This window comes from Emys orbicularis, chromosome 10 (genome assembly GCF_028017835.1).
Source record: "Emys orbicularis isolate rEmyOrb1 chromosome 10, rEmyOrb1.hap1, whole genome shotgun sequence".
NCBI lineage: Eukaryota > Metazoa > Chordata > Testudines > Emydidae > Emys > Emys orbicularis.
The window spans coordinates 2224861-2296949 of NC_088692.1; the positions used below are offsets into that span (position 1 = coordinate 2224861).

Sequence of the window (72089 nt, forward strand, 5' to 3'; positions counted from 1 at the left end):
AGGAGACCCAGACTTTATGTGAAATATTTGTTTTCTGGGCACGGAGAATGATCTTGTGGTTGTCTCCAGAATGGGTTTTTCACACAATGTACAGCCAACCTGTGGAACTCCTTGCCAGAGGATGTTGTGAAGGCCAAGACTATAACAGGGTTCAAAAAAGAACTAGATACATTCATGGAGGATCGGTCCATCAATGGCTATTAACCAGGATGGGCAGAGATGGTGTCCCTAGCCTCTGTTTGCCAGAAGCTGGGAATGGGCGACAGGGGATGGATCACTTGATGATTCCCTGTTCTGTTCATTCCCTCTGGGGCACCTGGCATTGGCCACTGTCAGAAGACAGGATACTGGGCTAGATGAACCTTTGGTCTGACCCAGTAGGGCCATTCTTATGTTCTCATGGGCTCACAGCAGTTTACAAAGAGGTTTTACAAGGAGATGAATTCAAGTACAGCTATGCCACCTACCTAAATTACCAGGCTGACACAACCCTGCCTCGCTTTATTGCACAATCAAGGGCTAATTTCTCCCATCGATATTCAGGCTCTGATGGTTGCACCTAGAAGAAGGGGAAAAGGCACCCCCTTGTTTGCATTCAATTCCTCCTGGCTCGCCCAGCACGGCTGTGTGCCTGGCAGACACAAGGTGAGCTGGCAGGGAAGGCTGGGGAGTGGGGCAGGGTAGAGGCCGAGGATTTGGGGCATTGTCAGCATTCTGGGCGTTTTCCGACCCTCGGAAGGCAGGACCTGTTTCCAATCAGGATCCTGGGGGAGCAGTTTGCTCTCACACCAGACTCCTCCCGTGTTCTGGGGCTGCCCAGGCGCAGGGTGCCAGGGCTGCGGACGATGGGGTGGGAGCGTGCAGTGCCAGCCGTGACCCAGCCAGCTTTGTATCAGCTGCGTCCGGCTAGCAGGCAGCCTCGCTTTCTGCATGTGGAGCGTGCCGCGGTGCCTCAGTGGAAGCTGCGGTCTCTGGGCCACGTGGCGAAGCGGTCCCCTCCAGGTGGTGCTAGGCAGAGGGGAGATGGGGCTCACCCTGTGCCGCCTCATAGCGAGGGCTGCCTCAGGATTTGCTTTGGGGCCTTTTCTACACCTGCCCAGGGTCTCCAGCAAACCTCAGGGTCGGGGGGCTGCCTCAGAGCCAGCTGTTCCCTCCCCAAACTCTAGGCCCAGGTGACCCCTTCCCCAGCAGGGCCTCAGAGTCTCCCATCTCTCCCCCACTCGCTCTGCCCTGGGGAAACTCACCTGGGCTCCGACGTCCTCACTGCAAACATCGCTTGTAGGCAGCTGTTGCAGTCACACCCCAGCACCCCCCTAGTGGTGCAGGGCTGTACTGCAGAGCTGGCCCCCTCTGTAGCCTGTTGCACGGAGCAGAGCTGCAAAATAGGAGGATTCCCTAGGGCACCCGCCTCCCCCGGCATCCAGGGCCCTGGCATCTCTCATCAGTTCTGGGGGAGAGATGCCAGCACCCACTTTCCCCACTCAGGCTTCCACTCTCTTCTGCACCAGCTGTGCTTGACACCAAGCCCCAAACGGCCACACAGCGCCTGGCCTTGCAGCTACTTGATTTTCAAGAATCATTAGGAAATTATTGTTGAAAGGCTCCTTAAAAGTTCCCTGTTTCCCCACCTCTGCGATCCCTGAAGGGAGCTGCACAAAGCTCCCTGCGCAGATTGCCCCAGTCCCTGTGAGCTCCTCAGTTGCTTTTTGACTCTAAGATGGAGTGCAAGCTCCTCGGGGCAGGGACCACGTCATCTTTACCCATCAAAAGCCGAGCACGTGCCCCTCAGCTCTGTACAAAGAATAATCACACGCCTTTGGCGTCACGTAGCAACATTGTACACAACCCGGCACAACCACACCCAAGGGGAATGGCTGCAAAGAGACGGGTAAGCCAGCCGAGGGCTGGACAGCTGAGGCTTAGGCCTTGGTGCCAGTCAGATACCATCCATGAGTCTCTAATGGCTGCGGTTCCGGTGCACCAGAGAAATGCACCAAAGGAGCACCAACGGACTGTAGTGCAGCATAGTGCCCTAGGACAATAGCTTTGCCACTTTTTTTTTTTTTTTTTTTTTTTTTTTTTACACACGCACAAAGCATGGGCTGTCCCGTTTGTTTTTAGCTTCTTGTTTTTAATCACAAACATACTCATATAGTTCCATTTGCTGCCACAGCATCACTTGGTCACACTAAGCCCAATCCATGCACTGGGTGACACACGGAGGGCTGGGACCTCACATGGTGAGTAGTAAATAGGAGCTTATCACAGACCTTATTTTTCATGGGGAGGTGGGTTAGTACCGGAGAGAGAAAAGCAGAGAATTTAACAGTAGGTTCAAGTGGAATTATTCCTACTTGGAATGTTTCTCATAAGTCTCCATAAGGAAGCCAGCATCTGGTTAAGTCAGATTCTAACCAATGAGTTTGCAGCTGTAGACTCTGAAGACTGTATGTTCATACGGGGGCCCACACGTTGCAGGGCTGGATAAAGCTCACAAAGGCTACAGTACCTTACACTAGATTTCTTCCTGTTATTCAGTATACAGCGATAAGTCACAGCAAAGCTTCATGCTCCCCCTCCAGTACAGGCCCTAACCTTTGAATGTTTTTTTACCAAGACCATCTCGTCTCTGCTACCCAACTGACTTCCTCAAACATTGTACTTCCTAGCTTGTGTTCAGCTGCAGCGAGAAGCCTAAATAATTCAGTGAGAAACATCGTAGATTTATAGACCTTCAGAGTACAGGTAGAAATTAACAGCACTCTCTCTCCACCCCAACAACCATCACTTGATCGAAGACAATGTGGAGTGGAATCGGTTGCACTGCCTGCACTGTTTAAGGGTGTGGAATATTATAGGAGATGGAAGAAAACAAAAAGGTACCATAAAAATTATACCACAATGCCTGTAATTACAAGAAGGCCATTGTGGTAACTAAGAAAGACCATGTATAGTACATCAAATTCCTATTTAGCCAGATGACTTCCCCAGTGTAAATTTCAGGCTTTATATCGTGGGACTCAAACCTTTGCTTGAAATTCCCCCTCTCCTGATACCAATCTCCATTTTCCTTTAAGGCTGGCATGGAGCTGAGGGTCTGAGAGGAGACAGAAGCAGTTTTGGAGTTTTTGATGCTTGCTCCAGCACATTAAGGTACGTATCTAACACCAAGCAGCCATTAATGGGGAAGGAGGGGTTTAAATGCTTTCCCAGGTCTGAGTTTCATATACCAATTTCAGAACATTCCAGTGCTTTAGAATAAGTGGTACGATCTTGCACTTATACCATCTTTACATCTCTCAACTATTTCATTTGTTAAGCACTCAGGGTGCTCAGTGCTGTCCAAAACAAGATGCAGACAGTTCCTGGGCAGAGCTTACCGAACATTAGAGATGGGAGCAGAGGCATTACATGGAAGCATTATCTAATACAAGGGCTTTCCATTTTCTTTTCATAGCACAGACTATATCTGAAAAGAGAGAGTGCCTTAAGGGCCATCTGTTATTGGCCATTAAACATCCTTGTACCAACTACAACAAGTGTTTACATGGAAACCAGTATTAGGAAAGTATTTAAATTTATTTACAATTATAAAAATGTACAAACACACCTTAGAGTGGAGGCACCTTTGTCATAAGTTACAAAAGCAATCAACTAAAACTAGCAATCCATGTATGTTTAACTTCTTCTAGCACAATTTAGTACCAAGATGAGTCAGCACAATAAACCAGACTTGTTTGGGAGCTCCGCTCTAACAATGTATCTTCTTACAGGATTGGCCGTTCTTGCAGTTCCCAACTCTACCAGGGCCCCAGCCTTAACTGGAGTCTCTGGGTAATACCACAATATACATTTTAATGGCTTATTTTAAAAACACCTGTGCATGAGTATTTGGGGGAGGGGGGTGGAAAGTGTGGGTGAGAAGCAGCCCTCAACCTACTGCACTGATCACTGGTACCATATTCTCAGAAGAGAAACTAAAACAGGTACACATTTCACTGACAAGTGGGACTTGGGAAACCAGTGTAGTTGTTAAAGGCCAGGGCATGTTTCTCTAGATCTACAAAAAGTTTTTTAAAACCTTTATCCAGAGGCATAATAGGCAGTACATTTTGCAATGAATATTTATTTTTGCTGCAGAGGCAGGGTAGTAGTCTTCAAACTTATAAATTCCTAGTTTCAGGATCAATATAAATCTCACTGGGCAGATGATAATGTTTTGTGGTCTCTCTCTACTTGAAATACGATGCAACAATGTGACTGCAGTTTCTAGAGCCAGTGGTTGTCTTGTCACTAGCCCAATGCCAGTTCTTCCAGCAGTTGCATGAAATGCGATCACCTGGTTGGCCTTGGCTAAGGCAGTGGCAACAACATACACTGTGTACAAGGCAGGCCTAGTGGGGCTGACAGGTGTATTCAGATTTTTGTTGTTGTTGTTGCCCCCTCCGTAAGGGGGGGTGTGTCGGAGGGGAAGGAGGGTTGTTTTTACATTAAACATTCAGATTGTCTTGTTTCTCCACAGAACCACCAATAGCTAATGCAGAACTAGCGAAGTCTGATTTTAGAAAGAATTAGTTTTAATCATACTGGTCAAAGCTCTTATTTCGGTTTGTTTTTGTTAACATCTAACATGCTTTTGGGAGAGAGCTGTTCAGTAAAGAGACAAGCCTCACCTCCATGCCTTCAAGTAATGGCTGAGCACTTACAATCTCCGGAACTCCAGTAAACAGGTGTGTGTGGGTGGGTGGAGCCTTAGTTGCCAAACATTTATCAGCCTGTGAAACTGAAGTGATCATTGATTGCAAGGCCACTTTCAATATTTAATTGTGCTGAATAGATCGCAAAGGCAGGTCCTCTGCAGTTCACGAGAGCCATTTCCACATCTCCAATTCCTGCTCTTTACCTTAAAGTACCAGATTTCATTCTGACAGGCCATTCCATGTTCAGCTCAAATCACAGCATCAAATATCTTATTCCTTCTGTATTGCAAATGCATTCTGATGGCTGATTAAAGACTGAATCAAGGGGAGAGACCCTTCATCAATAAACGAAACCCTAGACAAGATGGAACACTAGTGGATTTTCCCAAGGTTGGAAGCCAGAAACTCTCATGGGTCATTCCGTGGAAGCGATTTATATCAAAGGGACTTGGCCATTTTGTCAAAATTTGAAAAGCTGGTTTAGATGTTAGAAAAGCATCTTTTGCTGTGTGCATCCAGTTCTCTTTACATTCTCAGTTAAGGACATCTCAGTTTCACTACATTGAAGTCACTGGAGTTGCAGCAGAGATTAATTTGACCCCACAAGTCTAGAAAACATGTTTGGAGCTACTCCCTTCATAGCACACTATGGACTGCATGAAAACTGAATACATTAATACTAAAGCACATTTCCTTCAGAAATTTGTTGGATATAAGAGGTTGATCAAAAGTGACAATGGTACCACATCCTCTTACATTCAAGGTTGAACACAACAGCTGTATTTCAGTCTTTTCAATCCCAAGAAATTTGGAAAGGAAGATTCTGCACATATTACCTCAAAATTCACTGGAGAGACACAGTGAAAAATCTCCTAAAAAACCCTAACACAGGTTTTACAGCTCTGATGCAAAGGATATATAAACTGAACTTCTAAAAACAGCGGCTTTGACAGTTTTTTTAACAATGGGTTATGAAGAACTACAGCTTCTTGTCTTTTTTTGTGAAGGCACACGGTGCTAATCAACTTCCAAAACCTGATTTCTAAACAGATGTCTTATTTTGAGCCTAGACAATAAAGAGCATGTTAACATTTTCTTCTAACTGGAGTTTTAAGAATTTAACTGAAGCCTGAAGGAGGTTGCTGTACTCATCAGGTCCAAACAGGGGGACCCCTTTCCATTTTCAGAGGCATCATTCTAATGAGTAAGAGATACAGGAATACAGAGAATAGAAGGGGTCACTTTTACAGATGCATTCGAATACCAGCACATTTGCTGCTTACTTAGCTATGAAATGGCTGCACTGGATTGGAATGTGGGAACATTTAGAAAGATGTGCGTGCAACAACTCTACTTCCTATACATTTGCCTAATTGTTTTGGTTCTTCAAAGCAAAAATTTGCTGGCTTATCCCTAAAATCTGCTACTCCTTTGTACAGCAGAAGATGCCCTAAGTCCACCATAAGAAAAATGCCTTACCATAAAAATGGGAAATTTGCTGCTGGGAAATGGAGTCCAAAATTCATCCTGATTTATTATTGTTTTAGCTAGCACAAGCACCTGAATGCTCATTTTTAACCCAATGCTTACTGCATGAAGGCCACCCCCCGTAAACAGGCTGGAATGAGTTTACGTTCTCTCCTGACTGGTCAAACTGCTGCCACCACAAACAACGCCACTTCTGAAGAAAATAGTCTCCACAAGCAGGAAGCCCTGAAATGCCGCTTTTAATTTAAATAGTTTCAAACTGAACTCAGTTTAGGTCAAATCCCAGAGCCACTGACGTCAAGGGGTTTTGCCATCAGCTTCAACTAGTATCAGGATTTGGCTCTTAATTCACAGTGAAAAATACTTCTCACCATGTTAACTTTCCAACTGTTGAACAACACTGCTGTCACTTTAATAAAAAAAGTGACACGGTAGGTCTTCTTTAAATTATCAAAATCATTACTTTTACACTTTTACACTTTTTCTGTATTTCCTCTCATCACTCAAAATGTTTATATAAAAAGGAACTGTGTCATCACAGTATAAAACAGCCCATTATAAAGCAAAAGCTTCCATTTTAAAGACACAAATATCTTGGTGATCAGCAATGATACAAAAGGAAATACAGAATATAGGACGTTTCCTAAAATACATTTGTAAACATCTGCCAGAGTGTGGCAATGGTTCTTTAACATAAATTGGAACAATGTTGACATGTGACAGCTTCATATATATATGACATTTTAAAAAGTCAGTACCGGCTACGTATAGTGGCTATTTATTCAGGTAATATACCTTTTTAAATATAAAAACATCTAGTTGGCATAACCTGGCACATAAAAAAAGGCTCTTTTTTGCAACACCACCCCTTATTAGCACAGCTCAAAACTTTCCTCAAGTTCTACTGTTTTTTTTAAAAGGTTAAAACTGTTATATTACGTTCAGTACATTTCGGCTGCCTAAAAGCTTTCGTCATTTTTGTCTGCTGCTGTTCTTACCCATACCCTGTTTATGTTCAGCTACTATTGCAAATTCCATCACATTGAATAAAGTTTACTGAAAACTTTTTATTGTAATCAAAAAGTGACATAACAGGGCTGTAATGTATTCTGCAAATCATTCTGCTGATATTTCAGAACTGATATCAGCTTTTTCTGCCAGGCAATTAAAAAAAAATTCAAATGTGAAAATTTTCACAGTACAGTAAACTCCACCCAAACTAATTAACGGTGGTTAAAAATAAAATGCCTCAGCAAAACCTTTCATGTTACATGGTCACAACTCACAATTCTGTACAAAATGTTCACTTTATAAAGCTCTGATGTAAAAATCAAATAATCAAGCAGCAATATTTTAAGTGCAGCACAGGGTCTTTCATGTCATTATTTACAAAGCTTGAATTTGTTTACATTATAACAAAATTTAATACAGATGACTTAATAATTAAGTCAATTTTTCTTATCTGTCATTTTATACTGCGACAGATTTCACTTTTTGGTCATCTTTCTCTTTCTCCTTTTCTTTATCTTTGCTCTTCTTGGATTTTTTCTTCTTGTGTTTGTGTTTTTGGCTTTTCTCCAATTCAGATTCATTTCCAGTGTGTTTCTTATGTTTCTTGTGTTTTTTATGCTTCTTATGTTTCTTTTTGTCTTTTTTCTTTTTCTTTTTCTTGCTGTCCTGACTCTCTGCTGAGCTTGCGCTGCTGCTGTGGCTTCGAGTCTGACTTTCAGAAGGGCTTTGACTACGACTGCGGCTAACACTGGGACTACTTTGACTCTGATTTCTACTCACGCCAGGTTGGCCAAGCGTTGCTTTAACTGCAGTCTCTTTAGATTTATCCACTGCCTTTTCTTTCAGTTCTCTAGTATTTCTTCCTATAGAGTCTTCATCTTTTGTCGACACATTACTCTCACTGTCACTTTCATTGTAGTCTGGTACAAATGCAGCCTCATCAGTTTCTCTAGTTAAGTCAGAAGAGAGTCGAGAGGAGTGGCTTAACTGAGGCTTAGATTTGACGGTGCTCTTGTCACTTTGCCCAGTAGCGTGTTCTCTCTCATTTTTTGCATCCGGTGATCCGTGTTTGTAAGAGGATTTATTGCCACTTGTGTCTCTGTCTTTATTGCTCTTTGTTTCTGATATGTGTTTCTCTCTCTCTTTACCCGAACTTCTATCTAGAGATTTGTGTTCATCGGATGAACGTTTGGAATCATACGCTGTTTTGTGATCATACGGTCTTCTGTCCCTCTGAGGGCTATAGCTGCTCCTTTTCGACTCTACAGTTCCCTTTTTGGACAATTCTGTACGTTCCTCTCTTGGTTTACTCTTCTGGCCTGATGCCGACTCTCTATTTCGAGAAGGGGAGTCTTTTCTCCTCGTTAACTCATTCTTTTCATCTCTACGCTTGAAACTAGAATGATCCCTGCTGCTATCATAGTCAGATTTTTTGTCCCTGTTAGGAGTAAAATCTCTAGCAGAAGATCCACGCCCAGTATCATGTTTATCTGAGGATCTGCTGTCTTTGGAAGATTGAGAAAGGTTTTTTAGGTTTCCTTGTTCAGTCCCACGTTCTGAGTGGCCTTTTTCTGGTTGAACACTGCTCTTCCTTCTCTCAGAAGCGTCCTTGTCTGACACAGAATGATCCCGGTCTTTGGTTTTCCCTTTTTCATTTGACACAGAATTTTTTGAACTTTTTGCTTCATGCTGGGAGCTTTCATAATTTGCTTCTTTTGCAGTTTTCTGTGTTTTTTCCAAAGGCTCATTTTCTTTTTCATTGTGTTTCACAGGGTTTGTGGGCTTAGCACTGACATTTTTTACAACACTAGCAGGTTTTCCTACATTTGAAGGTGCTTGCGTAGATTTAACGTCTTCCTCTTCAGACTCAAAGTCATCTTTATCCCACTTTGACTGAGGAACCTGAATCATAATAATGACATCTTCAGCAGGGGCTGTTATATCATTATTGTATTCTTCCATGGTCTTAATGACCGTTCGTTTTGCGTCTGGCTTTTCTTCAGACTTTCTAACAGGGCTGCCTCCAGTAGAGCTAGTGCTAAGGTGGGGGGGGGGGGGGGGGAAGGGGGGGAAAGTAAAATATATACATTAATAAAGACCTAAAATCCAGTTACAGCAGATTATCTGTACATCACTTCAATTAACAAAAATAAAATGTTTTTTGTTTAATTTCACAATTTAAACTCTAAATCTTCAATATTCCTTTCAAAAAAATTCATATTATAAAAGTGGGCAAGAGAGGATGATCCCACAGGGTAAGAATTATGAGCCATAATTTAATATAGCATCTCCCTACTATGCATTTAATTAGTTTATGCACTAGATTATCAGATTGGGGAATCTCTTGTCTGAGAATTCCTGGGTATCCTAGTTCCACCAGTACTAGACAAACAAGGTAGTTCCTTCACCTCTTCAACTGGCAGGTCAGCAACCAATGAGACTAATTTTCATCTGTCCAGCGGACCACCCATGGCCCCTTTGTGTTACAGTTCTTTTCTAGATAGCACATTTATTTTTAAAATGCCTGTTACAGTAATCCAAAAAATCCCACTCTACATGAGTCTATTATCTTGCTTTTAGCAGTCGCCACACCTAATGGAACAAAGGGCAGCAACATGTTCTTCTCAGTCCACACAATAAATGAGGCATAGTACACACAGCCAGTTGGGCAATACTATACAGGAGTGGGTGATGGACAGGAAGCAGCCGCAGCATCAGGTGGTGTACCTCTGCACCCCCAAACTGGGTCCTGCATGGAGTGGAACTTGGCTGAATTCGAGGATTTAGCTCAAAGAATCTGTTTGTTTTACACGAGTTTGATTTTTAATAGATTAGATTGTAGTTTAAGGGCTTGTCTACAGGAACAATTAGTTCACAGCAATCTGGGGTATGAATCTACCCCTCACTAGCCTGCCGCAGACTAAGGCCTGGTCTACACGAGGAAATTAGGTCGGCATAACTACATTGCTCAGGGGTGTGAAAATCCACACCCCTGAGCAATGCAATTAAACTGACCTAACCCCGGGTGTAGAACAGTGCTAGGTGAATGGGAGAATTCTCGCGTCGACCTAGCCACCGCCTCTTGGGGAGGCGGAGTACTTACCACGAAGGGAGAACCCTTCCCATCAGTGAAGGTAACATCTTCACTGAAGCACTGCAGCTGTGCACCACTGTAGCAGTTTATGTGTAGACAAGCCCTAATTGTCCATGTGAACCCTGCTGATGTGCATTAACGGTTCGTTAATGTGCTTTGACCTAGTTCCATTTCAAAGAGGACTAGATCAAAGTGCATTAAACTGTTAATGTGCCTCAGCAGGGTCAGACCCCAGCTTGCTGTGAACTAAATGTTTTTATAGACAAGCCCATACACTACAATTGTTTGTACAGGTTGAACCTCTCTAGTGTGGCACCCTTAGGACTTGACCGGTGCCGAACCAGAGAATTTGCCGAACTACGGGAGGTCAATGGAGAGTGCCAGCGGGTCTCCACAGGCACAGGAAGTAGAGGTGCGGGGGGTGCTGCAGCACCCCCAGGCTTTGCGCCCACTGTGGCCCCCCGCCCAGGGGGGGCCGATGCCGGCCCCAGGTCCCAGCCACCGGCCCCAAGTCCTCCCACTCCCTCCCGGAGCTTGAATGGTGCAAATCAGCTGTTTGTGGCGCTCCAGAAGCGCTCGGAGGGAGGAGGAGTAGTTGATAAGCGTGGGGTCACCAGCGCGCGCGCGAGGTGCGGGCGGCGGGGGAAGCTTGGCACCAGTGGATGCTCCGCACCCACTAATTTTTCCCCGTGGGTACTCCAGCCCAGGAGCACCCACGGAGTTGGTGCCTATGCCGGACCACTGATGTTACCGGACTAGGGAGTGCCGGATTAGAGAGGTTCAACCTGTAGTATAACAATATCATTGCTTGATTGTGGTTCATATGTTCATTTTACTATCGATGTAGTTGTTCCTGTCATTAGACAACTCAAAGATTTTATTTTATGGAGAGTAGAAGAGAAAAAACGAGTAAAGAGGAAATCAGAAGGTACCTGGTGTAATCTACAAGAGTTGAACTGGATCCATCAGCTGCTGTTACTTTTCTTCTCATTTTTCCTTTCACTTTTTCTTGTTTAACTTTGCTGCTGGGTGGCTCGGGTTTCTCGGCAGGTTCTTTTGTAGGAGGTACATTTTCCCCACTTACAATCTTTTTGCCTGTTTCTCGGTTTAGTTTAATCTTTTTTGCTGGGGCAATCAGACAAGCAGCTTTGTCCTTTTCAGGAGATCTCTCTGCTTTTTCACTATCAGGCTCAGTTTTTCCCTTTGGTGATGGTTTCACTTCAGCAACTTCTGCTTTAGAGGTTTTTAATGAAGTGGTTTCATGTTCCTTTTCCTCTGCCTTTCTTTTTCTTTTTTCAGGTTTTGTATCAGTAGGTTTACTTTTTTCCATCGGTTTTTTTGACTTCTCTTCCTTGCTTGATGGCTTTTCTGGCTTGGATTCTTTTGGATGCTCTTTCTTTGCTTTTTCGTCCTTGGCTGGTCTGGTTTCTGGATGCTCTTTTGTCACTTTTGGGTTAACTTTCCGTGGTGTGCCAAGTGCCTTCTCATCCTTTTGAGATGACGTTGATTTAGTACTGTCTGTCTTTGGCAACTCCTCCTTTGCTTTTTTCACAGGAGGCTCAGTTCGAGGAGACTTTTCACGATCAGCCTCTGCTTTTTCTTGGGGTGCTTTAGATGGTTTTACTAAACTGTCTTTCTTGGTAGTGGCAGTTCCTTCTGTTTTCCGTTTTGTCTTGTCAACTTTTACTTTAGGTTTATCTTTCTCTTTTTTCTCCTTTTCAGATACTGGTTTAAAAGCAATGGAATCTGCTTCCATAGGCTCATCTCTGACAGGTGTAGCATCATCCCTACTTGGGAGCATGAACAGTGAGTCAGTTTTAATTTCTTCCCCCCCACCAGGCTCTCTGGGCTTTCGCGAGCCTTCCAACAACTCAGCATTGGGAAAGCCTTCACTCTCTTCCCCTTTCCTTCTCTTTCTATGCTTTTTATGTTTATTTCCTTTGCCATCTCCTGATGGATTTTCAGCTTCCTTTTCCTTTGATTTTGTAGGATCTTTAATGTTGTGGCCTTCTCGGCCTGAAGGCTTTTCTGGATAATTGCTTCCTATATTGCGACTTCTATGGCTTTGTCCACTAGCAAAATCCTCTCTACGACCCCGAGCATATGGGGAATTCTCTCGCCTGGATCCTGGTGGACCAAATCGGTCTGGAGAAAAGTTCTCTCTATTCACTGGAGGTCTAGGCTGAGCTCCAGCAGCGTAGCCCTTGTAAAACTTTTCATACCACTCTCGATAGTTCCTTTCCCATTCTCTGTATCTTTCCTTTTCAAATGGATCTCTAAAATCAACAGATCTGCCATAGTATGCTTTCATGTCATATGGTGGAACTTCTCTATATCGGTTAATATATTCTCTCTCTCCCTCTCCTTGAGGTATAGTCCGCTTAGTGGGGGATTGGCCTCTAAAAGCTGGAGATCTTGATCGTGAATGGTATCTTCTATATGCGGGTGACCTTGATCTCGAACGATGATATCCATGGGACCTTGACCTAGAACGATAGTTACGACTCTTCCCCCTGCCTCTTCTTGGGTATGGAGGTGATCGTGAGTATGAACGAGAGTGTGAGCGACTAAAAGATCGAGAGTAGGAACGAGAGCGGGATGAACCTGATCTTGACTTGGAGTACGTATATGAACTTCTAGAGTAAGATGAAGCACTATATGGTGACTTGGACCTTAAAAACAAAAAACCAACAACAAATCACTTTTAATGTAAAATAATCCCTTCACTCTGCTTTAAAAAAACCAAACAAACCCATCCTCCCAAAAAAATATTTTTTCCTTTTCTATATTTTGTTACCAAAACCACTGTAGGCAGTTAACACAGTCATAATGCCACTGCAAGCTTCTTACGAGTAAATCTGTTGTGTAAGAGTGTCTCTCTGCATGACATGCAAAAGTTGCTCTTTTGATTCAGCTAGCATAACAATTGGTGCAGGAAGACTACAAGCCCAGTGTCTAGCCCCATCACTCATTTCCATCATATTAACTACCATGTTTGTTAATGGATTTAAGGTGGTGTATAGTGGCCTCTACTGGTATGTGTAAGCACAGACAAATATTTCATTACTTGGCAAATCAGTCTGCCGTACAGATCATTTATGTTGCAACAGGATGCTAAAAGGGCAAGTCTTAATGGCTAAAGTGCAGAACCAAGCATTAGGAGACCATGAATTAACTTGAAGACAAAGCTAAATCTTAACAAAATGCCAGCTCAGTCACAATTTAACTTTACTGCTTATTTGGTAATTTGCACAGTGTGCATAATATTCTGTACTGCAACATGACATATGATATTATTTAACTAATGCTTTCAGTTAGGACTCCTCACTGGAGAAAAGTGCAATACATTGGTAAAGCCTAAGAACAGTGACCTTGTTTCAAGTAACATCACATTTAAAAGCTTTTAGCTTTCAACTTGTAACTTTTGGTAATACTACAAATGATTCAGCGTTACTACCAATACTGTGATTTGTATGGTGTTATTACTGAAGAATTTTTCAGACCAACGTTGCAGAACAGATCTGTACTATTAGGGTGGGATGCTTTTAAGGACTTTCAGGACGCTGAAGATATTTTCCTGGTAGAAACTTTTAAAAAAGATGCCTAATGTAACATGCCACTACACTTTCATCAGTTCCCCATGAAGTAGCCCTTCAACCATAATTTAACATAAATGTTTTCAAAAAATTAAATACAACAGCAAATGCACTTTTTTTCATTCCTGAGAAAAGCTGAATGAAGTAAAGTGAACTTAATGCTAGTGAAAGGCACCAGATATGCAGTCCTGGAAGTTAAACTCTTCCAAAGTATCCATAGATTAGATGCCACACAGGCAGAAGTAGTGGAGTCTTTTCACACATTGCTAAGAAACACCTACAGAGTCACGTAGGGAATACAGTAAGCACATCTACTCAGTTTTTAGCCTGTGATGAGATAGGGTATGTCTATACTACCCGCCGCACTGGTGGGCAGCAATCGATCCTGCAGGGGTCGATTTATCACATCTAGTTATACGCGATAAATCGACCCCCGAGCGCTTTCCTGTCCTCCACCGGCGCAAGAGGCGCAGGCGGAGTCGACGGGGGAGCGCCAGCAGTCGACTCACCGCAGTGTGATCTAAGTACGTTGACTTCAGCTACAGCTATGTTATTTATGCAGCTGAAGTTGCGTAACTTAGATTGATCCCCCCCCCAGTGTAAACCAGGCCATAATCTACAAGGATGTCACCGCAGGAATAGGGATCTCCCTCACCCAAACCGGACTAAGTCATAATTCCAGATGGGTCAAACTGCTGCAAGACTATAACAATTTCCAGTCAATTACAATCAGGAACAAATGTTGCCAATGATCTAACCATGAAACCTTGTATCATATTGCTAATCCCTCTGAAGAAAGAGGGGTGGAGTGGAACTCTTTTTAATTCTGCTAGATTAGTTGGCTCTGCATTTCAGACATGTAAAACAATTACCTGGAAAATGAGCGTCTACGTTCCTTTTGAATCTTCTTGTATTCCATCAGTTCTTTAGCAAAATCATTTGTAAACTCATCGAGTTTGGACTTTTTCTTTTCTCTGTTAAAATAAAATTATGATAGTTTGAACATGTACACACACAAAAAAGACATCAAGAAACAAATATTAATATTAAAATATTTACATTACATGCAAATAAAAAAATGAACATCCTATTTTTATGAAAAAAATTTCCTATATGAATTTCATGGCAAACTTTAGAATTACAGTTGTCTTGTTTTAGTTTTATAGGTTTACTACCTTGTAAGGCAAAGCACATTGGAAAATTTGCTTTATATGTCACTTTTGCTTATGGCAGATGCACTTTTGTGTAATTGCTGTCCAATATGCTATTGAAATAGAATAATGAAAAATAATGCAACTTCATTCAGAGCCAAATACTTACTCCTCTTTAAGTCTCCGCTGCTCTCTGTAAAATTCCTCCCTAGATAAAGGAGGTGCTTGTGTCGTTGGGATGGTATTTGAATGAGCCGTTGGTACTGCTGTTGGTACCCAAGGTGTTGATATGTTTGCAGGAGCTGGGGGGTATCCCGGTGGGGGGACATTGTACCCAGCAGGTGGAGGCTGACCAGGTGGAAACTGAGGAGGAAACTGTGGTGGAGGTACCCCCGGTGGAAGAGGAAGTGCATGGGGAGGTGGAGGAAACAGGGGAGGTGGAGGCACAGTCACAAAGACAGGTGTTGATGCTGGTAATGTTGGGGCCTGAGTCCTTTGTGTACGTTCACTATGCGGGCGTCCTCGATTTGAACTTCTAAAGAAACCCAAAAACACGTGTCACTGTTTGTTACACTCTGCCCTTATTTTAAAAGAGGAAAGTGAAGGAAGCTTGTGTCCATCTGAGGGCATTTCCTGTCCTTGTCCTCAATTTAAGTCTCTTAAACTCCACCCTGCTTATATGTCTGCTCATTTCATTCTATACTCCTCTTGCTCCTGACTCTCCCCTCCATATCCTCACCCCCAACTGCTCCCTCAATCTTCTTTCCTCACTCTCAATTTTGCAATTTTGGACAGATGCGCCCTATGCTTACAAGTCTCCCACTTTGCGTGTACCAAATGCCCACCGCTCCTCTGCCAATCTTTGATACATTTAATACTTTGCACTTTGAGCACTTCTCATCTTCAACGCACTGTACAAATGTTAACTAATCTTCTCTTGAACTTCTTTAAACTTCTTTCTTAGAGTCTTCCTATGTTGTTGATCTCACAATGATGCATCTGCACTTTCTTGTGCCTGAACTGCTGTCCTGTTTATTGATTCTGGGAGTTTAATATATTTGTGGTATGGACTTTTTTTTTTTTTTTTTAAAGTGTTTTGTAAAGTGCTATGTATGCTTACAGCACAACAGTAATCAAATAAATGAATATACATCCCAGAAAGAAGGATCAGCTGGATGATGACATAGGATTGAAAGGGATCAGCTTCACCATTTGAAAGCACTAAGTCAGAGAACCCAAAATTGCTGTAAGGTAAATGTTATGTGTTTTTTTATTTGCATAATTTAGTCATCTTAAACAATAGCAACCAAATTCTTTAATAAACAGAACTTATAACTTTGAAACTGATTTCCAATGGCTTCAAATAACAAAGCCAATTCCTTCAGCCCTATTCTGCAAACTATCAAGAGGGAAATTTTCCACCTGATTTTTTAAAATTATATTTGAGATTTTAAAATCTTTTTAATGATTTATTCTTTGAAAGTGGATTTATTTTTTGCAATATCTTGTAGATTACAGTCAAATTTCCCTTTAGGGAATCCTAAGGGAATCTACAGTCCCAATTTGTTAAAACAAATTCAGATGAAAGCATATAAAAATGGTGATTACCATTTGGCTTAGATTCACCACACCTGTCTACATATACTTAGGTAACAGGTGGTTTACAGTTAAATATGTTCAATAACCAAATCACAGTTAAATTTAACAAATTAGCAAGCTGCTTAAAAGCACTATGAAGTGAAATATTTTTTGCAAATATACTTACGGTTCCCAGCCTGGCCTATTGCCTGCAGAGCGAACCGTATTGGTTCTTATTGGCTGACCTATTTGGGGGAAAAAAAATTCTTTCAGATAAACTGAAGAAATATTTCTATAAGAACAGGGCTAAAGTTGTGGTTACTCACCAGTAGTGGGTATTGACTGTCCTTGTGAAGTCAGCTGGCCTTGTAATGCTGGCTGTCTTATTACAGGAACCTGGTAGCCCTTAGGGATCAAGAGGGAAAAATCAGAAGAGACACTTTCTCAAAACATAAAACTCATTATATATGCTCAAGTAAAATTTACCTTCTCTTCCATCACAGTGCTAATCGATAGAGAGGAAGAAGTTTTAGAATGTTCGGAGGCCGTCACAATAGCAGCAGGAGGTATAACACTATCAGCATCACTGGAAAAAAAAACCAAAGGACACGAGATTTGTGACATTCAAATATGGTGTTTTAAGTTATTGAAAGAAAAAGGACTGAGGTATATAAGAAAAAGCTGCACTATTTTTAATTATTGCGAAGAAGAACACGTTGCATAAAAACAGATTTAGGACTGTAAAAAAGGTAAAGTACGAGTTTACTGAAGGAGAGGGTCAGAAGGGAACACAAGTTTTCCAGAGTAGCCTCTATATTTTCACATGCAAGTTTTAGAATGTGTACGTTTAGACTTTTACATACAAATCTCAGTTCCAGGGTGTGTAAAATTTAGTACATACATACTTTCAAATAGAAATTTAGTGGCTGGGATGAGATCATTTTGAAATATGGCTCTCAGGTGTTTAATGATATAGGTATGCTATACTGTATTTGTATTGTATTGTATCCTTGTATTTTGCTATGATACTCAGACCTGAAGAGCAGCTGTGTGTAGGCTTGAAAGCTCGTCTCTCTCACCAACAGAAGTTGGCCTTGTAAAAGATATTACCTCACCCACCCTGTCTCTCTAATAGGTAGGCTCACACTTTGTTTGACAGAGGTACTGTCTTCTAGGTTCAAACCACAGAGCTAGAGATGTGAGCCTTCAACTACAGTTTATTTTTTTAAAGTAGACTTTAATGTAATTTCATGGGAAGTTGTTTTGGACCTTAAATTTACAGTGTGAAGAGTTAAATTTACATAGCTTCTAATTAATGCTCTCTGAGTCACTACGCCTCAAACCTACATATGTCACTGTCGCTTTAATTTATGTATTTCATTGCCGCTAGGTCAAACCCTGTATGATGTAGATGATAGAACTTGAGCAGAAGGAGCGATATGAATGTAAATGGTAAGTTTTACCCATAGATGCATTTTTGTAGTTTAAGAGAATGCACCGTGTCTCCTCAGTAGTAAGAAAAGCAAACCTAATAGCAATCAAGAATGCTTTCCAATTGGAAGAGACTGATGTATCAAGTAGCAAAAGGGTAACTTTAGCAGCCGCTGTTCTCTGCTAAATTTAGAGAGCCTTCCCCCAGAAAAGACACTGGGAGAAGAGTTCCTATAAGAAAGTAATCCTACACTGGGAGAGATTTAGCAGTGACCAAATAGTCACCAAGATAAGTGCTTCTGGGGAACTGGCTGCTCTTGAGTGATGCATGTCACCAACATATCACAAAACCGAGTCTTTATTTAAAAGAATGGTGAGCATCTCCAAAGGAGCAGACTAATATAACTAATTCTTCTACAAAGAAGCAGATACACATGAATGAAATAAGACTTGGTGTGCCTCAAATACCTCAAATAGATAAGAAAAGTCTATAGAAACAAATGCTTGAGTACCATTCTCCCAGTACCTCATGGAGTCACTACTAAAAGCATAAGGTCTCACAAGGTCATGAAGTGTTCATATGCTGGATATACATAATGTGTCAAAGAACACATCACTGATTTCAAGGAGGAGTGGAGGGGGAAAATTAAGTTTGTGAATTCCACCCTGTCAGAATACAAGGTGAATGACCTGTTAAGTTACAGCAGGGAAAGTGAAAGACAATATGATAAATGAGAACCTCCAAGGCTGTACTTGGAGCTGGAAAGGAGAGGTTTGTCTGTCAACTATCACTAAAGCACATATAAACAGCTACCAAACAAGATAAAGCATTAGAAGTAAATGGAAGTGGAAAACCAGCATTAACATTTTTATTTCTTTTTCAATTGCGTTAAACTACAAGTTTACTTACTGAAAAGGTCCTTCTGGTTTTTCAGAGTGAAGAGATATGGACATTGTTGCAGAGATATCAGCAGCAGGTGCGGTGGCAGAAGACTGATTTACTGGCAAAGTAGTCATCACAGATGGTTGACTAGGAGTCAATGACGATGTTAGAGAAGGTGAAGAAGTGATTGGAATCATTAGAGGATCCTGTTGTCTAGAAACTGAAGGCCTTACTGCAGGTTGTAGGTTCCGCTGAACTGGCTGTCTTGATGGTTGTGTCTGCTTACGGAGCCTTTTTGTGTAGCCAGTTTCATTTTTGAAGTTGTTTACAGCCTAGAGGTAGAAAAATCATTGTTACATAAAAATTATGTATGTACATTATGATCCCTATAAAAAACTTCCTTCACTAAGCGTTAAGGTTGAACTATTATCTCTAGTTTTCAGAGCTAACAACCTCATTGAGGTAAAAAAGGAAGTTCACTCCCTACAGAGCTACCGTATGAGGCTGCCTCAGATGCGCGAACAGCACTGCATCCGTTTACACTTTCTTCATATTTGCAAGCTTCTCTTCACAACAGTGAAAACTGGAAACATGATTTCTTTTTGTGTAAACCAACATTAGAGCATCGTTTTGACAACATATATATTCAACTATGAAAATATCTGTCAATGTTTTTTGCTGAAATCTAGAAGTGAGCCAATTTTCTAATCTCATAAATCAGGAATTTGCTAGCTGTATTTTTAAAGTGATAATTTCAAAATAAGCAATTAATAGATTTGAAAATGCAAATCTCAACCAGTCTTAAATATGGTGATGGCTCCATGAAGTAGAATTTTCTTGCCTCTTAGCTACTTACAAATAAGATGAGCTTTTCTTGCATACATTATATGTAAAGTGAAGTTACCTGGCGTAAGAATTTGTTGGCAATTAAAGCATCAGGGGAAACATCTGTTTGATGACAAGTTGGGCAGGTATGTTCCTCTGATTCCAGTAGTGATGTTCTGATACCTGTGAACAAACAGAAGTACCTGAGCTAACAAATATTTGGGTCATACTTTACTCTCATATCCCTGTACACAACTAACATTGGGGTCCAGCGGAAAAATGGACTGGGCGGAAAACATTTAAACAGGGACTTAATTCAGGAGTTCTAGTATGCGGTATTATACTTTTAAAAAAAATTCTGTGACCACACACTCATAATTAACAGTGACTTTTACTAACAGATAAAAAAATGACAGGTTGATTACAAAAAATATTTTTTTGTGCAAAGAAGGATTTACAGATCATAAGAAAATAATAGTTTCCATGGCTTTTTGAAAATTCCACGTTAAAAAAAGCACCACCTTGTTCAGACTTAAACATTGTTTAGTGTTTGCAAATCACAAAGTACAAGATTAAGTTAGTGCATGACAACCAGTCAGTGAAACTGACTTAACTAGTTTATTTTCACTATCTAGTGGAGTGGGATACAATAAGTAATCAACCTCTAGATTAATGGGTAAATTTTATTTCTAAGAAAGCATTAGTAAATTAGGTTAAGATTATATTTTTAACTAACTGTCCTTTTAAAAGAGGAGTTTGAACAACAGTCTATCTTTTCCTCTTGTTTGAGCCTCCAGTTAACTGCCAGTGTTGAATTTGGGATACAATTTATATGGCAAAGTGATGACAACTATTACCAAATCAAACAACAGAAACAAAGGATAAGAAGGGCTTGAGAAAGCATTTATTCAAACTAGATGTGTTCAGCATCAGTGACTATAAAAAATAATTATACAAGCATTCACTTCTTATGTTTCTCCATCCCTATGTAAAAAATTCCCCTAATCTGAGTTCCAGCTAAAGTTATCTCCAGCATTCTTCCTTTACTCCAAGATAAAATGCAAGAATTTTCTGGTTAATAGATACCCATGTTTCAGAATGAAGAGGAGTATAGCAATTTTTGTTAATTCAGATTCCTGTTCATTTTACACGATCATTTGGCATTTGAGTTAACTGTAATGTCAGACTATGGCACTTACATTCATCACAATAACTGTTTCCACAGCAGGGAATGACAACTGCATCATTCATTATATCTTTACAGATTAGACATAACAATTCGTCTGGAATAGGATCGTCCTCTTCTGAGGAGGAGGATGGTTCCTCCTGGAGGAAAGGGGGCTTTTCCTTCTTCCCTATAGCATAAGCCTCCCTGAAAGAAATAATTTAATTTAAGACTATCTGTTTAAAGAAGGAGTATCAAATTTTCAGATTTTATAATAGAATCAATAAGTTAAGAAAAACACTTGCTGAATAGAATTCAACCATATATTTAGTATTATTTATTACACAGCAGAGATTTAATCTCTAAACAGGTAAGTGATTATTTATTGCATAATTGGCACAGCTCAAACATGATACTGTTTCTACATAAGGAGGTACACAATGGAAAAATGAACTGAGATTTAGAAAAGGTGGAGTTTTAGCTGTATAACAGGTACCTTTTTAAAATTACAGTATGAATTAGATATAAAGGTTATGTAGATCCCTCTCCCTCAACCCACTACACCAATATTTTCTTGGTTTCTAACAACCATAAAATATTACATAAAAACATTTGATATATATTGGTATTTAATTGGATTTTATCAGGTCAAGTAGTTACTTCTATTTTTGGACAAATTTTGATGTACACTACATACAGTGCAACCACATTCATACCATCTGCCATCACCACCAAAATGTCCATATAAACCCAAGTATTTGCACTGATGTACTTTTGTAATCCTTATCCTTCCCTCCTTCTCATTGAGGATGCTATCTTTTTGTATCTGAAGTGCCTGCACTATTTAAAAAAGGTGCTACTCAACTGCACAAGTGTTTGTTGGATTAGGTAGGACCTTACAGAGAATAATTATTTTCTACTGAGTTAAAACAAATAGGGTGAACTCAGATTTCTTGAACTTCCAGTGCTTTTACTGAATGAGAGTTGCATTTCCACTAGACCTGAGTTTGCAGTGTGTTTTGCACGAAGGAGTTTTGGATTTAAACATATGAAGAGCTTCAGTATCAGCAAGGTTTTCCAGTGGCATGTAGGTATTTATTAATTCTTGTTAATTACCATTTTTTGGGTACATATTAATCAGATTACATAAAAACACTAAAGACCTTCTGATCTTAAGACCTCTGGTGTCTTGGCTGAAACTGGCAGTTTCATCTAGAGCTGCTCAGTGTTTTGCAAGAAACCTATGAAGTACATGTAGCATAAGCTGAAAACCAGCTTAAAAAAAAAAAAGTGCTTAACTACAGCTGCAAATATTATTTAAAACTACATCATCAGCACTCATATAGCAAAGAAACTGAGGTAGAGAGTTTAGGTGACTACTGCAATTCACATCAAGTCAAGGGCACAGAATCTCAGAATCCCAACTCCCTGATCTAGCCAGCAGCCAATGCTGCCATCTCAGTGTTGGGCATTTTTATAAAATGTTCACTTTTAAGAAGTTTTTCATTCAAAGACCAACTATTCATTTTCAATACCTTGTTACTATTATACTCAAATGAAAGATTTATTTGTAAGCCAAAGCTTTCTAGCCATCAATGGAAATGGACAAGATCAGATGCCGTTGCTGTGCATACCCCAAAATGTTTTAGGCTTTTGCTACGTTTACATAGCCCAATATTCACTGTCTCAGCGCTAATTTCTATGAACTAATATGCATGCTTTATGACATATTAAAATATTACAACAGCATATTTCAGTCAAGGTTTTCTAAACATTTTACTGCCAAAGTGGATTACTTGCAACAGCAAACTGAACACAATCGGAGGGGCAGAGAGGGTGCCTGGACATGGTGACACACACCATTTTTATTGTGTATTGTGTGCATATATCTGCATAGCAAGTTATGAGCATATGTACACATGCAACAAGAAAAAGGTTAAAAATACATTTAGACCAGCTTCAGAGGGTACTAATATTTTCCCAGGTAGAGCCACAATGACAAGTTTGCCAAGGTTGCACCCATTAGCATTATACAAAGCAGACTGTAGCCACTCTGATACTGAACTAGAGCCCCTGGAGATTACAGATGCCAACCTATGTTGCTCCATTTTGATTTAAATACTTGCACATGCAGTCTCTGTTGGTTATACTTTGGCCACCTCTGAAGTACTAAATACTTACGCATCAATAGTTGGTATTGCATATTTTCCTGTGTTTGTAAGCATAGCACCCTTTGTATTGGGATCTTTCACTTCCATCATGAAACTCCTGGGAATTCCTGTGCTCTTTTTAATCCTGGGAACAGACTCAAAATTTTTGTCCTGTTAAGAAAAAGAATCCAGATATATTTCTGCTTTAAATGGAACCCGTTTAAAAGGACATCTGAATGCGTAAGTGTATGTAAGCGATAAAAAAATTGTATTTAATTTTTTTTCTTTGCAAATATGAGGACTGCATGATAAATACATATAAATCCTTAACTGACTAAGATACTGCTAAGAATCAGGCAGGTGTTTTGAACTCAATGGGACAACTCCTGTGCTTGAAGTCAAACACAAGCACAGGTCTTTGCAGGACTAGGGCCTAAAGTGATAATCTCTCCATTCATGCAATAGCGGCTGTAAAATATTTATGCTAGAGAGTAGATGTCACATATATTTGAATCTACATGAGGAGAATGGTTGAAAGATGCATCCTCTTTACACTCATGTGTACAATTAAAATGATAAAGCATTCAAATGTGAATTGGTTTATTCATACAAAATCTATATTGAAAATATGAAGGATGTGACAAAAGTCTCAGGTAAGCATGAAGCATTCCACAACTTGCAATATGAAAGTACAGGACATATCCCCTTCACCACAATCTCTCTCCTTTTCTTTATTGATAATCTTAAAATATTTTAGAAGAAATTTCTTCTAATTTTTCCTTGATTTTTGACACCTTCCTGCAGTTTTTAGAATCCATTCTATAAACTCGTTTTACTCCACACACTGAAATGAGGCTAACTATCATGAATATAAATAACTAAACCCTTGCTCCTTCTTTTAAAAATTACTACTTTTAAAAATAGATCAGATATATAAACATATTATAAAAGTCCCCCCCTCCTTAATTTCTTGTAATTCAGAGGAACACAGCAGAAAAACTCTCAGAATGGAATGTTTATCTCTACAGTGCATTCCTATTCTGGAAAAAGATACTAACTCTGAGAATGAATTTTTTTAAATACATAAACTAAATCCAGCCAGAAATCTGAATTACTAACAAAGCTCTCCGCTCTATCAGAATGGATGTCTGGTCAACAAATAGTATACAGTTAAATACTATCAGCTGCAATGCATAGGCACAAAAGGAGAAATTCAGGGCAGAGTTTCAACCTTTGCTATGAATTATCTTGCCTATGTATTTAAGTTAGATGATAAAATTCAATAAACTCATACTACTAAAAACATAACAGTGCAAATCCCACCATAGACTCTTACCCCATTTGTTGGACAATTCTTTATGTAATGACCAGGTTTTCCACAACGAAAGCACGTATAGGATGGTGGAGGTGGACCCAAAGGTTTCTTCATGTAACTAAAAAGGTTTAAAAAAGGTGTGTCTACGTTTTTTAAAAAGAACATAAGCATATCTCTACAATTTGTCCATAATATTCAAGGAACAGATTTGACATTATAAACACTTACTTGATTGGATCATATTCATGGCCAGACTGAGACATCATAGCTTTTATTTTATCTTCTTCGGAAGCATTGGCTTCAGCCAGATTGGCAGTCTGTTTAATAGGTAATTATTTGACACACACATTAGAAACACAATTAAGTCCACACAGCCAAAGACAACACCACTCATTCAATCCTGTAAAGAGCAGCACAAATCTAACTGAAGTTGCATCAAAATTGCTGCTTATATTTTATATTGTCATGAAGATGTTCTGGGGAGTCCTTAAGCCATTACATGATGTTTGTGTGCCTGCTAGTCTACTTGAGAAAAGCTTTCTTGGACACTCAAAACCTTAGGCTCTGTTTGTACCTTACATAAAGACTTGTGTAACTGCTCCAATTTTCTTTAAAACAGAAGTGGACTTGGACTTAAGCTAAGTGTACAAAAAATCTTATTCAGTACTTTTAAGTTAAAGAAACTGAATATTAAGCTCCAGACTACATCAAAAAGTACGTTCACTGTGTATTTGTATTTATTCAGAAATATGGATACAAGCAGCAGTATTTACATTTCACAGTGTTAAAAGGACACTCAACTTGAATTATTTGAAACTTTATATTTAAAAAAAAAAAAAAAAAAAAAAAAGTAAGTCCAGGTCTCTGATATAGCACCTTTGAAGAGAATGTGCTTTTAAAATTCCTTTAGTTTTTTTAAATAAGGGTATGTGTGTTCCCCTCCTGAGGTTTTCAGAAGGGTCTTTTCAGTAAAGCAGAAACTGACTATACACAGAGTGCTATCACGTGTAAATAGGCTAAAAATGTATTTTTGTTAACTTTACACTATGAAGTGTTGTAACTACAGCAGGTACAAAATTTGTAGATAAATAGCTTTCAAGTTGACTGTCTCTCTTTAATATGAAAATTATAAATGTAATCCTTATATGTGGAGCTAACCTTTCAAAATACTGAAGCCAACTGAGAATTTTTTTTAAAATTTACCAGTATTTGTTAAAATATTTCATTACACACTAGTCCAGATACAAGCAGGGTCTAAGGGAGTGACTGCTAATTACTTGGATCTTCAAGCACCTAGCATTCAGATCAACCACTCAAAGTATTTTATCTTTTTATACATTCATTCACAAAAGCAACCAACTAGTTTCAACATTTTATTAAATGGTTGTTTCATATACATAGCTTTTCTTAACAGTAACATCATCCAGATTGACATCTATGAAACCATTTCCATTAACATTTACAGAAAATGTGATTTACAGATACTTAACTAATTTGTTTGAACCCAAACAGTTTACAAACACATCCAAAAGCACAAAACATTAGTAGGAATAGACCAAAATTCCAATATGGCATTTAATACATAATAGGAATAAAACAGAAAACTGTTAAACACATCGCCTCCATGCTAAGCCAGTCTGCTCTGAAGAGGTTAAAGTAAGTAACAGTTTTGAGCTGCTTTAGGTTAGGTTTCTGCATTTTTCAGAAATACTTAAGTTCTCTCAAAAAACTTAAAAAGGAATACACCATGTGGACAGCTTTTCACATCTTAGAATAAGAAAGTTGACATGAGCTTACAAAACCAAGGACAGATTTAGGGACAGCACTAATGGAAGCCAATCTCTTTAGATGGCTATTTTTCAAGTTAAATTTCTTAGTTGCCAAATGCACGTGAGATTTTCATGTTTATAGTGGAGGGGAAGCTATAGATGGAAAGAATTATATTTTTCCCTGGAAAACAAACGCCAGTCTTTACCCTCAAAAGAAAGGAAGTCTAACTACTCTGTATTATGTCCTAACCTTTCTACATTTTTTTATTTTAAAAGAGCAATAATTTACTTGGCTGATACTATAGTATCTTTTTAGTAAGTGTAGTCACTAGTGCTTTCCCAAACAAAGTCACACATCATTGAGCAGAAAATGCAAGCAGTTTCATAGCAAAACATGGCTTATACAACAGTTTCAAAAGGTCACATTTGCCAATATGCCACAAATACACATTGGTATATTCCTATAAACAATTGATACATTTACACAATTTACAAGTCTGTGTTCAAACAAATTAGATTGTATAAATGTTGTCCACTGTATATATACTACAAGTCTACAACTTATGAAATTATGTGCAACACGCAAAGAATTGGTCTAGCATTGGAAAGTCTAGAAATCCAAAAATAACCGTGCAATTGTCCATGTTAACGAAAAGCTTCTATTTTGGCTGTTGCAAAAAACTCTGGCATGTCCATAACTTACAGCCAAAATATTATTAAATTCTTCTTTAAAAATTGTGCTAGTTTCCAATGGAAAATTAACGAAACGTATGAAAGAAACGGTAAACAGCTTCTGAAGTGCTTCTTCCTTGTGTCTTGAGGATGAGTAATACTGCAACATTATGCTGAGGCTGATAAGGTACTCCCCTTCTATCTTCCCAAACTGGGAACTACTCTTTACAGGATAGTATCAATCAATATATACACAAATTTTCAAGTTAAAGTCAGCACTTTTCACTAAAATAAATTTTTGCTCATATTACAAAATTAGCCAGATATAGATCACAATATAAGACATTTAAATATCAAGCAAACAATTCATTCAGTTTTATTTGACAAGAATATATATGTATATATACCTTTGTAAGCTGGGCCAGAGAAATAGATGCAGAAGAGTCATCAATCTGTTCACAAAAAATTAAACACACATTCAAGTTCCACAGTCAAAACATAGCGATATTTAGCCTCTATTGTAGTTTGAGCGTCTACTCCGGGTATTTTTTGTGTGTGTCATTGACAGAGGCATTTTCCAAAGTAGTGCAATTTTTATTTGCACAAAAGAAATGGGGCCCAAAACCATGGCAGCTTTAAAAATGTGTGAGAGATCAGGAGAGGTCAGCTTCTAATGGGAAGACACTAAAATAGTGAAGCAACTTGCTTAAATCAATGTATTGACTCAGAGCCTCTTCTCCCCTTGATGAGACCCCATAACGCCCTAAATCAATAGGACTCAATATATTACAGACAGAACAACTACTTCTCACTTTGTAGCTAACTGGGTTAAATTTTTTAAAATAATTTTTAAAGTTAGTCTGAGAAAGAATTGTGTTAATATATAAATGTATGTTTACTATATTTTGTAATTTAACACTTAATCATGAATGAGTGTGGTTATGCTTTTGTGAAGTACACAATAGCCTGTTGCCAAAAGAAAGAACAGGCATATCAGCCCAGAGATAAAATCTTGTCAAAAAAAAAAAAAAATCCATTTAATAAAAGCAATCCTTCCACTGATCTATGAGTCACAAAATAAACTGTCTGGATCAAATTAGGACAAGTAAAAAAGCTGTATGATTCTATATGCCATAAGAGTTTACTAGAACAGGGAAGAAATGAAACAAGTCCATTTTATTAAAACAGAAGGGAATATTATAAAATTGAACTGAAAACGTGCAATTGACTTTACAGAGATTTCAATATTTAACATCCTTCACCCCCCACACCCAAAAAGTACAGTTTTTAATATCAATCATGAGGAGCGGTTATGGACTCCATTATGGACAAAAGCAAGAAAGCATACTTTCAGTGATGAAGGTAAGAACTCAGGTCCCGACCCTGCAAGCTGCTCATCCATGCAGGCAGACCCCCTATACTTGCCCAGACAAAGTCCCTTGCAGGAAAGTGGCTGATTTTAAAGGCTTAAAATGGATCATTGACTGCAGCATAAATTAGATTACCTATTCAAAACTATTGGTAATATGTAATTTTTCCACACATGAAAAGGAAAATTCCTGTGCCCTTTGTAGAGGCATCAAATTGTAACACACCATCAACAACAAGAATGAAATGATTAAATAATCAAAATGATACTTAATTATCAAAATAAAATGTGTATAGCGAGACTATTTAGAGATTTTGGGCTCAGTGATTATTTTGTCTTAAAATTAAGCTGTTTGGAGAAATGGAAAGCCAATACTATCACTAACAAGAGCTGGAGAAAGATTAAAAAAAAAGTAACGGAACAGGTTTTTAAAGAATCTTATAGAAATTTGACACTACTTAATTTAGTAGAAATATGCCAAAGAATAATTTTATTATTCCAACTTTGGGGAAACGTATCTGTAATGAACCTATTCTTCATTCAATCAAAAAGGTCCCAGAGTTTATGATTCCTCCACCACATGGGACTCTTCTGCACATGAGCAGTACTTGCAACACAACTTTTACATTGATTTTTACTGAATTTTTACAAAGGCTTCAAGAAATGACACTCCTGAAAATATTCTATGGAAGGGAAGAATTAGAAGACTCAGACTTTGAAGCCCCTTTTTAATGGTAATGCTTTGCAATTTTTTTTTTTATTATAAATTTCATTTTTTTTAGAAAATTTCAGTCTGCTATAAAATCTTGATATACTATTATGTTATGACGCTCTACATTCAATTAGGTTAAAAAAGGAAATGTAGTTAAATAACCAGAAAGTTGAGGTTCCAGAAGTCCCTCCTTTTTACATGTGGAAATAAAGAGGGCTATGGTTTACAATTACAGCTGATAAACACAGAAGCTCAGAAAATAGTTTTAACAGTTCATTAAGTGTTATGAATGTTTTACCAATTTTTTGCCAATGCTAGACTCCTCAGTGTTTAATAGTACAACTGCAAGAGTCCAATGGATAGCTTTTCTAATTCGGTCATATTTTCTACCTTGAGCACAGCGAGATAACATAATAGTTAAAATTTTCTCATGCAAAAGCATTAACGGCTTTAGACACTGACCTGATTTCTTAAGGAAGGGGGTAATGTTATTTCTGAACATTAAATGACCACCAGAGAGAGTGAATAGTTGATTAATGTCTGAGTGAGTGTATCTCCTGGTGGCCTCCCTGCCTGTGTTGTATTCTTCTCCTTTTTGATGTCAACTTTTTAAAAATTTCTACTATAGTATTTGGTCAAGTTTCCTGCCAGCCAATGGATTCAGACACATGAAACCTACATGTCCAGGGTTCTTGTGACTCCAGGTGACTGTGCAACAGAACAGACCCGATACTGTAGTAGAACTTAACTAATTAAAAAGGTGAATGATTGGATCCCATGTCACACAGAAGACTGCCCAGAGGAACTGGAGTAGAGTAGAGGGAGGGGAAAAAAAAAAAAAAAAAGAAGATTGGAAGGAAAACAAACCCTCCAATCCCAAACTTTACACATAGACCACTGTTGAAGAACTATAGGGATTTCAGTTTCAATGATAAGGCCTACAATACTCAGGATATAAGTTAACTGAAGAATTGGCCAACTAGGATTTCAGTTGAATTTTAGTGACTTGTGCTCTGAGCAAAGGACTCTTTTCTGTATTTCTACAACACCTAAGACAACGGGGGTATTGATTCTGATGAAGGCTTCTTGTTGCTACTGACATACTGATACTAATAAGTTAGTCACCAGTTTTAAAACAAAGGTTCAGAACCCTAATTCTGATTGTGACAATGCCAGAATGGGCACACAGTGTAGGAGGATAGTAACACACAAAAGAGCACGGCAATGCAGAAATAATCAGTCAAGATAATTATCAAATCACTTGAATTTATATCATGTATACTAACCCATTTTAAGCTTGCTGCCTTATGCTTTGTTTTTACAATGTGTCAGCTTTCAATTAACTTAATCCTAATACACTGGAGCCAAGTTCTGCTTTCAGATACATGCAATGGGAGTGGTGCACATAGAACTAAGGACAGAATTTGTCCCTGATTTTAGGTTGTGCTGGGCAATTAAGGGTAATAACTGTGCCCATATCACTGGAAGTGACTTATCCTGTATACTGCAAGGACAGAACCCCTACTGTCTTTGAGATTTAAAGAGGAAAAGCACTAAGAGCTAGATATTATCATTAACAGAAATTGTGTATGTAGAGGACTGGCAAGATCAGGCCCAAATTGATTTTTTTCTGCCCACAACCTAAATAGCGTCCAATCGTGCCAACAAGACAAGAGGGAATATTTTTGCTTTGCTTCCATTTTAATTTAAATAGTTCTAATTAGAATACAGCCATTCTTTAACGTATATTTTTTAAAACTGATGAGAAATCTATATCAGCTCCTAATAAGATGCTACTTAGAAATGTAATACAGAGATGCCAGGGAACACACAAGGCTAAAAGAATGTTAACTTTATTTATGAACATGTGATTTGTGTTCATACACATGCTAGTAAACAAAAAGGAAAAGAACTGTTTTCAAGAAATAAAAACTCATCTGAATTAGACCAAATACTGTAAATGTGGTTTACATAAATGCATTACATTAACTTCTAGAGTCACTGGGCCAGTCAAGCTAATCTGAGCTATTGTTGAGACACAAGTATGTCTAAAAACCAATTTGAACCAACTGATAACAGAATATTGGAATGCAGATTAGGTTTTAAAAGATGTTAATACCATAAGTACAACAGACTAGGATTTTAGATTTATGATGTTACATTTCATGAGAACCAGAGGCTATATTCTTCACAGACCACCAACCCAAAGGTAGGAATTTCTAGATTCTGTTATTCTGAAAGCTTTTCAAGCAATCAGATCCAATGATCCAGGGTTAGTGTAATGCCACATACCATTCTAGATAAAAATCAGTTGTACTTAAAGAAAAATGAAAAATAAAAAACACCAAGTAATAATTCTGAATACTAATTAGGACTATTTTGAAATGTTTGAATTATGCACAATATTCAACCCAATCAGCAAGTCAAAGTCTACACCATAACCAGTTAAATATTTGTTTGTGTAACTATAATTCTGTATTTTGCAACAGACTAAGAATCAGTGTGTCAAACCTAAAGAAAAATGCTGCCCTTTTTTCAACTGTAAAATCAGAAGTGGTGGTATACTAAAGAAAGGCTTGATCACTGACAGCTTAAGAAGCATCCAACTCAGAATTTACCCAGATCAGAAAATGTGTTGCAGGTAAGAGTAAAGGGGGTTGGTAAGGGGTTTCGCTGGAATTGCACAAGGGTCTAGCAGACAAGATGACTAATTAGCTGAAATTCCTACACCAAGTTTTAGATACTTTAGTCTGCAGACATACTAAACTGTACATCACAGAAAGTGGAAGAATCAAATGCAGAACTTTAGAATACCACTTTGTGTACTAAAAGTTACTCAAATTCATGGCAACCTTTTCAAGACATTTATGTACTCAGAGGCGCCCAAACAATACCCCTTTTTAATCATACAGTTTTAGGGAATGTAAATGCTCAAGTATTTAAGGACAGCAAAATGAGCCATTTAGCTGCACAGAAATGCCCAACCCCCCACCCGCCCGAAATGCTGGGATATATTTGGTTCAGCATTTGTTTGAACCCCAAGTCAAAAAGTAAGAAACAATACCAAGTTTAACAATAATGGTTTCTCAGTGGTTTTTGATAACATTTTCAAAAACCATTAGGCAAAAAAAGTATTGAAAACAAAAGCTAAGTGATACAATGTGAAAATGGCAAAAAAATACACTCCAAACATTTTTATTGCAAGAAACAAAAAGCACACAACAACCTGTACAAACATACATATTACTAACTATAGACAGACAGATGTAGAACATGGCACCATGTTCAGTTGTGCAAACCTTGAACCTTCATGATCTGAAAATGATCATACATTATCTGTACAACACAAAGTCATACAGGAAGTATTCTAGCATATTCAATATGAAATACAATGCATTACTTGGCACAAATACTAGTATTCACATTAAAAGTGTGCAAATGATGGCATTACTCAATATTTTTACTATTTTGCATCAAATACATTGTATTTACAATATATACTGTGCTTTGTTGGAAGTTAAAATTTAAGTTAATGTTTAGAAAATTAATTTGCTACATTACTGTTTATATTTAAGTGCAGTGTGTAGGAAAAAAGTGTGAGATTGTGTTTTTACATACTGCTTTTGAAGTTCCACTCACTGGTTCAGTTCGACTTCTAGAAGAAGAAATAAAAGTCGTCAGAATAAGAACACTGTTTACATCCTTTAAACAAACAATGAAAACATACTATGTTGTGATTACCAATATTATATGTTCTGATAATTTAATGAATATGGAAGTTTAGGTGACTACAGAAACTGTTCTCCCTTGGGACTCACAGCTTTACTTTGAAGTTACATATATATTTTGTATTTTCAAAAAGTATTGTAAGACTCATGTTTGTGGAATAAAATTTAGTTAGTAAAAACTGAATTTAAAATTCAACAAGTCTGCCTTTGGACAATTGCCAACATATTAATGATCTTAAATATGAATTGCTTCATGCTACAATTCTGTATTCTCAGTCAGACTATCACCTATCTAAGCAGGGGCTTACAGTTATCCAAACAACTCTCACATTCCTAATGCAGTTATATTAAGGATCAGCTCTGAGATCCTTTGGTTGTATTTTATCATTATTCTAGCTTCTGGAAAAGAAAAGTGGTAGTCTAGATAGTTACTGGCCTAGTGGATGAGAGGAAGTAGTAGACATGATATATCTTGATTTTAGTAAGGCTTTTGACACAGTCTCGCATGACATTCTCAAACAAACTAGGGAAATGTGCTCTAGATGAAATTATAAGGGAGGGAACAAATGGCTGAAAAACTGTACTCAGAGTAGTTATCAATGGTTCACTGCCAAACTGGGAGGATATAGCTAGCTGGGTTCTGCAAGGGTCTGTCCTGGGTCCGGTATTTTTCAACATTTTCATTAATGACTTAGATAATGGAATACAGAGTAGGCTTATAAAATTTGGGGATGACACCAAGCTGGGAGTGATTGCAAGCACTGTGGAGGACAGGATTAAAACTCAAAGTGACCTTCACAAATTGGAGAATCAATCTGAAATCAACAAGATGAAATGCAATAAAGAAAATGCAAAGTGCTACACTTAGGAAAGAAAAATCAAATTCATAAATACAAACTGGGGAATAGCTGGCCAGGCAATAGTACTGCAGAAAGGATCTAGGAATTATAATAGATCACAAACTGAATATGAACCAATATGTGATGCAGTTGCAAAAAAAAAAAAAAAAAAAAAAAAAAAGCTAATATTCTGGGGTGTGTTAATAGGCGTGTAGGTAAGATGCAGGAGATAACTGTCCAACTCTATTTGGCACAATGAAGCCTTAACTGGAATACTGTGCCCAGTTTTGGGTGCCACACTTTAGGAACGATGTGGACAAAATGTTGAGTCCAGAGGAGAACAACAAAAATAGGTCAGGTTTTCTAAACCTTTTGTCATGAGGAAAGGTAAAAAAACTGGCCACGTTTAGTCTTGAGAAAAGATGCCTGAGAAGGGACCTGATAACAGTCTTCAAATAGGTTAAGGGATATTATAAAGAGGACAGTGATCAATTGTTCACAATGTCCACTGAAGGTAGAACAAGAAGCTTAATCTGCAGCAAGGGAGACTCAGGTTAGATGCTAGGAAAATTTTTCTAATTATAAGGTTAGGAAAGTACCGGAATAGATTACCAAGGGAAGTCATGGAATCCCTATCATTGGAGGTTTTTAAGAACAGGTTAAACAAACACCTGTCAGAGATGGTGTAGGTATACTTGGTCCTGCCTTAGCATGGGGGGGATGGGCTATATTACCTCAAGGTCCCTTCAGCCCTACATTTCTATTGTTTGAAATGTGTCTGATACAGAAATATTATTGGATTCTATTGTTTGAAATGTGAATTTTAACTTGTAAGAATCATGCTAAAAAGTAGAATGTTTGATGTACAGTGAATTACTACTATAAATCCTCAGCAATGTGGTCCTCTTACAGGATTTATTGTGGAAGCCCAAACACCCTGGTGAGGAATCTGCTGATTTTAGCCACGAAAGTGCCCAGATAGTAAACCTTTTATATACGCTATATTGACTAAAAGTAGTAGTAGAAACATCACCTGAAAGAAGTTTCTAGGATTTTGTGCGGTTTAGGAGTCCTGTGACAAAAAAAAAGTCTTAATTACCAGAATTTGCTCAAAATAAATCCTGAATATTCTACAGTATTTAGGAATTCCTTTATTACATTTGAAAATGTGTTGAGGTTCCACATATTGATTGTGGATCTGCAAACTACTTAGAGAACTAGGCATGCAATTGTTGGTATCGTTAATAAGAGTTGTATATTTAATTAATGAAGTTGCGAAAAGTCTCCCATGAGCTGAGGCAGTTTAAAGCCTCTCATGGTTGCAGGACTCGTGCTTACAACAGTCACTACTAGGAAAACTGTTCCAGGCTCACAATAAGAGGTAAGTACATCCCAAAGGTGGGGGTAGGTGAGGAACTTCGTTAAGATATACACCACAGATTTGTTTATCAATGTGTTTACCTTGAAGAACATGCTATAAGATGAACAGTAAATGTTTAAAGGCATTGCATACAACAATACTGTAGTTCTGAGCTTGAAATCTCAAAAGCTGCTTATTTTTAAGTTAACTGTACTACTGAGCAGCTTAATAATTAAATTGGCACACAGTATGAACTACTCAGGAGTCACTTCTGCACTTTGCCTTCTACTTGTTAAGCTAGGGGCACCACAGAAGCAATGGGCAGCCTTTATGGAGAGAGCAAGATGCACCATTCTTTCTGTAACCCCTACAGATTTGTACCCAGATACTTATTTGGTCCTCATCTCTGTTAGTATCTAACACTTTACTTTGGAATAGCACTGAAGCACCAGGAAGATGCCGTCTGCTCAGCCACAGATTAAAATTACTCAAACAAAGCTAGTGCAACTAATGTAGAAGTGGGATAATACAGGATGAAAGAAGGGTAACAAGCAACCTGTAATCCTGACTTCATTCATTGGAATTTCTGACATTTTAGTCAACACTACATCTGTTACCCCACACTGGGATTAATAGGGAAAACAGACATTTGGAGCTCAATGGTCAACATAGTATAAAACAGAATTAATGAAAGAATCTTTTAATCTTGTTCACATGCAAAATGGCTGACCTGATCACTGAATGTCAGGGTGGGGAGGGATTATCACCCCCCTCACCACACACATTTGGGAACTTTGTTCTTTTTGACTTCCACTGAAGCAGTGATTGTCTCTTAGAATCTGAGGGGCATATCCCACATAAAACCTCCTGTGTTTGGAAGACATACAGAATGGTGGACCTTAGTCTTTCTAGTATTGTTTCTATGCAAGACTCCATGATTGTTGGCAATACTAATACTAGTAGTTTATTTATAAAGTACCTGTCCTGTCATGTCCCAAGACAGAAGTACACCCATCCACTTACTGACAAGTAACCACCTCTGACATGGGAATGAGTCAGTAAATATACACAACATGCATGAGAGATGATTTAGTTGGGGATTGGTCCTGCTTTGAGCAGGGAATTGGACTAGATGACCTCCTGAGGTCCCTTCCAACCCTGATATTCTATGAGGGGAAAACTTTGGCCAAGGATTATAGGTTTTTCTTCTTATAAAAAGTGCTATGAAATCTTTCCTGTCAATACAGAGCAAAAAGGGCCTCAGTTTAAGGGCACAACCAAAAGACCAACTCACATAGTAAACTGAGCAGAACTCTACCTCAGAATTTAACTGTGGGATTAGAATCTGGAGTCCCAAGAATCCTATTCAAGCCATCCCTCTTGCAAAGATCAAGAGGTTACAGGTCTCATCCTTTCCAGCTACAACATGAACCAGTAACTCTTATGAAAGGAAGAAAACCTAGACACGTTTGAATGCGTCTAGCAAACTATGCATTACCCAAGTCTAATGGCCACAGATAGAGTATTTGATTTTATGAATACCTACATGACATATGTTTTGCTTGTAGATTTAACTCCTCCAATAGGGATTCTTCTAACAATTACAGATGAGTTCTTAGGAATCAGGGCAGTATCATCTGTGTATTCTGAAAAGAGTAAAAATGTGGTAAGAAAGATCAATTTCCATTCCCAAAAACACATTTCTCTTTTTCATATGCAGTTTGTTAGATATTTAGAAGAATTCATTTAACTGAGAAAAACCAAACCCAGAATTTTATAATAAATACTGAAAGGTTAAAATTAACCACACAAATTAACAGTAGATTTCTATTAATTGACCACCAATTCTAGAGGGTTGTTAAAAACATATACACATAGGCAAGGACAATGCTTAAAAAAAAGATAAGGCTAATCTAAGATCTACATTGTTATAATCAGAAAGGTCACTAAACAGGTACTTTCTTATTCAAGAGATCCAACCCATGGCAAATTTAGGTTTTCACTGTAAAATGAGAACAGCTTGGCCCATAGTATCTTTATAATTGAACTGGTAACGATACAAAAGCTACAATGAATACAGATCTGAGGTAGAGTTTGCAGGGCAGGCAGTTAGGAATAGCAAATATGCTATAATGAGTTTATTTACCTAAGTTACTAAAAATACGTTTGAATATTAAAAGTGAAAATTTAAAAAAAAAGCCAATTTGTCTCAATTGTGTTTATTTTTGGCATTTTTTCAAGCTCAATAAAAATCAATGCCATCAGTTTCACTTTCAGGTTTTCAGTGTTTGATGTTTGGATTGAAAACAAAGTAGAAGAAAGTCTGTATTAACTGTTTAAATTGGATTTCTTTTAATTGTGGAAAATGTGTCTATTCTTTCTTTATAAAAAACTCATTTAGAAAATATAATTTGGGGGCCAAACTTAAGTTAATAGTTTCCATTTAAACTAAGCAATTATCTTAGAAGTAAATGAGAAAAACTCCACAAATGCCCCCTGTAGATTCACTTTTCAAAGTAAAACCAGTTTAAGACAAAATCCTAGGTTTAACAAAAATTAAGCTAAACATTTAAAATAAGCTCTACATAGTGCTGCATGTGTCTTCATGAAACTGTTATATTCTGATCTAACCTCAAGCTCACATAAACCTGCAATTCTTTAAAAAACAATACCCAGCATCAAGTTACTTTCAGATTCAAAACGTGAGTTTTGGGACTAGCTCTGCCTAGCTATAGTGTAACAATGAGTGGTAACTGAGTTTCCAAGATTAATTTAGCTTGCTCAGGATGAAAGGAACATCTTGATATATGTGAAGCTGGGTCACATTTTTATTATAACATTCATAGTACTAAACACTATGATTAAGCTTCTGTAGAGAGTTCCATTACAACTTTTTCACTTCCTCATAACTTTCTGGAGTTCTCCTTTGGGTCTAAAGCTTTCTATGATAGGTTCAGACCACAGGTGATTTATTAGTTTTTGAAATATGAGGAAAAAACCCTTTGGCCATTTCAATTATGAGACAAAAAGCACATATTTAAGAGAGTTTTTTTATTCAACTAGTTTTGAATGAGTTTGGAACCACAAAAATAATTTTGAACCTGTACTCCATGAAGAACTGTTTCTGCACTAAGGTTGGAGGGGAAAAAAAGCTGGGACTAAAGATTAATTTCTAAGCATGCTCACTGGGCCCCTCCTTGAAGTGTAGCAAAGCCTATGAAACTTTGTATATTACACACACACACACAAAACCTGAACCTCTGGAAACTGAATCAGCAGGATAGCACTAGTCTAAAATACAAAGGTGCCATGTATCCACACTGACATCTGCTTTTATCTGTATTTTTGCCACATGTTCGCACTTGTACTTCACTATGCCATTACAATAGCACAGTTCCCAGCACAGCTCTCTGAGGCCATCGCTTCCACAAGATTTCTAAAAGCCTTCCTTTAGGGAGTCTACCAGAAACGAGAGAGAAGAGACCAAAACTTTCGTAATTCTCTGGAAAGGGAATTCTCAAAGCCCTAAATGCTGGAGCCACCTCCTATATCCTTCCTCAAAATGCAGGCTAGGACAAATGTTCAGTTCTTGTTTGGCAAGTAAGGTTTCTGATGGGGCTTCTGTACAGCAATTGTGGCAGAGAACACTGCAAAGAGCAAGAAAAGCAGTTAACACAACTTTTCCTCTGTCGTGCCGTCCCAAGGCTTAGAATAGCTGGTGTAACTGATGCTTGAGAATAATATTCAGCTGGAAGAGTACTACTATTGGTTCAGACCTTGACCACAAATTGGTGAGACCAAGTTCTTTGAGGTCTAGGATGAGCACCAGTAGCTGTGTAACTTTAGAACGAGGAAGACGACTTCTCTGCCTCTGTAGCTAACTGGCTCCAGTACTGCAGCGCCAGCCTGTCAGGATGAGCATACTTCTTGCCATGAAAAAGGTTTGACTCTCTATGGCAGCTGGCTACCCCACCCCAGATGGTTTCGACACAGTGGGCATCAGCTTGGGTTCAGGAAACACATGGCTAATTATTAGTCATGGAGGCATATGTGGGAAGACATAGTAGAATCAAGACAGACAGTGTAGTGTGCCAATGATCACTGAGGAATTCAAACAACTGGGATTCCTGAACTGTGCGGGGGCTATTGAGGGAACCCATGTGCCCACTCTGTGAATTCATATTCCCACACAAAGTCCAAAACATAGATTAACAGAAAGAGTTACTGCTCAATTGTGACATAACTTTTAGAGACTTATGACAGTTTCCTGGGTATTTACATAGGATGGCCAGGCAAAGGGCAAGATGCACAATTTTTCAAAGAGCTGGACTCCTAAAAAATGGGTAGAGGATGACTACAACATTGACATTAGTTGCATTTGTCCCCATTGTGATTCTGGTGATCCCACATGCCAATTTTCACTATTTCTAATTAATCTATTCCCAGATTACACAAAACTGGAGAGATGTCAATTCAAATATACACATCAGGTGCGCACAGTGGTGGCTGGAGCAGCATGAGGTTTTGTGAGACAATGGAGATGTTTGTTGACTTCCAAAGGCTGGTCAGTGACCAATGTAACAACATCTGCCTGCTGCATTTTTTAATATATATTAAAAAAAAAGGTAGTCTTCTATGGAGAGCTGAGGGAGTAAGCAACTAGCTATGCAGCAACCTATGCACAACTGGACACACAAGTGGTTGTATCTGAGACAGTTACTTATATACAAACATTGTGCGATCCTCATCAGAAATGCATTGTATACACACTTTTAAACTGTTGGTTCAGTGAAGTAAATATTGTTTTATTTTTAGCCATTTATATTTTGTTGCTGTGGGCTTCTTGTGTTTGGCATTTAATTATCCAGTTATCTTGATTTGTATGGTGGGGGAGTTTATGGAGGAGTGATTTGATGTACCAGAGAACAGTAACTGACAGCTGCTTCTATGAAGTGCCTTTGTAGTGGTGGGCTTATACTCTTGGTGATTTTAATGCATTTGTTTTTCTCATGCTTTATTAGTGATTTGTATTAGTTCTGGTGAGGAAGTTTCATGGAGGAGTGAATTCATGTATTCCTATTAAAGAACATTATGCTTGATGCACAGAGCCTTTATTTTTAAGAAAATGTTTTATTATACAAACATGTTTACAAGTCAGCTGCAATAACAAAACAAGGTAACATTTGTACAATACCAAGGGCAACAGACAATCATTCTTAAATTGTCTTATTGGCATTCCAATTTTCCTTTCCACTGGCTTCTAAAGGCGCGAGTTGCCAAAGGAACAGAAAGCAAGGGAGCTGAAGAGTAGGTGGCAGCCTCATAACTATTATCCTGATTTAATGTTATGTTTTACAGGCAATGCAGGGATCAGTTGTTAGACCAACACACAGTCATTTTCCTGAACACTTTGTATTTGTTGAACATTTCCCTTTAGAACTCTGTCTCCCATTCTAATTTCTCCTCTTCCTGAAATAGTCCTGCCTCACTGTGCTTTGCCCTATATTGCAAAGTGGCCCTGATTTTGTGTTCCTTGAACCAGTACACTGTCAGATATTTCACCACTGTGAATCCGTTCTGCATGACACCATGCCTCTTCTGGGACATCCATTCTACTGGTGTGGCCACTATAATGAAAAATAAGTAATGAGTTAGCCATAGCAATACTCATCTATCCCTAACCCTAGGAATACCAAGACGTGCAACAGAAATAAATTCAGTTTCAAATTCTAATACCTTCTTGCAAGTAATGTTCTTCCTGGATTAGACTCAATGCATGCACAACACTTATAAGAAAGAGGGTTCATTAGGATGCTAGATTAAGGCCAAGAATGGAATTGAGCAGATAGGTGCTGGTCACTAGCTTGACTACCAATGTTTACTTATCACAGGAAAACACTTGAAAACATTTTCCTGGCATTTAGGGAAAAAAGGGAATTCTTGAGGAAATGAAGGGAGAAGCTGATAAATTAGCAATGGAGTTATTTGCATAGATGCTTTTTTGACTGTTGCTACACACTGAGCAGAAGTCTTAATTGAGCTGTCCACAATAATGCCCGGATCTTTTCCTGAAGATTTAGAATGCAGTAAAGTATGAATTTTTCAAACCATTATCTTCAATTTGCATTACTTTGTGTTTGTCAACATTAAATTTCATCTGACATCACACTGCCCATCACCACAGCTTGATGAGAGTACTCATGTTAGTCTTTGCTAACTTAAATTGTGTTATCTGTAATTTTGCCACTTCACTTCTATTTCCTTACTAGGAGTGGTGTGTATATGTGTGGAAAAGAAATCTTGTCACAATCTGCTGTTAAACTTCTGCTACGATGACGGCAGCTAATCTGGTGCACCAGTCTGATATATAGCTTAATATAGCCAACATATTTTTTATAGTGAAGTTCTTATTTTTAGATTTTTTACATTGTGGTCTCTTGCTCTTTGAATCCACCATACTGAGGCAAACTTCCACCCTGACAGGAAGAGTGGCCCATACAGCCAGAGTGTGGGGGAGTTATGTAGGGGCATGCCAATATTGTAGAATTATAGGGAGAACCAAAGCAACTAGATATGGAAAAAGCTCATCAGCTACAGCTTATATTGTCAAGGTGGTGGAGAAAGGACTTGTGGGGCAGGAGGAGAGGACATTTCTATCTTCACATAAGACTATTATCTGCCCTTTCAAGAAATGACATTCATAAGAACCCAGAATACTCTTCCCCAATACTTAAGTCACTGCCTCCACACCCTGTCCCCACCAGTATATTTTACAACAAAATGGTATATACCTGGTGTTGAGAGCTCTGTGTTTTCAGATTCCTTGTCCTGCTATTCTGTCTTGGCTGCTATTTCTGGATCCTTCATGCACACAAAACAGATCCTATGAGGTCAGCAACATGCCTGGCATCTTCAGAACCAGCTCCATGTTCCAGTGGTCCAAGTTGTTGATGGAGCCCTCTTCCATCAATGCAATGCATGGGACCTTTATGCTATGCAGAAGTATTTCTGTGGCTCTGGAAGGTTGAGTCTCAAAGAATTGGTCCAGTTCATTGTAAAAGTGGCGCACTTTCTGCCCTGAACCAGGCCTACTGCCACTAGCTCAGACCTCATTATACAGGATGCTCAATCCCTTTACCTTTTCTTGGCATTGCCTGCCCCTCTAGTGAAGCCCATCTCCACTAGTCACTCAGACTCCCAGTCTCACACTATTATGAATGACCAAGGTCATCTGGGCCTAATCTCCTTATATGGCCATTAGTGTTTGCACATCAACCTCAGGTAGCTGATACTATAGTCACATAATGAACACCTCCAAAACATGCTGCTGACAGAGCAAGAATAATTTCAAAGTTGTAGAAGAAATTGATAGCCATGGAAATAACGTACATTTGAGTTCCATTCTGTACATAAAGCTACTTGCACAACTAAGTGACTTATTGCCAATTTGGCCCTGCACAAGAAACTTCAGAAAGTAGAGCAACGAAGGTCGCCTGGGTAGTGAATGCTGCACTGTGAGATCATAGCATGAGGATTACTTGTACAATTGAGGGCTGTAACCCCAGCAATCCCTATCCACATGAGCACTGAAATAGATATTAGCACAGTGGTTAGCCTTTCTTCAAGAAAGTGTAATCTATATAGTGGTTGTAATGTCTGTGTACCACAGGAAACATTTTAATACATGCAAGATGTGTTAAAGATGTGTTGGGGGAATCAAATAGCGGTTAGCACAAGTTTTGTATTGTAGATAGCACTTAAGTGGCATCACTAAAGCTGCATGGTAGAAACCAATTTAGACAGGGCTCAAGCCTTTTTACTCCTTTAAAGAGTAGAATTAGATGACTGTGGTAAAAAAACAGCAGAGTTTGCAAGAGCACTATGTATTCTACAACCATCTATCACCACTACAACCAATATAGAGTTATGGACACTTTTTTTCCAGTACACAGAAATGCTTATTCCCCTTGCCTTGCATGGCAAGGGAGTAGGGCAGGAACAACTGCTGCTCAAGAAGACTGAACTCCTGAAAAAAAATCTACAAGAAAAACTGCCAAACATCTGGTTAAGGGAGAAAAATCATGAAATCAAAGATAGTTTTGGATTCCATGATCTTGGGGTTCTCCTGCAATTTTTGATTAATTCTGTATTGTCTGAAAATCTCCACTCATTATAAAAGTATGATCTGAAATAGATGTTTGTTTTCTTTTTACAATGTATAAAGTGGGCATGAAAGGTATTTTTCCCTTTTAAAGAAGTGCCCCATACTGCTTATTTACCACCTTAGAAATATGAAGGGTGTCTGAAGTCTGAACTTTACTGGTTTTGCTAGAGTCTTTTTTCAGTTTCAGAGAATGTTTATTGTGAGCTTGAACACCTTACTTGAATACTTTACCATTTGATCCTCAGTTGTTTCAGCCTGAACTGTTTTAGTGCCAGTCCATGTGAAGACTAGCTGAAAAAATTTAACTAGTCCTCCCATTACTGTTCCACATTGTATCAGTTGCCTTTTCAAGTATCCCCAAATCACTGTTTCTGTGAGCGGAGTCAGGAACTGTGGGAAAAGTACTCATAAGGCACTGCAATTAGAATGGTTCAGAAAGCGCTAGTGTGGTTTGAGGCTGAGCACGTGTTCTTAACATGATTCAGCACCAAAGAGCATGTGCCTAAACTGGTGCTACAGAACCAGTTCAATCATTCAGAATTTTTCTTCATCTTTTTCGTGGTCATCCTGAAGAAGTTTACAGTTTACGACCAGTGAAGTTGGATAGGCAACTGAAACTCAAGGCCACCTGGCAGAGGGATTTGGGATAGTGAAATATAAAAGTTTGCATATTTATAAATCTACTATTAGACATCTTTGCTTTCAAGAGCCAATACTTTTTTGCAACAACATTTTGCATTTCCCTCCAACTTCTATATGAACCCTCCCCGAATAATCATGCAGACAAAATAAACTCACTCACCTATTTCAGCATTCCAATTCTAGAGATTTAAAGTCACATTAACAATATTTATTTCCTAGTCTTATCTTTCCTCCTCTTAACCGAAACTTGTCAGTTCTAACCAAAACTAACAGACTGATGATGTTAGTCAGTCCATGAATGGAACTTGAGTTATATTCCTTCCATTTTAATCAACACTTCCTTTTAGGAAGGCAAGCACCCAACTTAATAGTCTGGTGAAATATTATGGAATTCTGTTTTTATTCTCTAAAGAAAACAGTAACCTTTTACAAAGAACTCATCAAATCAATACAAATTCAAAATTAATGAGCCATGAACCCTAACCTTGAAGTTGTCAGAGTCGCTTTAAAGTTACACTTTTCTCTGAAGATTGTTTACCTGCTGCCTCTACTACAAACACCACCTTAGGGTCCAATCTATAAAGATCAGGGCCTAACAAAAAAAATTTCTTTAGTTCATTTATCCTCAGTTTCCTGTGCATTTGATAGCCCTTTGTTTCAGTTGCATATTCTGTCTGTGGGTCTTTCACACAGCAACAGGGAGAAGAAACACACACACCAACCAAAAAAGGCAATTGCAAAAATCACAAAAAACAGTTGGCAGACAAGGGCAGATATAGCATCCAAATGCTTCACTTTTAAATATTAGTTGACTAAATTGGTAGCATTCCTTTAAAGGTACTACACTGTATATTAGAAGTTAAACACTTCTTAAAGTTGTTGCAAGTTGAATTCTAAATTTTAATCAGATGTTAAAGTTATACCAATGGTTGATCCACCAATGTAAGACTCCTGAAGAGAAATATGAAATGATAATCCCCTCAGAGCCAGCAGCCCTATTCGCTGAATGGAAATAATGGTATTTCTAAAGACTTCTGAGAAGTGTATGTTATTCACAAAGCCATTTACAACAGGACAGGTCATGTACCAAATATATCAAGATTCAAATGCTCAAATGGGATTTAACCAGGTGAGCAGATGCAATTAGTTTGTAGCAAAGAAGTAGACAGACAATAAAAAAAGTGACTGTCAGTTTGAACTTAAAGAACTTCTGAATGATTGAAAGTCCCAAGTTTTATTAAGAAAAGAATGGTTTTGCATTAATAGGTAACTCCCAAACATATCTACATGTTTGCATGTGAACTGCTCTTTGGAAAGGATGTCATAAGGGTTTCCATGAATACACATTATAGAAGGAAACTAAACAGCAGTATAAGGCTCTTTATCCAAGGGCTAACAATGAGCTCAGTTTCTATAACTCTGCCATCTAACCACCATTATCTAATTCTGTAATCTCACAGCAGACAAAACTAACCTACCTTTAGACAAAACTAACTCAAAGAATCTGTACTGTCACAGTGTGTAGTTCAGGAAGTAATCCTCCCCAACTGTATTAAAATTCTGCATCTTTCAACCTCCTCTTTTGATGCCAGTAGAATTCAGGTGGTTCGTTACTATAAAACTTTGCCCCATGTTTCCCTGCCAGCCCTATAAACCAAGAAACCCAGAAGAGTTCTGGGAAATCAAGACTTCGGTGTCAAGGAATTCAGCATTTGGCATAGCAGATCAAAGCCTAGTCAATTAAATGTGGCACTCTACCTATGACAATGGACACAATTCTTCAATGGTAGTTATTGTGAGGAAAGCGACTACAGAAGTGGCATTTATTACTCCCCGAACACACATTCCAAGCCACATCTACTGATTTCAATTACCAAAACACATCTTTAATAGTTTTTACGTCTGTTAAAAGCAACAGAGGGTCCTGTGGCACCTTTAAGACTAACAGAAGTATTGGGAGCATAAGCTTTCGTGGGTAAGAACCTCACTTCTTCAGATGCAAGTAATGGAAATCTCCAGAGGCAGGTATAAATCAGTGTGGAGATAACGAGGTTAGTTCAATCAGGGAGGGTGAGGTGCTCTGCTAGCAGTAGAGGTGTGAACACCAAGGGAGGAGAAACTGCTTCTGTAGTTGGATAGCCATTCACAGTCTTTGTTTAATCCTGATCTGATGGTGTCAAATTTGCAAATGAACTGGAGCTCAGCTCATGCCTTCATGCCTCCAGCTTCCACCCCGGACACACCACACGATCCATCGTTTACAGCCAAGCACTGAGGTACAACCGCATCTGCTCCAACCCCTCAGACAGAGACCAACACCTACAAGATCTTCACCAAGCATTCTCAAAACTACGATACCCACACAAGGAAATAAAGGAACAAATCAACAGAGCCAGACGTGTACCCAGAAGCCTCCTGCTACAAGACAGGCCCAAAAAAGAAACCAACAGAACTCCACTGGCCATCACCTACAGCCCTCAGCTTAAACCTCTCCAACGCATCATCAGTGATCTACAACCCATCCTGGACAATGACCCCTCACTTTCACAGACCTTGGGAGGCAGGCCTGTCCTCGCCCACAGACAACCTGCCAACCTTAAGCATATTCTCACCAGCAACCATGCACCGCACCATAACAACTCTAACTCAGGAACCAACCCATGCAACAAACCTCGATGCCAACTCTGCCCACATATCTACACCAGCAGCACTATCACAGGACCTAACCAGATCAGCTACAACATCACCGGCTCATTCACCTGCACGTCCACCAATGTTATATATGCCATCATGTGCCAGCAATGCCCCTCTGCTATGTACATTGGCCAAACTGGACAGTCACTACGCAAGAGGATAAATGGACACAAGTCAGATATCAGGAATGGCAATATACAAAAACCTGTAGGAGAACACTTTAACCTCCCTGGCCACACAATAGCAGATGTTAAGGTAGCCATCTTACAGCAAAAAAACTTCAGGACCAGACTCCAAAGAGAAACTGCTGAGCTCCAGTTCATTTGCAAATTTGACACCATCAGATCAGGATTAAACAAAGACTGTGAATGGCTATCCAACTACAGAAGCAGTTTCTCCTCCCTTGGTGTTCACACCTCTACTGCTAGCAGAGCACCTCACCCTCCCTGATTGAACTAACCTCGTTATCTCCACACTGATTTATACCTGCCTCTGGAGATTTCCATTACTTGCATCTGAAGAAGTGAGGTTCTTACCCACGAAAGCTTATGCTCCCAATACTTCTGTTAGTCTTAAAGGTGCCACAGGACCCTCTGTTGCTTTTTACAGATTCAGACTAACACGGCTACCCCTCTGATACGTCTGTTAAGTACTCTGTGCTCCTGCTCAGCCCCTACAGCCACAGGAGACGGAGCTGGGTCTAAACGCCGACTCCTGCATCAACAGCCCCGATCAGCCAGTTCAGTGTCTCTGACGGGTGACGATGCACAAGCTGGACAGAGCCCGGCCGTTCTCAGAGCCCAAGGCAGGCCGGACTCCGGCACAGGGGCGAGCACCCAGCAGGCCGGGTGCTGCTCTCTGTCGATCACCCACCGGGGCGCCATGTGCCCGCAGCGCCCCTCACCCCGTGTGCCCCGCAGCCCCCTACCTTCTTTGGTCTGCGCGTTGGTGATCTGCAGGTCGCAGTCGGCCGCCTTGAGCTTCTCGCGGCCCATGATCTGGCGCTTGAGGTCGCACAGGGAGATGTGGAGCCCGTCGAAGGTGACCGTGTCATAGTTGAGCTTGGAGGAGAACTTGTAATGGACGCAGGACATGGTCGGGGCGGGGCCTGCTCCGCGAGGGGGCCGGGGTCTGAGTGGGGGGGACAGGTCCCGCTCCGGGGCCTGCGGGGCGGGGCGGGGCCTGCGGGGCGATCCGAGGCCCGCTCGGGCCCGGCCGACGAGGAGCCTGCTCGGGTGGGGCTGCGCGCGCGCGCGCTCGGGGCCCGGCTAGCGCTCACAGGCCGCCACGCTCCGCCATGGCCAGGCCCCGCGCTGTCAGGCTCGGCTGCCGGAGGCCTCAGGGCTCCATGGCGGCGGCGGCTCCGGCCTAGCCCCGCAGCGATCGATCTGGGCCTCGGCGGCGAGGGCGCTGCTCCTCCGGTTCCTCCTCCTCACACCCCGGCCGGGCGGACGCTGGGGCTCGGCCTCCTCACACAGCCGCTCCGAGGCCCGGCTTCTCGCTATGGCGGCTCCCGCGGCCCCTGCCTCAGCGCTCGACTAGGGGGTTTCCCAAACAGGAACCGCACGGGCGAGGGGGAGAAGCGCCGCACTGCGCGTGCGCCTCACCGTGCGCCACGCCCACTTTTCCTCACGTGACCCGGCGCATTATGACAAAGGAGCTGCCTGCTCCGGCATCACGTGATCGAGGGGGGTTGGGGAGGAAGGAGTGGTGAGAGAAGAGGGATGGGGCCAGGAGAAGAGGGAGAGGGAGAGGGAGGGGTGTGTGCTCCTCAAAGTCCGTGAAGTTACAGTCCGCCTAGGATCTGGCTGAGCCTCACTTCATGAACTGTCTGGCACTGCACACCCATGGGCTGGGAAGCTCCCTATCATGAGCCACAGCAGATTCAGCATGTGAACTACTAAACTATCCCAGGGTTAATGACATGAAGCTTCCCATCCAGAAATGTGGCTGGAACTCCCCACCCCCCCAAGCTGCAGATTTAGCACCCCTTAAATTCCACACAAAATAAGATTTCATCTAAAAAATTCCAGTTTCTAACCCTTCTGCTTGCAAATAAAATCTCCCGAAGAGACTCAATTCTATGTTACCTTCCTGAGTATGCTAACCTGGGTCTACATAAGGCTTTGTCATGCAAAAATATCCAATGTTGGTACCACTAGTTTGACTTTATTGCTAGTAGTAAAGGAGGGACCTTTAGGATAAGGACTCCTGGGGCCTCCTGGCCCATGAAGGACTACTAACACCATGCCACTGTGGTAAAAACATCAGCATCAGATGGTCTGGTGGTCCCTTCTGGCTTTAAACTCTATGACCTTGTCTGCACTAGCATTTCCAGGAGGGGACTGCAACTGGTGATAAGGAAATATTTCAGAAGAAAGGCTAGTGTAGACAACTTTGTATTCATGCAGTAGGCTGTTAACTCTAAAACCTTATGCTGATGATTTTGGCTAAAATTCCTATGAAAATCGTGCAGATTTGGAGGCAAACTGCTTCACTTGGAGGCCAATCACTTCCCATTGTAACTTTAATCCAACTTTTAATTGCATTGAACATACATTATAAAATAATTTAAAAAAACAGAACATTAAATAAGAAAAATTGTGCTAAATTAGAGTTAAGATTGTGCTGTGCAGTTAAAGAACTGTTAAACACAATTTTAAGTAAACTCAAACATTAAAAAAAATGGAAAGCACTAGCTAAGGTTACATAAACAATTTTGACACCAACCTTAACATACACACCATTCAACAAACAACAAACAATTCTCTGTGATCAGCAGACAAATAATATTAATTCTTTCCATGTGACAAAACACAGTACTGCAAGGTCTAATAAAGTCTGAGGAAAGACTATAATTGTTTTCAATAGAAGTTGGATTGTGCTCTAGAGTAGCAATATAAATACAGTGGCAGAGTTAAGGTTGTTTGATAACTGCTTTGGGGGATTTTTTTCTCAATGTTATTTCATGTGCACTATCTGATGGTTAATGTAACTTTAATTTGTAACTTCCATAACTTTTAATGCTTTTGTTTGATGATGTGTTCAGTAGTAAATCTTCTAATTTGCACTTAGCAACCTGAAATGTAACTTCTTGTTTTTTTTATTTTGTATTGTATTTGCAGATTAGTGGGGAAAGAGGAGGAAAAAGGAAGAGATTGATGAGGAGGATATGTTGTTTTATTGTTCTACTAGTTAGTTTATAGATCAGTAGGAACCGCTTAGGGAACTACTTACCACTTTAGCTATATTGTTTTAGAAATGGCTAATTTCTGAAAATTTACAGGAATAAGTGATAGAGTCACCTTTTTCTTAGTATGACTGCATCCACCCTGAAGGCTGTACTGCTTTAACTCTAAAGCGGTACACAAACTGTGTGTAGACAGGGCTTTTGGTTTTGAGGTTCTTGGAGCGGGGAGTGACCTTGAGTGTTTGGAAAGTGCCTAGTTAGTACATAATCGGCTCTACTTTAAAGCAAAATTAAGTAAATCATCTTCATCATTTTGGAATGGCAGCAGCAGCTGCCCGTTGGCAAGAGACCAGCGAATAAGTAGGACTGTTCTGTGCATTGCTGTACATTGGCTTCTCCCTGTCCAGAGTTTGTTTTGTTGGGTGGATCTTTAATTCCCTATTTCTTGAACTTTGGGTAGGTGGAAAGGGGGAGGGCAAAAAGGACTCTGCATTGCCTTAAGAACCTGGGGAAACTACTAGTTTGAGAGCCAGAGACCTGTTGAGCTAGTTCTGGAATGTCCAGATCTCTGCACCTGTGACATCACAGAGTTCCAAAGCATGTTCTGTCATCCTTGAGGCTCCTGACTGAGGTCACACAGCTATTGTGAGCACGGCAATACTCATAATAAAGTCAAGCTTCAATTGTAAATATCTGGTGTCTCCCATCCTAATAATTACCCTGTGTGGAAACTGGCATTAATAAACAAGAACTTGGTTCATCCCCTTTGCACAGTACCTATTGTCTTTGGCAACATATAACATTTTTGGCATCTTGATCAAGACTGAGAGTCCAAAGGCAGGTAACCAAAACAAGGATGTTCAGACCATAAGCATGGGGAGCACTACAGATGCTATGCAGCTTTTCACTTCCGTTTGTGGGGAGGATAGGGACATCACACCAGGATTTAGAACTAACATGCAAAATCTGTTCAAGATGATTAAGTGAGTTATGAATGGCAGCAAGTCAGATATATGCAATCACCACTTTGATCTTTATAGCCAAAAGATCACAATATCTAGTACCATAACACTGTAAAATCGGGCACATTCACAGTAGCAAGACCTCCATCTTTTTTAGAGCATATCTTTTAGAAGAAAAATCCAATTTTGATTTTAAAATTGCCAGGGATGGAGAATCCACCACAAAGCTTGTTCCAATGATTCAGTACCCTTACGGTTAAAGATTTGCCCCTTATTTCTAGTCTGAATTTCTGCAGCTTTGACTTCCAGCCATTGGATCTCGTTATACCTTTCTCTGCTAGATTGAAAAGCCCTTTATCATTAAATTTCTGTTCCCCATGTAGTTACTTATAGACTGGGATCAAATCACCCCTTAATTTTCTTTTTGATAAGATAGACCCAGAGCTCAGTCTATTTATCACTGTAAAACATGTTTTCAATCCTTCAATTATTTTCATGGTTCTTCTCCGAATCCTTTCTAATTTTCAACATCCTTCTGGAATCTGGCCCTTTGACTTCAGTGGAGCCAAAAGAAATGTGTATTAAATATTAATCATACTTTCATAGAGCAGTAACAACCACACTCATTATAGCAAACCGGGTTCCCATTCATGAAATTCCCAGAATATGTGTCCTTATATGTTTGGGGAGGGCAGGACTCCTCTGCAGAACTTCTTCTGCCCAGAATGTTTTTAGCATTTTCTAGGAGGTAACCATGAAGCTTTCAAGTCTCCAGTTCCAGCGGTGTTTTGGGGGGGTTGTATGGAAGTACTTATGGAAGGTGCTGATTGACAGCCCACCTGGGGAGACTGGAGTTCTCTGTTTATCCCCCGATAAATACAAATACAGTATGGGATGAAGAAGCACCAGCTTCTCACATCCTGCCCTGGCCCTGCCTATGTGCATCACCCAGTCATTTGGCCTCTCTGGGAGCCCAATTATTGTGTATGCTTGTCCACTGCAAACTGGACAGAAACCACAAACACATCTGATGGCTGTTCCATGGGCTAATGGTTTTTGGCCAGTACCTACCTATTCTGAATCCAAACTGATGACTCAGAGGTGAAAGCCATTTTTGTTTAAGCCTATTGGAGACTTCTAACCTGTTCATATCTTTCTACCCACCCCATGAACTGTCTAGTTACTTTTTCATGGAAGAATCCATTCTAGTTTCAGGATAATCCATTAAAGATTAGGATCCATCTGATTTGTTCATAATGGCCAGGGCTATACTGCCAGTCAGCCATTTATAATCAGAGTGCTAACCCTTTATAGTGTGCTGGGTTGGGATGCCAGTGCTCAGATGATGTATCAGCACCGTACATCATTGTAGTACCTTTACTCTGTTGATGTATTACTTCTAGGGTGGCACTGATTGGGAAGAATGGGCCCAGGGGCCCTAGTAAGGTGTTATTTATTATTTTAAATACTAATAAATATTATAAATATCTTTGAAGAACTGCTCTGCAGTTTATGAAGTGCAAGGAAGGAGAAATAATTAACAGATGGGGAGAGGGGCTCAGAAACCCTATGATGCTGAATAGCAATTTGATTTCACTGGGACCAGCTGTGTTGTTTTTGGCAGAGCCGTATATCTTCAAAAAGCAACACAGATTTGGTACTGTCCCCTAGTCCAAGAGGCAAAGAACAAAACCACACAGGAGGGCTTCTGGTACTCTTCCCTATAGCCTCTTTACTATGTGGTGCATGAACCAAAGTACAATGTACTAATGACGTTGCTGGATTCTGGCAGCATGGCCCGGGGGTATGGAGATTTGTCACGGATTTCACACTATCACATGTGCTGAAGGTTTTATTTAACAATCTGAGTGAAAAGGACAGCCTCTTCTTTCTGTCCAAATGTGCATGTCACATGCACTCCTTGTTCTTTCTTTCAGGGGCCTATCCTATACATATTGTTATTGGGCTGGTATGCATAATACTTTGCTTAATGTTTGTGCCATGTGCTTTTCATCTTTAAGTTGCTTTGCAATCATTCATTAAGCCTTACGGCAGCTAGAAGAGCACGGTGTAGCTTGAAAGCTGGTGTCTCTCACCAACAGAAGTTGGTCCAATAACAGACGTTACCTTATCCGCCTTGTCTCTCTAATATGCTGGGACACGGCTACAACACCACTGCAAACAACATCCTGGAAGGCAGGTAAGTATTATACCTCCAATTCTGGGGAGGGCAATGAGGCACAGAGGTGAATTGATTGTCTGACGTTAGTCTGCCAGTCAGTTTCAGAGCCTGTGGTCGAACTCAGCTAGACCACATCTCTCCCCTGGCCTATGTGATGGGATTCCGGTTTTATCACATGCCTCTAACCTGAGGCCAGGAGGTTTCAGGGTATTATAGTAGCTCTTTACATCTTCATAGTGTCTACAATCACTAACCAATCAGGAGCTGGATCGAATAAGTCAGTTCTTACCAGGAGCCAGCTCCTATCATCCTCTCCCTCTTAGTTTCATTATCAACTGCCCCGTCTCACCTCCTTTCCTTGCTGTAGCTGGGAATGGCTTACACAGCACTCCTTCTTCATACAGGTACAAGTATGTCCCACCCGTTCAGGAGGAGGGGACCTTACAAACCCATCACAGCAAGCCAATCCCCCTCCTTGTTCTCCGGATGTCTTGTATGAATATTTCAATTTACTCATGCTGCTGGGTTCATCTGATCCAGAATGAAGCTAAAAACCCCACCCATGGACTGTACTGGTACGTTTTCCACAAGAAGAAAACTCTTCAGAGAAGGGGAGTGTTTATTTCAGCCACAAAGTGCCTCTGCCATTCTAGCTCAGTTCTACTGTAGGTCTCTCCTCTAGCTTCCCATCGCCCAGTCTGATCTCTGTGCTCAGCCTCCCCTACCTGATTGTGTGGGTGTCTAATCTCCGCACTGCTGGGTGCTTTGTGAGGCAGGACGCGTGACCAGATAGCAAGTGCAAAGGATCGGGACACTTTTTTTCCAGGGTGTGTGGAGAGGTAGAGTTGTCTATATAAGACAAAGCCCCTAATATTGGGACGTCTGGTCACCCTAGGCAGGACTTAAGTCCAGGGCATGGTGCCTTAAGTGACTCTAGGCATGGTCACACTATTGCATGTGTTAAAGGAGCACCATCAAACTTCAAATCTCCCAGATTACCTGCAGTCCCAACACAAGCCCCAGTCTCCCCAGTAACATGGGCGTATACCTGACCCTGTTTCACTCCCAGTTCTGCTCTGCCAGCTCTGGATACCCCCTCATTCCCATCCCCCCAGTTCACATGTTCAGTTAGAGGCTTTGCATCCCTCCTCCTCAACATCTTCCCATTACTTGGTCACACCTCCTACGTTATGCAGCATTACTAGGCTGAAATGTAGCCCACGGTTTTCATTCCAGCGAATGAGAGGCCTGTGGAGTCTATCTCCAGCTGGAGACAGATCGCCATCTAGGGGTTTAGATCAGCCGATGTCCTGGGAAAAATCAATTCTGTGTCAGCGTAAGGAGGAATCAGAAAGTGTCAGAGATGTTTGCTGAGTGCTGTCAGCATGCTCTGTGCTCTACAAGACCCAGGTAAAGGCATGGCCCTTGGAGAAGATTGCTTACAATATCTGTGGAGGGCTAAGGAGGCAATTCTCCACTGAAGCAAGAGCTCTGGGGAGAATATTGTTTTGAGAACACAAGCCTTTGCTTGGATTTCCTCATTGTGTTTTCCCCCTCAGTGTTACATCCTTCACGTTAGGTCACATCATGCCCCCAAGACCCGCTCCATGGAGGATGAACACAGATCTTCCCTGCTCTGCGTGGAAGACATTGGGTGCAGGTGTTCGGTTCTCTCAGCAGCACCGCCCCACTTCAGGGGACCATGCAGAAAGCTGTCTGCAGCGTCAGGATCTGCTCAGGGGGAGGGGGAAGACCAGGCAGGGCCAGGCCAGCACAGCCACATTGTCCCACCATCACGCTGCACAGGTTACTAATCACAGATAATCCAGGCTCACTGGTGCATGCTGTCAGGGAGCCAGCCAGGTGGGCACCTGGGTGTCCACAAGGCAGCACATCCACAGGCCCTGTGCGAGAAACCAGAGCTCACCCCACATGGGTGGGCTTTGGCAAACTCTGTCACTGCCCCACAGGGTGATTTGGTGGGGACTCAGCATGCTGAGCCTCACTCGGAGTTCATCTCTCATGGGCACCTCCCTGAAAGGGGATGCCCTGGACCACTGTTCTAACCTGGCTGTGACATACAAGTACCACCTTCTCCCACTCCAGCACCATTTGCGTGTGTGTGTGTGTTCAGGGGGTAGGGTGGGGGGCTGACAGGGGAAGGGTCTGGTGGAACATTGCTTCATAAATGGGATAATTATTAAATGAAAGAAGGTTTTGAATTATGTCATCTTGGGGGCTATTTTTATTAATCTTTAGATAAAATTACAGTCGTGACAATCACAAAGGAAAACAGCACAGCGCTAAAACTCTCCACATTGCAAAAATCCCAACTTTCTCCCGCAAACTTTGCAAGAAACCCACTTAAATACCAGAGGAGCAATAAAACAAAGGGGCAAAAATCTACTTAGCAAGTCAACCACAAGATCAAAGGATACTGCATTTTGGCACAGACAGTAACAGACTCACAAGAAATCAATTCACTATCAAACATGTCAGTGTCCATAGGCACGTAACAAAGAATTAGACTAAACATCCTCATTTGAACATCCATCATCATCTTAATCCTCATTTAGATGAGATTCCTTTTGGTCTAATTTTGTTAACTGCGAGACTTTGGCATCATTATAATTTAAAAAAAATGTATTTTAGAAGCCTTTTCTAAGCATCAGTATTGCCAGCAACCAAACAGATGCTTAAAACCCAAATGACAAGAATTCAGGGAGTAGTGCCAATAATTTTCTTCTATGATTTTGAGTAAAAAAAAATTCTATTTTTGCCATCTAAAAATTGAATATTACCCTTCTGTTTCCACGGAGGGTGGGAAAGACAAAATACTTATCTAAAAAAACCTCCTAATCATATATATACACATATTCTAGCTGGGACATGTTTAGAACCAAAACACCTGAAGTTTGGAAGTTGGCCTGAACAGAGCTCATGCTGAGGATTAGCACTTTTTTACATATGGAGAGGAAATTTTAAAATGTCACAGAGGATTGAAAAATCATTTCTGGGCATGCTCAGTAGGCATGCACAGTACTGCATTTTGTGGGTTTTTTTAAGCAGTCTACTGAAGACCTCTCCCAATCTGGGACACTGCTGCATATTTTCTTCACCCCACCAGGCGTGCCCAGGGACTCCTCTTTTCAGGGCAACTGTAAAAGTTTCATTGATACACATACAGCACAGTTCTCCCAGAAAACAAAACCCACCTTAGCATCAAGGAGAGGAGAATAGCAGGTGATAAACCCAACCAACCAAGGTGCGTGCACATTCTGTGAGCTGAGGGCCTCTCCCCAATCCCAGCTGCATCCTGCAGTGTTCCACAAACCCTAACCCTTCATTTAAGACCGCCTAGGTTCTTGGCCTTATTTTCAGAGGTGCTGAGCACCCACGAATTCCACAGAAGTCAAAGGCAGCTCCAGGCGCTCAGCACCTTGGAATATCAGCTCATCTTTATTTTTCCTGTTGCAAATATAAAACCTAATGCAAAACCCATTGAAGTCAATGGAAAGGCTCCTGCAGAAGACAGTGGGCTTTGGCTCAAGCCCATACAGACTTGTAATTCAGAGGAAGATGTCCTGTGAATCCAGCCTTGCAGGTAACTGCCTCCAAACAAACAATAGCTGGTAGGGAGGGAATTCTCACTTGCTCACCCCAATCACGTCAGGGATGTCCATGCAACGAAAATCACTGGAATAGCTATTGTGGAAGAAGCTATTCCACCATAGCTGTTCCTGACTAGCTCTTGTTCTGGAACAACACGTCGTAGAAAAAGGCGCTCCGAGTCCCAAACATGAGTCTGCATACGGGGAGCTACACGGCCATAAGTACAGCAGGAGAATTATACTGATATCTCTCCCTGTGCAGACAAGCCATAGGCGCCGACTTCTGCTCCCGCCGGTGGGTGCTCAACCCCCCTCTGCCACCGGCCCTGCCCCGACTCCACCCCTGCCCCACCCCCGCCCACTCCTGCCCTGCCCCCATTCCAACCCCTTCCCCAAAGACCCCGCCCCAACTCTGCCCACTCCCTGCCCCTATTCTGACTCCTTCCCCAAATCCCTGCCCCAGCCCTGCCTCTTCCCCGCCTCCTCTCCTGAGTGCGCCACGTTCCCGCTCCTCACCCCTCCCTCTATGCAAGGTGGGAAGCGCTGGGAGGTAGGCGGAGGAGCGGGGATGCGGCGCGCTCAGGGGAGGAGGTGGAGGAGGAGATGGGGTGGGAGGGGAGCTGGCTGCCTGCCTGCCGGTGGGTGCAGAGCACCCACTAATTTTTCCCCGTGGGTGCTCCAGCCCCAGAGCACCCACGGAGTTGGCGCCTATGAGACAAGGCCTTCGCATATTGCTGCTGATCGCTAAAAAAACCTACGACATGTGCAGCCTGGCGGCTGACGGAGCGTTTCATGCTGGGAGCTACTCCACATTAGCAACGGGTGTCCCCTTCCGCAGGTGTTTCTTTGATCAGGCCCCAGCGTGATGGCCTTGTAATGGCTCTTTATAGCAAACCTGGGCATAGCAGGAAGGCACCAAGCACAGGGCTACTTCCTAGCTGATCTTCAGAAGACAACGACCAGTGTCCTCATTATTCTAACGAGATCATTTGGGGAAGAAAACAAATAGGCCCAACACTTGCCCTGTGATTTTCCCACACAGGACATGTGCTCTAGACTTAGGCTCTATCGGTGTCCATGGTCAGCAGGCTGTCTGAACAGCCCTAGCTCTCAAGGGGGGACCGAATATCCCCAGCAGCCCCTCAGCTCCAGCGACTGGCAAGGGGGAGTGGGCAGGAGGCCCCCAGTCTGGCAGCAGCACGGCTGAATCTCTGCCCTGTGTTACACCAAGCCTGTTTCGTTCTCACCGGGACTCACCACTTACGGCCTTATGCCTAGCGACTGTCAGCGGAGGGGCGAGGCAGCATTCACACCCTTCCAGAGGAAGAGACACCACCCCATAGCTGGGGACTCTCCGCCTCATTCCATTCTCTGCTCTCAGCGTCCCTTGGTGTTGCTAGTGCCCATTGCTCCCTCCTTTTCCACCACAGCTGTTCTTCTCATGCACTCCACCCAGCCCCCTAGGACTCTCTCCTCCCTGCTGGCTCCGTCTCTCCACCCCAGGAAGGTCCTCGCTGCTGTGCCTACTCTGTCTTCAGAACCTCTCCGTCTCCCTCCAGATGCCCTGGAAGCTTTCTGGAAGTGTCTCTTTACAGCTGCCTTCTGGCTCCAACATGCGTCCTTCTCTCCTGCATCACCCAGGGCACGGCTCACCAGGGCCCTGTCCAACGCCTGCTGGGCATTGCATGGAGCCCTGTTTGAATTGCCCTGGTAGAAAACACACGGTCACGTTTACTCCGGCGATTAGCATTGTGGCTGTCACGTCCCAGAAAGCTGGTGGGGAATTCTGCCTTCTGGCTGGCTGGTGAACCCCTAAATCACAGTGTATAAAGCCGAGGTACAGAGCTGAGCTTAACAACAGCTCCTCTTCCTCAGCAGCATGTATTAGCTCCAAGAAGGTGCTGGAATGTTACCCAGTGCCGTCATGCTTCTGCGTTCTGCTTCTCTTCTCAGTCTAATCACAGCTCACAGCCTGCGCTGGAGAACGCCTGGAGTGACCTTGCAGTTTAATGAATCCCTAGTAACTAATTATTCAGCTCAAGGAAAGACAGTGACAAAATTAACAATCTTTCCCCCTCCCGTGCACGGGAGAGTCTGAAATGTCTCAGCAACGTTAGCAGCATGGTGCGAGGCTCCATGCTTGTGGTTTGCAGGGCTGGCTTGCTCCCCGGGAGCTGACCTTCGCTTTGGGCCTGCTCCAGATGAAGTCAGCGAGGAGGGAAGGTCTTCTGGTTAACACCCTGGTTTGGGACTCGGGAGGGGCCTGCATTTAATTCCTAGCTCTGCCACAGACTGCCTGTGTGGCCTTGGGGAGAACCTTCCTTGCTGAGGGTTTGGAGGATAAATTCATCCCAGTACAGTGCAATGGCATTGGAGGTTTGTATCAATGTAGCTACCGGTGTGTTGCTGGACCAGTACCAAGAGGCCCTAATACCAATATGAAATATGCTAGAAACTCCAGCAGGACACAGCCTGTCAGTGCTGATAGCTGACAAGATCAGGCCATTGTTGCTCTGTGTTGCTCCTGGTCCTTGTTTCTATTTAACCTGGCCTAGTTAAGCTACTCAAGGCCAGAGCAAATGGCATACCAGACCTTCCCTTCGCAGAGATCACTGCAGACATGTACATTTGGCAGCAGAGGGCATCTGGCCACTTCTGCTGATGTTCACACCTTCTACCCATACAGTGACATCTCACCACCCTGGTCAATACTTACCTCACATAGCTAATGAGTGCAGGTGAGTCCTATACAGAATTTAGGCGCATGCTCCAAATCACGCCCAAACCCGGCCCTTGACAGTCCCTTGACAGGACTGCAGCTATCGCCCAATATCAATAACAGTTTGTTGCAGAATCTATTTCAGAGCTAAGACTCTTTCTGAAAATCCGTGTCTGCTGTGACATCCATGCTGCTCACCTGCCTTCCCTGAGTAACTGCGTCAATTTACTGCTGCACCCTGCCCTTACCCCTCATTAACTGACCATTATTTATATTATGGTGACACCCAGAGGCTCCAACCTGGATCAGGATCCTAGTGTGCAGAGCACTACAAAAACACAGAGGTAGACATGGTCTCTAATCCGAAGAGCTCACACTCACAGAGGATGAGCAGCATAGGTGGGGGAATAGGTACAAGTTTATAAAATACAGAGAGATATGATATATAATTGAATCAATAAAGAAGCAATGCTGCCCCTCAGCCAGCTATTTAGACATTGGCTGGTTATCTATTGGCACTGTGGCAGGGTGGATTTCAAGAACGGATTTGAAAGCCAAGGGGATAGCGGCTTTATGGATTTGTCCAGGCTGGGGCTTCCACATGCCCTCACCCACTCTCGGCTTTGGCGGTTCCTGTTGCTCCACCACATTCTGAAATCAAATAGTGAGCCCTTTAGGGCAAGAACCAGCATTGTGATGAATCAACATATCATTTACTCCAGAGGGCATTCTGCGCCAAATAATTAAAAATTCTGCACCAAAAAAATAAAAATTCTGCACACAATATTTTAAAATTCTGCAAATTTTGTCAAGTAAATGTGGTGGCTCCAGCACGGCATTGGGGAGCACAGGCCACTGGCTGCACAGAGGTGGGAGATCACTCTGCAGCTCCCCCCGGGACACGGACTCAGCAGTGAGGCTGCACCCAACCCTGACACAGCACAAGGACTGGGCCTGCCCCAGAAACACCCCAGGGCCTTGCCCATCTGTGCCAGATGCACCAGGTGTGGGCAGGCAGGCTCAGCAAGGCAGGATCCAAGTGTGGAGGGATCCAGGTGTGGGTTGAGAGGGTTTTGTGTGGAGCAATCTGGGTGTGGGCAGCTCAATGGGGGATCTGGGTGCAGGGGAATCTGGATGCACATGGGCTTGTTGGGGGGTTCTGGGTTCAACGGTAATGGGACTCTGTGGAGGGTCCAGGTGAAGGTGGTTGTGGCTCCTCGGGGGGGGGGTGTCTAGTTGTGGGGGGGGATAGAGCTTATCGGGGGGTTGGGTGTGGGAGGCTCAGTGGGGGTCCAGATACTGGGGGGAGTGGGGCTCAGTGGGGTGGGGATCCAGGTGCAGCTGGTTGGGGCTTGGTGGGGTGGGGATTCGGGTGTGGATGGCTCGTCGGGGTGGTCCAGGTGCAGGGGGAGTGGGGCTTGGCAGGGGGGTCTGAGTGTGTGTGTGGGGGTCAGGCTTGTCAGGAGGGTCTGGGTATGAGGGGGTCTGAATGCACGGGGGTTGGGTGGAAGGTGGGTCTTCCCCAGTCACGCCTCCTGCCCCACAGTGATTTATCTCTTTGCAGGCTGCCCTGGGCCCCCGAAACATACTGCTGGGAAGGGTTGTGTGACCGCTCTTATAGCTTCCTTTTGCTTCCCTGCCAGAAAGTCATTTTTCTATGGGGAAGCAAAGAAATCTGCGGGAGACATCAATTCTGAGCATGCGCAGTGGTGCATAATTCCCCCAGGAGTAGTCATTGTACCTACACTGGGAGGCGCCTATGCTACTGGGCACTTGGAATGAACAGAAACAGTAAGAGTAGATGGGGCGCAACATGGTGCCTGAGCCATCTCCTATAAGAGTCTGAATTCTGCCCCATCCTGCCCCACCTACTGCATGCATTATGGCTCCTCTGCCTCCCACCTTGGGAGCGGAGAGAGTGTCTTTGGCAGACTCCCAAAGCTGAGTCTGGAAAGCACTAGCCGATTTATGGTGTGCATCCCCCTCCCCATCTTTTCCTCCTCCTTCCCCGCTGATGCTGTCAGGGGTCAGGTGGGGGGTGAAGGGAGGGAAATGGTACAATACTAGTTGGGCTCTGCTCACAATACCTGAATTGCTGGACGTCTCTGCTAAAGTAATCGGCAGCAAAATAATTATCAATGTTTCCATTCACATGGTCAGCAGTAGGTTAGAGAGCTAGCACACAACTCAGACAAACAGGGAGGGTGCCCAGTTCCCAGAGCTATTGTTTCGGATTGTCTCCAGCTGCAGGCATCAGGTCACGGTTGTGAAGTTTCCTTTGTAACCAGAAGGCTAACAACTTTAAAAAAAAAAAAAAAAAAAAAGAAAGCTTGAATTCTGCAGAAACTAATGGGGCCTTTGGGCAATTCCAACTCCTGACTGATGCTCTGTGAGCCGCTCCTTGTAGATTGATAGTGTTGTGCCTCCCCACAGGGCAGTGGCAGAGCCAAAAGGAAATAGGACTCACAGACAATGTTAGCACAGAGACAGACTCTCGCGAGCTTCGTTTTAGCCTGCGTGTATCTTGGTTATAAGATCTGTTATTTTGCATTTTTATCTTTAAATTGTGTAGAAGGATGAACTGCTCCACATGTTTCTCAGAGTCACTGTGCTAATGAATGGCTGAACTGTTTTAAAAACTCCCTGGAGACTCATGCAGGGAAAACATCTGCCACTGGAGACTAGGAGTTGATGGGGAATTGACTCCACCTTGGGAGAAAGGGATCTGATGACACAGGCAGTTAGGAGCTCTCCAGAGCCAGGCTCTGTATCTCGCTGCAGCCCGTCTGTTCTGCACTGTGTACAGTCCTGCCTTGGAGGAAAGGAGTTTCATCAGTTTCTAGCAACAGAGGGTCCTGTGGCACCTTTAAGACTAACAGAAGTATTGGGAGCATAAGCTTTCGTGGGTAAGAACCTCACTTCTTCAGATGCAGTTTCTGTTTTGCCACTAGAGGTCATTTGAACACCAAAATAAGGAGCAGGTTAGTGGATGGCCAAGGCATGATTTGATTTGCATCTTTGCAAGCTTCTCTTTTTCTTTTTCTCTCCATAGGCAGTTATCTTCTGGCATTCTCTCTTGCCTCAGAGTACACCATGCAAGGTTTTGCCAGGATAATAGTATGTCAGTGTGAAGGAGCAGAGAGATGGCTGCCAGGCACAGCAGGGGTTAAAGAACACCTGTGGGTTCAGCTGGCCCCGCCCCGTTATACCTGCAGCCAATGCCAGGCCTGGAGGGGGAGAAAAGAAGGGAGCCTGGCTCAGTCAGGGGCTGACTGGCGAAGAGGCAGGAGCTCTCTGTGTGTTTGCACAGACGCAACCTGCCTGCCAACGCAGCCACTGGAAGCATGTAAGTCTTCCCCTGCCCAGGGGAATCTACCACCAAGCACCAACTGTGGGGAAACTGGACTAGCAGGGCCATGCCCCAAACTAAAGGACTTACATAGGGAGCAAGATCCATCTCCCCTGTCTAGGGGTGTGAGCGGCCCAGGACTCTGAGCCAGGACCTGAGAGAAAGGAGGGCAGGTCCCCCCCTCCAGCCCCTAACCAGTGATCTAGCCGCTAGGCTGCCCAGCCACTGACGGCCCTATCACAGTCAGTTACGAGTGTGAAAAAATCACCCCCAGCAGACACAGCTGTGCTGGCCAAAGCCCTAGCATAGATGCCGTTATACCAGCAGAAACCTCCTTTTGCCAGTATCGCATACTCCACTCAGGGAGCTGGTTTAAGTTACACCCCCTGCTTCTCCTCCTCACTCCTTTCCTGGCTGAGGGACAATAACCACATTGGTGTGACCCGCAAGGCAGGGACGCTACACATCACTGTGGAGACTCTGAAGTGCTCTTCCACATCTGGTCACGGGAGGGTGCCCGAGTGCAGTGCATGCAGCATCCTCCCACACCCAGGGCTGTTGGAGAGCGCCAGATGATCCTATGCATGTCAGCAACGCAACATTCTGGGCCCGAAGAACTACCTGGAAAGCGGACACCCAGCTGGTCCTGCCCCGAGCCTCCCCAGAGAGGAATGATGGCCCAGTGGCTCGGGTGTTAGCCTTGGACCTGGGAGAGCTGCGTTCAGTTCCCGGCTCTGCCCCAAGCTTCCTGTGCGACCTTAGACTAATCTCTCTGTGCCTCGTCTCCCCATCTGAATGCAGGGGCTAACAGCACTTCCCTGCCTCACGGGGGGCTGTGAGGATAAAGACATTAAAAATTGTGATGTGCTCGGATAGTAGGAGCAGGGGGGCATAGACACACCTTAGCTAGCAGCATGCAGTGCTGTCCATTAAGCCATCCCGCTTGTCCCACTCTGACTTTTACTATCACATTGAGCAAAACACATTATTTATAATGATAAATAATTAAATTCATGTTGTAAATGTTATCGAAGGATCCCAAAGCCTCATCAGAACATCCCCCACCAATGACCACCACCTCGGAGGTGTAGCCATTATCAAGATGCAGCTCAGCACTACACACCGGTTCTGACAGGCAGGGAAGACGAGCCCTGCACCTAACTGAGACTCGGGGAGAATGTAAGAGGGGAGAATGTAATTGCACAACGCTGAATTTGTGGAACTTTGCCCAGGACACCCAGGTTAGCTTTCCTAGTCCTGCAATATGTGCCACAGGATCTGTAATAACCAAGAGCGTGCAGGGCCTCTGTTTTTGGCCTCACCCTAAAATCATTTCTCAGTTGGCAGATTTTTGTTTAAGTTGAGGCACACAACATTTGCTTTTTGCTTGAGACTGAACTTCAGCAAAGGAGGTGCCTTCTTTTACAGAGAAAATGGGAAAATTTGCTTTTGAGCGCAGATGATTTACGGAACTTCTGTTTGTGGGAGGCCTATTTTCTCGAACAAAATGGTTTTGATCACATGAAGTCTGGGCCTGAGGCCACTTTGTCTCCAATCACTTGGAGTTTTTGATGATTGCTACTATAGCAATTACTGCTTGCTTATAAAAATGAACTCAGGAAGAATTGGGTGCCAGTTATGGGACAAGGCACTTGTCGTTTAGTGATTCACACGAGGAATGGCAGGAAATGTGGTAGTGACATTTGCCTCAGGAAGCTGTGCTCTTTAGCAGACCAGTGACAGTTTATCTAGGGTCCAGCTCTGACAGACAAAGGGAGCAGCTCTTGGCCTTTCATTCTCTCTGAACGCAAGCGGAAACCTTTCCTGTCACGCTGATGTGGGGAGTCCGTTTGCTCTGCTACAGGGTCACAGAGCCACTGCAGTGGAACGTTGTGCCTGGGCTGAAATCCCGGAGTTTACCGGCTTCTGCATCCAAACTCCTGAATGGGGTGAACGCGCAGACTGGAAGCTGCTGAGAAATTCAGAGCTTTACCTCTCGGGACCTTAAACCCAGTTATCACGCGAACGGTCCCCAGAGGGGGGCTGACAGGACGTTTTAAACCCTGCACGTGAATGAGCATCGCCACACTTCGCCGTTATAATAAAAAGGCCATGCCCACCATTCGGCATTAATGGGATTAATACAATGTATTCCTGCCCTCCCTGGGCTGCTGGAGCAGACGTGCCAGGCCTCAGGCCCAGCTGTGAAGGCTCCGACCGCACTGGAATGCTAATGAAGGGCATTAGCACAACAGGAGGAGGGGAATGTAAGTGGCCTGGCTGGAGGGGCCCCATCTTCTTCCTCTGGGTCCCTTTTCTCTGGTGCGGTCTGGCCACCGTGTTCAGTGCGGCTGTGCTAAAGGAATGGAGTCCCTGCCCGGCTGGCTCCTGCTGTGTGTCATGCATGCCGGGGGTGGGGTGAAGCAGCTGACAGGCAGGGCTGCGACAGATATCAGGCGGCTGGCTGGTATAGCCACGCACGCAGGTGCCTCAGAGCGGTCTCCGCTCTCCACTAGAGCGGAGCCTTTCATGAAGCTTCCTGGGTGACGCCCCCAGGGCCCTGCCTGTGCACCGCGGTGCAGTGCTGCTGCTTGTCCTGCGTATGGCGAGTGTGTGACTTCGGCTGGGAACGCTTTGGGCAAGGCCCAGCGAACACTGCGCACAGGACTAGTGCTCTGTGAATAGTAATCACGGCATTACATGAGCTGGGGATGGGCAACAAACCGGCTCCCGAACTCAGACCAAGACTCTTCTGGAATCCGAATAAATTGGTTAGCTCTGTATTCTCCATTCCAGTCTGTTTTCCTGCCGCTCTGCCTTGGATGTACAGAAATAATACAGGACAGTGCAGGTCTGTTTGACAGGGCAGATGCCCCCACTTCCTAAAGTGCTGCCGAGGATTGAGTCAGACAAGATGGGGAGAGATGCGTTGAGCTGTGACTGGAGAGGAGATGGCCAGCTGGTGAGGTGAAGCAGTTCAGGAAAGCTATTTCTGAGCAGGGAGCTGCCGAGGAGAGGGCTCTTGCACGGACACTGGCGAGAACACGTGAAGGGACTAGGGAGAAAAGGCTGCTGCTGGATGAGCAGGGGAATGGGCAGAAGGATGGAGAGACACAAGGCCAGCTGGGTGCAAGTTTCATGGAGGGTTTTAACAACAAAGAATTTCAAAATGAACAAGGAGCCATGGTTTGTGTATGGGTTGCACTGCACTGCTACCCTCCTTCTCCCAGGCAATTCTGCATCTGCCGGAGGCAGAGGGCTGGGACCGGAGGGGCCATTGTTGGCATTTGGTCATAAGGAAGAGGTCTGGGTGGGGAACACTCCACAAGGGAGAGTCTCCTTTTGGGAATTAATACCATGAACTCTCTGAAGGGAAGGGCTGCGACCCCAGCCCAGGTTTCTCTGACCCCTTCCTGTTCTCAGATCCCCACCTGGATCTGCCTCTGCTAACTCCCTGCCTACAGACTTATGAGGAGCTTGCTCGTCATTCCAGGCACATCTCCCCACACACATCAAAGCCATTCCTGCTTTCCTCTCCATTTACAGCTTCATAATACATTTTAAATCAAAGTTAATTAGGGGATCAAAGGCCCCTTCTTTATATCCTCTTGAGTCTGCCTTTCCCAGCACCGACCATGCATGGCTGGCTATCACAAGAGACAGATGCCAAGCTATGGGAGCTAGTGCTCCAGCATCAGCCCTCTCCTGCACTGCCAGCTCCCTGCGCGACTGCACTAATCACTCAGCAGACACTGCTGAGTTTGTGAAACACGGCTGTTGATGAGGGATGTTAGTTGACTTTATCCCTTGGCTGCTGCCTTCCTTTGAGTCATCTTAGGTCTGAGTCACTGGCATTGGTTAATCCCTGGGAGATAACATCCTCATTCAGTTCCTCTCTCTGTGCAGGTATTTTTGCCTTTTTACTTACCTTTCCCAAAGGGAATAAATAACTCTTCAAGCCCAGCACTTTGTCAGCGGCATTGCAGGCCGCCAGCCAGTGAGGGCACTTCCCACGCTCGCATTTACCCCTTCACGTTCCAGAATGGTCTCTGCCCGAATCAGGGATCTCCAGCTGGAGTTTAGATCAGTGGGCGCCTCAGAACACATGCCAGGGCTGAAGGGGCGCTGTTGAAAGGTTTAGTTCAGTCCCTAAGCCCCATGTTGTTAACCCTTCAAATGCTCATGTTTTCCAGATTGCTGACTGAGAGGGCGAACTTTAGTCTCCAATGAGTTAATCAGCCATTTACTCTGCTAGGCCCTGAGTCAGTGAAGCATGCGCCTAACTCTGAGCACGTGAGTAGTTCCACTGATGTCAACAGGGCAGCTCGAGTACTTGAAGTGAGACATGCCCTTAAGCACCACAAGCTTGCAGTGAAATTCACCCCATTTTTGCAAGTGGTGCATGTTGGAGGGTTTTCCCTTCACCCCCTCCCTTGGTTCTTGTCACGTCGACAGAAAGCAGGAGACCAGAAGTCCAAAGTGCAGACAATGCGATGTTTATTGGGGTTAGTTCCAAGCAAACCTGTCCAGAGCTCTACACACTGGCAGAGTCTGTTTCCCAGTGTTCTGTTCCCAGCTCTGATGCCGCAGAGCCTTGCCTGGGTCCCCGTTCCCTATTCCCCATTCCCACCTCCTCTTTCTTAGCAGGCCCAACTATACCTGCAATGCACGCCCACAGTCCCACTCTTACAACTTAGGGTCATTTTCCATTTTGGGTCTGGGGTCTTCATCCCACCCCTTTTGTACCCCATGGGACGGCTAAGAAGTGAAGTTGTGGCTCCAGTCAGGGATGGGCATTCCTTTGGTCGTTTAGTGTTTTATACCTCCCTCCCAAACCCTCCCCCCCCAATTGTTGCTTGACTTTGCCTTGAGATAGGGGTTGAGGCAATCTTAAAGTGTGCTCTGGAGTAACACTTTAACTGCTCTTATCTGTTCCCATTATACTAACAAATCCAGCGGACTCGGGCAGAAGCAACATCACAGTGTCTTTGTCCCTTGTTTACACATTTTAGTATAAGAGTACCAAAAAGTCAAACCCAAAACTCAATCACAGGCTAACTAACAGACAGTGCACAAGCCCTACACATCACTTCAGTCCCACTTAAACCCTTAAAAGTGAACCTGAGTGGGGCCCAAGCATACACAGCCCTGTGTCCATGGACGGGTTCCTCCCACAGTGGGAACCGAGCATGGAGGTGGCCCATGAACGAGGCGAACAAACGGACAAGAACCTTAGTTACCTCACAAACATGATCAAAGGGGTGGTTTAACGAAACAGAGTCAGGAAAATCAGGCGCATGAAAATATCGTCTGAAAATCAGGGTCTCATAAAGGGGAAAACTGTTGACACTGGAGAAAAGTGGCTTCTTCCGCGAACTTCCCTGGGCCGCGCCCCGGATCCCCATTAGAATGAATGGGTGTGTCAGGTACCAGAGAGCAGGATCAGTCGCACTCTGGAGCAGACCAACATCATCCTATACAAAGTCTCTGCCCCATGGGGCACGAAGACAGGGGGAAGCGTGCTCCAGTCAGATCCTCACAGCTCTTTTTGACCGCAGATGTGGGTCCGTTAACCCAGGTCAAACCGTGGCCCTTTCAGGAAACCTCTCTCACAAGAGAATACAGAAACCAACTTCGGAGACAGGGGGTGAGGCCAGGAGCACCGCCAGCTTTTCTGCCGCCCTAGGCGGCGGAAGGTCCCACCCCAAATTGCCGCCCCCCCCCCAGAGGTGGCGGAAGGTCCCGCCGCGGAAATACCGCCGCAGTCGCCGCCCCCCAAATCGCAGCGCCCTAGGCAATCGCCTAGGTCGCCTAATGGGTTGCGCCAGCCCTGGGTGAGGCAGTGCTCTTCTGGGACCCAAAGGTGGCAAAGAAGCCATTGGTTACAGCAGCAAAAAGCCAATTGCCCGAGTTCACGTTGCACAGACAGTCAGAGAACCACTGCTGCTGGGGACTGCCCAGTGGCAACAAGGGAAGCCATCCATGTTCCCCCTCTCCATGGAGATCGACCGTGGATGTGCAGGGATGTGGCAGCATCACCTTCCTCCACCTCCTCATGGCCCACTATGCTTCAGCGCAGCAGTGGGTCTGCCTCAGTTTCTCTCTTAGAAAATTTCTCTCTCTCTTCCCTACCACAGTCCTGTGACCTTCCTTCAGGCAGGCTCTGCCAAGCAGCAGGCCGTAGTCCAAAGAAAACATGAACAGAGAATTGTCCACCCCTCCTGGGCTCCCCTTCTACCCTGCTCTCTCAGGGCGTGGACCCTCCAGACATTGTCCCCAGAGACACAGATCCTGCCTAAACCACTGGCCCTCAGGCTTTCCCCCTGGAGTCCTTCCCCGAGGCTGGATCCTTATCCCAATCTACCTCCAGGCCATCTGCCTGGGGCTTGACCTTGTCCTGGGCCTACTGCCCTGCCTTCAGCCCCAGTCACCAGAGACAGCCTCCCTCCTACAGCTGTCTTCCCACCCGTTATGGAAATCACACAGCTCTTCCCCAGCTGGGTCAGATATCGAACTGAGCCACTTGATCCCTGGTCTGTCAGACTCAGCTGGGGGGGTGGGGGTGGGGGGTTTGTCACTGACCGGTCACAGGTGTGGCTGAGCCCAACTGCCCTGAAAAGACCAGCGAGCCTGTGACACTGGCTTAGGTTGGTGAGGGCTTAATGGATGAACTTTAATGCCAATGTGTCTGTCTAGGTACTTATATACCCTCCTCACAGTAGCACCTGAGAAGAGCTGGAGGATCAGAATCCATCCGGAATAGGCCCAGAGAGGGTGAGTACTGGCTAATGCTCATGTTCACACCCACAGGTCTAGAGCACTGGAAGATGCACTTCAAGTCCAAAGTTGACTGTAAAGAGTCACAAAGAGAATTCACTAAACTGGGCGACTGGACAACAAAATAGCAGATGGGACTCAGTGTTAAATGCGAAGTAATGCACATTGGAAAAAATAATCCCAGCTACACCTACAAAATGATGGGGTTTAAATTTGCTGTTTTACTACTCAAGAAAGATCTTGGAGTCATCATGGATAATTCTCTGAAACCATCCACTCAATGCTGCAGCATTAAAAAAAAAAGCTAACAGAATGTTAAAAAACCATTAGAAAAGGGATAGATAATAACAGAAAATATCATAAAAGTCACCACTAAGAATTTTACAAATCTTTACTTTTGTACATGAGTTTATAGCCAGGCAGTTTTACTCTTATCCATGTGGCTAATGCCCTGGGAAAAGACCGGGCTGGATTGACATCTCAAGAGAGCGATCTTCTCTCTTTATCCACATGACCGGTCAGCATCGGCAGGAGCATTGCAAGATTAATAGATTTTAAGGCCACTAGGGACCAATCCAATCATTGAGTCTGACCTCCTATGTAATACGGACCAGAGAATTTTACCCGGTGATTCTTGCATTAAACTCAATAACTTCTGCTTGAACTAGAGCATAGTGTTTAGAAAGACAGCCGGTCTCGGGTTAGAAACTTCCAGTGGTGGCAAATCTACCACATCCCTTGGTAAATGGTTCCAATGGTTAGTTACACTCCTTGTACATTTTTTAAAACTTTATTTACAGCTTGAATTTGTGTCTCGTTTAACCTTCCAGTCTTTGGATCTCACCATGTCTTTGTTGGCTAGATGAAAGAGCACTCTCAGAAGTCTTAGGAAATGTGAAATGTTCTGGGAGATTAGAGAGGCTACAAAGGCAGAAAACACACTAATAATGGAGAATTTCAACTATCCTCATATTGACTGGGCAGATGTCTCCTCAGCATGGGATGCAGAGATAAAATTTAGATACCATAAATGGCTGCTTCTTGAAGCAGCTAGTCCTGGAACTCACAAGGGGAAAGGCAATTCTTGATTTAGTCCTAAGTGGAGCACGAGATCTGGTCCAAGAGGTGAATATGGATCAATCTCTCAGTAATAGCAACCATAATGTAATGAAATTTAACATCCTTATAGGGGCAAAAATGCCAAAGAAACCCACCACAGTATAGGGTTGCCAGGTGTCTGGTTTTTGTCCGGAAGGCCCGGTCGAAAAGGGGCCCTGGTGGCTCCGGTCATCACGGCCGATCGGGCCGTTAAAAGTCCGGTTGGCAGTGCTGTGGGTCTAAGGCAGGCTAGTCCCTACCTGTCCTGGCTCTACGCTACGCCCTGGAAGCGGCCAGCGGGTCCGGTCGTGAGCCTGCCTTAGCCCCGCTGTGCTGCTGACCGGGAGCTACCCAAGGTAAGCCCACGCCCCAACCCCAAGCCCCAATCCCCTGTCCCAGCCCTGAGCCCCCCCAAACCCAGAGCCCCCTTCTGCATCCCGAACCCCTCATCCCCAGCCACACCACAGAGCCAGATCCTCAGCCCAGCCCATATCCCCTCCCACATTCCCTCCCACATTCCAAATCCCTTGGCCACACCCCCCAGCCTGGAGCCCCCTCCTATACCCTGAACCCCTCATTTCTGGCCCCACCCCGGAGCCCGCAACCCCAGTTAGAGCCCTCACCCCCTCCTGCACCCCAATCCCCTGCCCCAGCCCAGTGAAAGTGAGTGAGGGTGTGGGAAGAGCGAGCCACCGAGGGAGGGGGAATGTAGTGAGTGGGGGTGGGGCCTTGGGGAAGAGGCAGGGCTAGGATGTTCAGTTCTGTGCAATTAGAAAGTTGGCAACCCTACCACAGTAGCATTTAACTTCAAAAAAGAGAACTACACAAAAAGGAGGAAGTTAGTTAGTTAAATGGAAATTAAAAGGAACAGTCAGAAGGGTGAAATGCAGTTTATATGGTTTTATAAAAACATGATAATAAGTGAATATAATGTAACTGGGATAGTTTTAGAAAAATATGGTAAAAAGTGAATATAACGTAACTGGGATATGCTTCATGCAAAAGGTCTCTTGTTAGGTATCATTACAAAGCTTATAATCTACTGAGTGTGATCATCCAATTTGTATAAATGTACCACTCTTGTATCTAAAACTAGAAATATAAAATATAACTCTGAGGGCCTATTGTAATTATGTAAAGTGTGGGCCATTAATGATGGTTTGGAATCTTGATGACTCCCATTGTCTGCAGATGGCTGTGTTTACCTGTGAGTCTTCCTGTATATGTGTGTGCTGGCAAGTGAGTAATGAAGTCTTGCAGTGACATGTGATCATGTCACCTGAACTGGAATCCATTTTTAACCTGGTGCTTTTCCAGTGAGGGGGGGGTGGAAACCCAGAGGGACAAAGGGTTCCCGCCTTATGCAAAAGATATATAAAGGGGTGGAAGAGAACAGAGGGAGAGAGAAGCCATCATGAAGAATCCCCTAGCTATCACCTGAGCTGGAACAAGAGCTGTACCAGGGGAAAGAATTGTGCCCAGGCCTGGAAGATGTCCAGTCTGAGAAAAACTTACTGAAGCATCTCTGAGGGTGAGATTATCTGTATTTAGTTTGATTAGACAAAGATTTGCGCATTTTATTTTATTTTGCTTGGTGACTTACTTTGTTCTGTCTGTTACTACTTGGAACCACTTAAATCCTACTGTCTGTATTTAATAAAATCACTTTTTATTTAGTAATTTGCTCAGAGTATGTATTAATACCTGGGGGAGCAAACAACTGTGCATATCTCTCTATCAGTGTTATAGAGGGCAAACAATTTATGAGTTTGCCCTGCATAAGCTTTATGCAGGGTAAAACGGATTTATCTGGGTTTAGACCCCATTGGGAGTTGGGCATCTGAGTGCTAAAGACAAGCACACTA

General features: G+C 42.6%; 1 protein-coding gene across 3 annotated transcripts; it reads right to left on the reverse strand.

The window, feature by feature from the left end:
• Positions 1-7252: 7252 nt before the first annotated feature.
• On the reverse strand, positions 7253-47487 carry RBBP6 (RB binding protein 6, ubiquitin ligase). 3 transcript variants are annotated; one of them, XM_065412585.1, is made up of 17 exons: positions 47265-47487; positions 36383-36482; positions 32528-32564; positions 27236-27280; positions 24616-24704; positions 24409-24505; positions 23104-23243; positions 20957-21129; positions 19837-19940; positions 18960-19264; positions 17105-17204; positions 16945-17023; positions 16806-16863; positions 15210-15575; positions 14762-14863; positions 11226-12965; positions 7253-9237 (listed from the first exon to the last, which is right to left on the reverse strand). In XM_065412585.1, exons 1-17 carry the CDS (start codon positions 47428-47430, stop codon positions 7659-7661), a joined length of 5280 nt encoding a protein of 1759 aa, XP_065268657.1. In that variant the 5' UTR covers positions 47431-47487; the 3' UTR covers positions 7253-7658. The 3 variants fall into 3 exon arrangements, with proteins under 3 accessions (XP_065268657.1, XP_065268658.1, XP_065268659.1); XM_065412586.1 differs by lacking the exon at positions 15210-15575; XM_065412587.1 differs by lacking the exons at positions 36383-36482; positions 47265-47487 and adding an exon at positions 34510-34526.
• Between the last annotated feature and the right edge of the window lie 24602 nt (positions 47488-72089).

Excerpts from the sequence above, each read along its gene's own strand:
- RBBP6 (XM_065412585.1), bottom strand. The coding sequence starts at position 47,430 with ATGTCCTGCGTCCATTACAAGTTCTCCTCCAAGCTCAACTATGACACG. Across the intron at positions 24,705-27,235 it reads CTCTGGCCCAGCTTACAAAG|ACTGCCAATCTGGCTGAAGC; the intron begins GTATATATACAT and ends CCTATTAAACAG. Across the intron at positions 16,864-16,944 it reads ACAGTCAATACCCACTACTG|GTCAGCCAATAAGAACCAAT; the intron begins GTGAGTAACCAC and ends TCCCCCAAATAG.